Source organism: Anticarsia gemmatalis, chromosome W (genome assembly GCF_050436995.1).
Source record: "Anticarsia gemmatalis isolate Benzon Research Colony breed Stoneville strain chromosome W, ilAntGemm2 primary, whole genome shotgun sequence".
Lineage (NCBI taxonomy): Eukaryota > Metazoa > Arthropoda > Insecta > Lepidoptera > Erebidae > Anticarsia > Anticarsia gemmatalis.
Window position 1 is genome coordinate 10,666,283 of NC_134775.1, and position 72,089 is coordinate 10,738,371.

At 38.9% G+C, this 72,089-nt stretch overlaps 4 protein-coding genes and 3 pseudogenes across 4 annotated transcripts in view; 5 read left to right on the top strand and 2 right to left on the bottom strand.

Moving 5' to 3' along the window:
• The first annotated feature begins 8,698 nt into the window (after nt 1-8,698).
• On the top strand, nt 8,699-9,361 carry LOC142985947 (uncharacterized). The gene has a single exon (XM_076134185.1). It carries the CDS (start codon nt 8,699-8,701, stop codon nt 9,359-9,361), a length of 663 nt encoding a protein of 220 aa, XP_075990300.1.
• Nucleotides 9,362-9,928: 567 nt separating this feature from the next.
• Nucleotides 9,929-18,714, top strand: LOC142985948 (uncharacterized). Its single transcript, XM_076134186.1, has 2 exons — nt 9,929-10,828; nt 18,658-18,714. The coding sequence occupies exons 1-2, from the start codon at nt 9,929-9,931 to the stop codon at nt 18,712-18,714; spliced, it is 957 nt and encodes a 318-aa protein (XP_075990301.1).
• A 487-nt stretch (nt 18,715-19,201) lies between these two features.
• LOC142985949 (uncharacterized) lies at nt 19,202-20,036 on the top strand (annotated as a pseudogene).
• Nucleotides 20,037-29,705: 9,669 nt separating this feature from the next.
• LOC142985950 (uncharacterized) lies at nt 29,706-32,992 on the top strand (annotated as a pseudogene).
• Nucleotides 32,993-34,063: 1,071 nt separating this feature from the next.
• LOC142985951 (uncharacterized) lies at nt 34,064-36,942 on the top strand (annotated as a pseudogene).
• Nucleotides 36,943-37,950: 1,008 nt separating this feature from the next.
• On the bottom strand, nt 37,951-38,688 carry LOC142985952 (uncharacterized). Its single transcript, XM_076134188.1, has one exon. It carries the CDS (start codon nt 38,686-38,688, stop codon nt 37,951-37,953), a length of 738 nt encoding a protein of 245 aa, XP_075990303.1.
• Nucleotides 38,689-71,406: 32,718 nt separating this feature from the next.
• LOC142985953 (uncharacterized) overlaps nt 71,407-72,089 on the bottom strand; it is a 2,463-nt gene continuing 1,780 nt past the window's right edge. The window contains exon 3 of the mRNA XM_076134189.1: nt 71,407-72,089. This exon is cut by the window's right edge and continues 412 nt beyond it. Coding sequence (XP_075990304.1) covers nt 71,407-72,089 — 683 coding nt within the window.

Consider the following 72,089-nt stretch of genomic DNA (forward strand, 5'->3'; position numbering starts at 1 on the left):
TGTAGCTCTATACTGATAGATTTCGATGATGTACCCAGCCAACGCGGTAATTGAATTTGATTAATGTTTTTCATGTCCTCTCTGATGTTCATCCACTCCTTGATAAGTTCGTCTGATAGTCGGTCATCCCACTGTACATTTGACATCCATACTGTTTGGAATAAAAGCTTTAATTTAGTTGATACTGGCGACAACCAACCGAGAGGATCATATAGTTTAGATATGTCAGAAAGTAACGATCGTTTAGTTAATTTCTTGATGTTTGGTTCAACTTGTGTTTGAAATAAAAATAAATCTTGATTCGGGGACCATCGTAGCCCTAATGTTTTTGATGATTCCGCTTGTTTGAAATCAAAATCTTGATTGATATCTGTTGTTTTTTGTAAAAATGTAGGGCAATTAGATTTCCACTTACGTAGATTAAATCCGCCTAGCTTCAACAAATCAATTAGATCTTGTTGTAATTTTAATGCAGAGTCAGCATTCTCCGCTCCGTGTAATACGTCATCCATATAGAATGATTGTTCCAAAACTTTTGCAGCCTCGGGATATTTTAATCGTTCATCTTCGGCCAACTGTTTCAGTGTCATCATGGCCAAAAATGGTGCGGCCTTGGTGCCGTATGTGACTGTACACAGTTGATATTCGCTAAGCTTAGAATCAACAGAATCCCGCCATATGATTTTTTGTAAGTTTTGATCCTCTTCTTTAACCCAAATATATCGGAACATTTTCTCGATGTCCGCTGTGAAAGCGTATGGAAATTGTCTCCATTTGAGTAAGAGTGATTGCAGATCTTGTTGCAAATTTGGCCCCTTTAACATAAGGTCATTTAAACTCAAACCCGTCGATGTTTTTCTTGATGCATTAAAAACTACACGGAGTGCCGTAGTAGTTGACTCATTACGAATTACACAATGGTGCGGTAGGTAGAACTCGGGTTTCCGATTACTAATTGACGGTTTCATATGTCCTAATGTCTGATATTCATTGACGAATAATTTATATTGTTCTTCAATGTTTTTATTACGACGAAATTTTTGTTCTAATTGGCGAAATTGAGCAATAGCAGTATGTTTCGAATCACCTAGATATTCTTCAAAACTCTCCTTCAATGGAATCCTGACTTCATATGAGCCATCCATTCGCCTTTTTGTAGTTGACTTGTAATATCCAACACACTGGCTATCCTCCTCTGATAACGGGGATTCTGATGCGGAAATATCTTCAATTTCCCAAAATTTTATAATGTCGTCCAATTGATTGAGGACAACGTTACATTGCAACGTTTGCACATTTCCGCACAAAATCCAACCCAAACGGGTCTGTTGCGCTATAGGTGCTTCTTGATCTGATCTGCTGATTCCGTCCATTATGATGTGTGAATATACGTCTGCACCTAACAATATATCCACTGGACGGCTAACATTGAATTCGGGATCTGAAAGCTGTATCCCTTCCAGATGGTACCATGAAGGCTTACTAAACGAGCAACTGGGCAAATTTTTGATAAGTTTGTTCATTATATACACTTCTGTCTTGAAAGTGAAATTGTTATACAATGATGAACATGATATTTGAATAACACCCTTGCAGCTGCTTTCCTTTGTCCCAATCCCTGATACAACTCCCTTACACTGACGTCTTGGTAAAGCTAAAATCTGTGCAGCTTTCTCAGAAATAAGAGAGACTTGGGAACCTTATCAGGGCCCGCATTTGGTGATATGACCCATTACTTGCTTGGATCTTTATCATTGCGGTTGCTAATAATATTTCATTACCGCCGTTGCCATGTTGCAACATAGGTTTTTTGCTGACTGTTTGTTCTTGACTTATGTCGTCAATTGTAATATTGCACGACGGGTTTATGAACGCTTCATGTAAAAGTGTATTATGTTTAGCTTTACACTCGCGGCCTCGTTTTTCCGAAGTACAGGCTTTATCTTTATGGTCATAAAGACAGTTTTCGCACACATGTAATCGTTTAATTGTACTACATTTTAATTGTGGAGTCATGTTTAAAAATTTATTGCAAAAATATAAACCATGTTGTTCTTTGCAGAGTGGGCAATTTCTTACGAAATAATTGTTAGACGAAGCTTGACCTCCTTTATTTGCTGGTAATGATTGCTTTGTATAATTATTCGATTTAGGTACTTTAGAATTAATATTTGCGTAATTGTTAGAGTTATTTGATGACTTGCTATTCTCGAACTTTTTCTTAGCCGATTCTAACATGGTAAATCGGTTCTCTAAGAATCGCAAAAAAACTTGTAAATTAGGTAATTCCCTTGGGTTTTTTAATAATTCGAGGTAGTGATTGTGTGATTCGGTATCCAACTTCTGCAGTAAGATATGCACGATCAAGGGATCCCAGCTACTTGTTTCCACGCCAACATTCTTGATGGCATTCATACATTCCTGAGTGGTATCGTGTATTCTCTTTATATGATCATAGTCATAATGGGGAAATATGTTCGTCAAACAAAAGTTGCCGGGACTGCAATGGGCGACACAACACTTTGCTGCACTCAGCGTTTGAAAAAAACGTGACATCGGCCGACACGACGTCAAAGCCAGCGTCCAATAACGTAGCATTGAACCCGCGCACCGAACAACTCAGCAATAATATGCACGTGGCCCAACAATTTTAAGCTCCGAAATTTTATTATCTACAGCCCTCATAAAGGTTCAAAGAGCAGATGGAGAATACCTTGTCATGCGAGCCCTAATAGACCAAGGCTCACAAGTTTCTCTCATCACCACACGAGCAGCACAGCTTCTGTGCCTACAAAGACAAAAATGTAGAGGAGTGATAACAGGTGTTGGCGCCAAGGACAACATCTGCAATGGATTAGCAGAAATATATTGCAAGTCTATGCGCGAAGATTATGCGTTTACGACTAATGTTTACATTATGAAAGGCTTAACAAGAAATTTGCCTAATGCGTCATTCACCCGTCCAACATGGAATTTATTACAATAAATAGAATTGGCCGATCCCGACTTCAATGTGAGCAAGCCCATTGACATTTTATTCGGAGCCGACATCTACTCAAATATTATGATGAATGGAATGTATCGAATTGGAAACATGTCTCTAATCGCTCAAGAAACGCGTCTGGGGTGGCTATTGTGCGGCAAGGTGCAGACTCTCCAGTGCAATGTGGTGCTCAGCAAGATGCAAGAGATACAAAAAAATTGGGAAATAGAAGATGTGTCACAGAATCAGTCATATTCGACAGAAGAAAATCAATGTATCGAATTTTATAAGTCTACGACAACAAGGTCAAAGGACGGAAAATATGTAGTTAGACTGCCTCTTAAGTCTAACATTGATCAATTGGGCCAATCGAAGTACAAAGCTATCGCTCAACTCAATTCCATCAAATAGAGAAAAATTGAATAGAAACAGCGAGCTAAAAATAGCGTACAAGTCTTTCATACACGAGTATCAAGAATTAGGACATATGAAACTTGTTAACAATGACAATGTAATGTCCGGACCCGTTTACTATTTACCGCACCATTGCGTGCTACGAAGTGACTCCAGTACTACGAAGCTACGAGTAGTCTTCAATGCATCGGAAAAAACATCAAGCAGACAAAGTCTTAACGATTGCATGTATACGAGGCCGAACTTACAAAACGATATCTTCACGCTACTATTAGAGTGGAAGCGATACAAGGTAGCCATCGCCGCCGATTGTGAAAAAATGTTTCGCGCCATTTGGATAAATGAAGATGACCAGCCTCTGCAAAGGATAATATGGCGAAATAACTCGCATGATCAGTTACAGGAATATCAGCTAACTACGGTGACTTACGGCACCAAAGCCGCCCCTTACCTGGCAATGATGACGTTACGCCAATTAGCAAGTGACGAAAAGGAAAGATTTCCTGAAGCGGCGCAGATTGTAGAAAACAATTTCTACATGGATGATTTGATCCTGGCTGTGCCGTCTCTTAGGATTATCCTTGTAATATCAATAAACTGTTAGAATTCTTCTTGAAAAAACTTTTATTTAATAAGCACAACCAAAACAACAGACAATCACACAGTACAGTTTTTTTTTTTAATAACAAAATGGCTGCGCCAGCATGAACTAAACTTTCGTTCAAAAACTTAACTAAACTTTAATACTCCCACTTAAATTTTATAGTATAGAGTCTATAAAATTTACACAAACTTCTTCACAATTTACAATTTATGTAAAATACTATCTCTATTAATTTCAAACTTTACTGCAGGCAATGACTTTGTAAGAAAATCAGCAAGTTGACTTGCACTCTTTACATATTTTATTTCAATTATATTTTCTTCAACTTTCTCTCTTATAAAATTATATCGTACATCGATATGTTTCGATCTTTTGTGATAGACAGGATTATGTATAAGCTTAATGGCACTCTGGTTATCAATAAACAAAGTAACTGAATTTTGTGGCTGTTCAATATCACACAAAAGTTGTCTAAGCCATAAAATTTCTTTGGCGGCTTCGCTAGCCGCCATATATTCAGATTCAGTGGTAGACAATGCCACAGTATTTTGTTTACGACTAGCCCTAGTAATAGGCCCCCCATTGAACATGAACACATATCCTGTATTTGACTTGCGCGAGTCTAAATCTGCTGCAAAATCTGAATCACAAAAACCAACTAATTCAGTTCTATAATTATAAGTAACACACATATCTTTACTTTTAATCAGATAACACAGATTCTTTTGACAGCATTAACATGGTCTTTACTAGGATTGTTTATGTACCGGCTTACTATGTTAACAGCATAAGCTATATCTGGTCTACTAACAGACGATAGAAACAGTAATGCTCCCACTGCTTCTCTATAAGGAAAATCAGGGACAAAGTCAATGTTTTCATTTTTAGTCAAAATAACATTATTATCAGTAGGAGTATTACATGAATTTGCCTGTGACATACCAAATCTTTCTATTATTTGCTCTGTATACCGTTTCTGATGAACAATTATGCAATCAGGCAATTTACTTATTTCCATGCCTACAAAAGAATACAAGTTTAACACTCTTATCTTAAAAACATTTTTCAAATCATCTATTATAACAGACAAAACATGTTTGTTTTTTGAAAATAATAAAGCATCGTCAACATATAATATCAAAATTACTTTATCATTTTGGAAATTACCAACAAAGATACAATTATCTGAGTGGCACATTTTAAAACCATAAGTAGTTAAAAATGTTGTGAATGTTTTGTTCCAGCAACGAGATGATTGCTTTAAACCATATAATGATTTATTTAACTTACATATGCTTCCTGATGCAGCCGTGACACCCTCGGGGACTTCCATATACACATCCTCAGCAAGCTCTCCATACAGGAAGGCAGTTTTCACGTCGAATTGCTCTATTTCATAATTTTCTCTTGCTGCTATACTTAATAAAGTTCTAATGGAGTCATACCTTACTGTCGGTGAGAATGTCTCCTTGTAATCAATATCTTTCACCTGAGCAAATCCTCGAGCACATAACCGAGCTTTATATCTGTCTATACTTCCATCTACATCTCTTTTTATACAAAAGACCCATTTAGAGGTGATAGTTTTCTGATTGTTTTTTTTAATTATTGACCAAGTATTATTCTCATTATGTGATTGCAGCTCTTCGAAATTTGCTTCTTTCCACTTATCACTATCATTACACTGCATGGCTTCTTCATATGTTATTGGAGTAGTGAACTCTACCAGGTTTGCCTCATGAACTCTATTTCGTCTTGGTCTCAGTGTAATGATGCGTTCTTCAATATCTCCCAATGTTCTACTTGGCTTATAAGTTTCATCATTGTCATCAAAATAACTTTGCAAACTGTCATCACTTTGAGTTTGCTCTAAGCTTCTTGGACTAGACTGATCCTCTGAAATTTGCTGTTCTGAGCTCATTGGCTCTTCAGTTTCATTAGTTCCATTTTCATTTTGTTCTTCAGTAAAAATTATCTGGATTTTTTTACCATTTCAGTTACAGTCTTGTTGTTTTCATTGAACCTTACAATTCTTGATATAGTTATTTTCTTTGTTTCAATATCAAACATTCTATAATTATACTGGTCATATCCTACTAAAATCATTTTTTTACTCTTTTTATCCAGTTTCTTTCTTTTCTCATCAGGGACATGAACATACCCTTCTGATCCAAAAACTTTGATATGATCAAGACGTGGTTTTTTACCATACCACAATTCATGTGGTGATACATTCTTAGTCTGGCTAGACGAGCTCCGATTAAGTAAGTACACAGAACAACATACAGCTTCAGCCCACAGATATAGTGGCATATCTTTCCCATGCAACATGGATCGTGCACTTTCCATGATAGTGCGCATTTCCCTTTCAGCTCGGCCGTTCTGTTCAGGGGTATATGGTGCAGTGCATTCATGAACTATTCCTTTTTCATCAAGATAATCCTTGAACTCTTTATTCACATATTCACACCCATTGTCTGTGTGCAATACCTTAATACTATGCTGAAATGTATTTTCTACAATCTTGTTGTATTTCTTAAAACAGCTGATCACATCACTCTTATTCTTTATAATATATATGTGCCTGTAACTTGTTGCTCCATCTTTAAATAAGACAAAATATCTTGCGCCTGATACAGAGGCATGTTCTATAGGTCCACAAACATCACTGTATACAACCTCCCCAGGTTCATGAGGATTACTATCTGACTTCTGGAATGGCAGCCGGCTCTGTTTACCATATTGACAAGCTTCACAGATAAACTCTTTATCATCTTCAGTCACAGGGAGTGTAATTTCACCATTTTTAGCCATATTTTTCACTTCTTTTATGTTCAAGTGTCCTAGGCGTTCATGCCATAACTTCAAAGTTGTTTGGACTACATTACAGGTCTCTTGACAAACAGTTTTGACATTTAGTTCATAAAGATTATTATCTTTTCTACTTGCAGTCAGTACTACTGAGTTATCTTTAAGTATTAAAGCATTATTACTTTCTTTAACAATAACATAACCTTTCCTGGTGGCCGCTCCTTCAGAAAATAGATTGCGACGCAAATCTGGCACAAACAACACTTCAGTCAATATGGATTCTTCCCACTGTCCATCTACATGTTTCTTAATCATCACAGTACCTTTTCCTTGTACTTCAATCTCCTTTTGATTACCTAACCGCACTTTTCTGTTATTGCAAGTGTCAGTTTTAAAATCTTGCAACTCATGAAAGAAATCACGCCTATATGACATGTGAACAGATGCCCCACTATCAAGGATCCATACATCTGTGTCTGTAACAGAATGTAAACAATGTTCTGCACTAAACGCAAACATATGCTTCTGCTCTTCAGATTTGTTCCCAGATTTCTTTGGAGCCTTGCAATCTCGTGCAAAGTGCCCTCGTTTGTTGCAATTATAACATATAAATCTATGTTGTGTTTGACTTCTAGAACTTTTGTTACTATTGTTACTCTATTTATATTGTGATATAGGCTTCTTTGCAACTAATAATGCATTTACACTTTCTTCTTCAGTTGACAAACTCGCTTCTTCATCTAATAATCTCGAAGTAAGGTTATGTATCGTTTGCTTAGTTGGATCTAAAGATAACCATGCTTGGCGGAGAGATCTGTAGCTAGCTGGCAAAGTTGAGATTATCTTAGTCATCACTGCCATTTCACTCACGGTTTCTCCACTTTCACGTAACTGTTTCGCCAAGTTCTCCACCTTTGAGATATGTTGGGCAATTTTATCCGTTGGTGACATCTTGTATTGGTAGAATTTCTCCTGAACCATCATTTTATTAAACTCTGATTTCAGTTCGTAGATAGATTCCAATTTGTTCATTATCTCCAATGCAGTTCTACAATTCTCGATCAACGATATTTGACTGAATTCCATGGACGAGGTTATGATGAACATTGCCATGCCATTTTCTTTTAACCACTGTGTAGTGTTTACTTCGGGTTTTGGCTTTTCTATATCCAAGCCCTTTGCTATCAATGCGCAATTTACTTGGAATTTCCTTCAAACTTTTTTCCTTCAAACTTTTCAACTCGCATTGCATTTGTAACCTCCATTGTTTGAGGTTTTACAAGCGTAACACGTTGAAATGTATAAATATTTGCTCTTCACAGTTTATTAAGGTCCTGGGCCCATAACCTCTTAGGATTATCCTTGTAATATCAATAAACTGTTAGAATTCTTCTTGAAAAAACTTTTATTTAATAAGCACAACCAAAACAACAGACAATCACACAGTATAGTTTTTTTTTTTAATAACAAAATGGCTGCGCCAGGTGGCCAGCATGAACTAAACTTTCGTTTAAAAACTTAACTAAACTTTAATACCGTCAATAGAGGACGCGCTAAAAATCAAGGCAGACCTCATAAATCTTATGAAAGCTGGCGGCTTCAATTTAAAAAAATGGAAGTCTAATTACAAGGTTCTATCTGAAAATTCAATTCAAGAAGGTCAGTGTAACTTTGACCTCGCACCTAATCTACCAAGACACTCGGCTTATACTGGAATCCTGAAAAGGATGTTTTTGTTTTTCAATGCAAGATCAACAAGCAAGATCAACATACAAAGAGATCGCTGCTATCCGCTATTTCACAGCTGTTTGATCCTCTTGGGTGGCTAACTCCGCTTTCTGCTAAAATGAAGCTCCTTTTTCAAGAAGTATGGAAGACAAATAGGTATGTCATGGGATGACAAACTGCCCAAAAATATTCATCAAGAATGGCAATCAATAAAGTGTGATATTGATAACATAAATAATATTGAAATACCACGATGGCTCGGCTATGATGACACGTGCAGGCTCGAATTGCACGGCTTTTGCGACGCTTCGCAAAAAGCATACGGTTGCGTCATTTACATCAAAGTAATCAAGCAAAATGAAATTGATATAAAACTCATGGTTGGAAAATCAAGACTGGTTCCCTGCGAGAATGAAGTTTCCTTACCAAGACTGGAGCTTTGTGGAGCATTATTGCTGTCCGAGGTCATGATAAAAATCAAACAAGCCCTATCACCTGACGTGGACATCAAGGTACACGGATGGACAGATTCTATGGCGGTTCTTGGATGGCTACAAGGAAATCCTGATCGCTGGAAGCCTTTCGTCTCAAACAGAGTCCGAAAAATTGTTGAAGTCATGCCGCCAGATTGGTGGCACTACGTCAAGTCTGCAGAAAATCCTGCCGATTGCGCCAGCCGCGGCCTGACTGCAAGTCAACTGAGACTTCATCCAATATGGTGGCAAGGCCCAGCATGGCTATCCATCACAGACAATTTTACACAAGAAAATTGTCCTTACACTACCCAAGAAGAAGCGAAATTACAAAGCAAGTTAACGTAATTACGCAATATTACTATATTGCGTAATAAAAACAACAGTCTAATTAAGGAAATGATAGAAAAATATAATTCATTTTCGAAGCTTATTAAGGTGTAAGCATGGGTGCGCCGATTTGCTGCGAAAAATCAAGATAGAAAATCTGTCTCTTGGCTCACTATACCGGAATTACGAGAGGCAAGAAAAATAATAATAAAGCAAGTTCAAGGTGAAACTTTTCAAGATGAAATAGCATACCTGAAACAAAAGAAATCTATTTCTACAAAAACCAAAATTCTAAGCTTGAATCCGTATTTGGATCATGAGGAGATTCTTCGCGTAGGAGGGAGGCTGCGTAACGCATTGATTAGCCCTGAAATGAATAACCCAATCACTTTGCCGCAAAATCACCGCCTCACAGATTTAATAATAAATAATGCACACGAGCTCACGTTGCACGGCGGCGCTCGGGTTACATTAGCATACACGCGACAAAAGTATTGAATTCTAAACGGAACAAAAACAATTAAAAAATATATACGTAATTGCATAAATTGTAAGAAGCACAAGCCAAGCATGCAAGAACAAATCATGGGGGACTTATCTGGTTCAAGGGTCTGCCCTTCTCGTCCTTTCCAACATACGGGTGTAGATTTCACCGGGCATATCCTTTTGAAGGCTAATAAGGGCCGTGGAGTAAAATCCTCAAAGGGATATGTTGCTGTATTCGTATGCATGGCAACCAAGACTGCCAACCTGACTACACCAGCTTTTATCGCAGCACTATGCAGAATGGCTGGACGAAGAGGCGCCCCCCGTGACATTTATTGCGACAATGGGCGTAATTTTGTCGGTGCTAGCAGAATTTTACAAGAAGAATATCAAAAAATTTTACCTACATTCAATGAAGAGCTACAACAAGAGTTAGCTGACATGGAAATCACGTTCCACTTCAACGCTCCCTCGTGGCCATCGGCGGGAGGTCTTTGGGAAGCGGCGGTGAAAAGCTTCAAGTTTCACCTCAAGAGAGTGATAGGAGAACAGAAGCTCACATACGAGGAGTTCAGCACGTTACTGATACAAATAGAAGCGTGCCTAAACTCGAGGCCATTGTGCGCCCTAACTGATGATCCCGAGGACTTAACCCCATCTCACTTTTTGACAAGCGGACCATTACTGACAATTATACCCACAGAAAGAGATTTAAGAACACGTTGGTGTCTTACACAAAAAAATATTCAAGACATTTGGAAGAGATGGAGCTCTGAATATCTGTCCCAGCTGACATCAAGGTCAAAATGGAAAAATTCAAAGGAAAACATCAAGTTGGATGATGTGGTTCCAGTTCACGAAGAAAACCTACCTCCAGGCAAGTGGATCATGGGCCGAGTGACTGAACTACATCTAGACAAGGACGACTTCGTGCGCGTTGTCACCCTAAAGACGAAGAGTGGCTATTTAAAACGACCAATTATCAAGCTATCAAAATTGGTCAGTCACGAAGCTCAAAACGACAACACTACAACCAATTTCCTACCCAGCAATCAAGCACAATCGCCTAGAACATCATTAAGAAGCCCAAGGAAAAGTCTTCTTACCTCTTTAATATTAACATTGCTGCTATTTATAACAACCTGCACTGCACATGTTTATATTACTCAATTCAGAGACAACCAAGGCCTATACCTTGATAAATTATCAAACATGTTATTTATTAAGGATGAATGGAAACTCGTTATTTACTATGACATGGACCCATTTCTGCGAGTTAATGAAGCACTCGAATCATATATACAAACGCTCGATACAAAATGCAAAACAATGCAAGGATAAGGTCGATGTAATGCGTTAGTACTCCAGTTACGTCACGGCTACGATGAGCTCTCGCACTACAATCAACTTTTGACAAGTCAGCAATTGGACACGTCTGCGTCGTGTCCAATTGCTGACATGTCAAAAGTTGATTGTAGTGTCGGTCAGACTGCGACGTAACAAGAGAGGCTTTATCAACGGAGTCGGATATCTCGCTAACACACTGTTCGGCGTATTAGACGACCGTTTCGCCGAACAATACAAACGAGACATTGCCTTACTACAACAAAATCAAAACCATATCATAAATCTTTGGAAAAATCAAACGACCATTATAGAAGCCGAAAACAATCTATTAAAACGTACTGAGAGTACTATGAACCAACAACACAAGATTACAAATCAACACATGATGGCATTAGATACAGCTGTAATCGATCTGAAAAACAGTGCTAAGACAAGTAGTTTACTGGGTGACTTTACAGTTGGGTCTATCATAGCGACAAATGTACTTAACAACTTGAGAAATCTACAAGACACGATTATGGATGCCGTCATGGATGTTTACCAAGGCCGATTTAATGTACACTTAGCGTCATCAGATCAACTAATCTGAGTTGAAAACTATATCAAGTAAACTGCCCAAAGAGGTCTCTTTGCCCGTAGACAACATTCATTCGGACATACGCAAGATGTACAATCTCTTTAGAGTTAAAGCAAGAATACTGGACTACTCTACTGTTCGAGATAAGAATACCTCTTACTAGAGATACGTACAAAATCTTCAAGTTAATACCAATTGCTCAGCATCATGGAAACAAGACCTACGCGATATCACCTGTGTCTGACTACGTGGCATAAAATATTAGAAAGGGGTCATTTATACCCATGACCGAAGCAGACATAAAGAGCTGTATCATACAAGAAAGTTATTTTTGTCACCGCCAAAGGCCCGAATATCAGATGAAGAGTGACAAAAATTTATGCCAACAAGAAAATAACGAATGTTTGACAAAAGAAATATTATGTGAGGAAAAGTGGAAAGACAGTTAAACTAGTCCCAAAAATTAAGGGATATAAAAAAAGAATCCAAATTTTTGGGTGATTTTCAACAAGCTGTAACTCCGAGGAAAATGGTCGTACAGAAAAAATAAAAAAAATAAATTGTAGCTTCAAGTGTCTAATTTTTAGATATGACCATGAAAATTTTTTGTCACGGCCAGGTCTGGAGAAATCCAACGAAAACTACCAAAAAAAAATTTTTCAACATTTTTTCCCTCCTAAAAAAAGGTCCACGGGCTTCAAAAATTTTTTTTTGATTCTTTCGTTCTAAATTTCTTTTAGAAAATTTAATCCTCTTTAATTTGCCGTATTCAAAAAGCCTGTACGACGATTTGCTACGGAGTTATCGTCAATCAAAGCAAAAAAGTTATTTTTGACTTTGATATTCAATAACTCCGGAAATAATGATCGTACAGGAAATCAAAGGAGGGTTTTGAAAACTGCACAATATTCTCTATAAGAAAATGTAAACATCTTCTAAGAAAAAAAATTTTTTTGAATTGAAACCTCGGACTGAAAAAAAGACAAAAATTCGCGAAATTAAGGATATTTGGATAACTTGGTATAACTTTGGATAAAATCGATGAACGAAGAATATAATCGGTAATTTTTCAACCTCAAAGTGTCCCCTAATATCCCTCAAAAATTCAAAGCGCTGCGATTTTTTTTTCATTGTGCCCCGAAGCTTCAAATTCTTTGTTGTTGCAAAAATCACCATTGTGAGCAATTTTGTGATTTTTATTCATTTTTTTAATAAACATTTTTTTTTCTCTCTAAAATCTTTATTTTTTCGATTAAAAATCAAATCGCGTGCCTATGCTCACTCCACGACATCGTCGAGCCCGATTGGCTTATGCGCATGACCATCACGATTGGGGTCGTAGACAGTGGACCAGTGTCTTATGGACTGACGAATCTCGATTTTGACTTCATGGCAGCGATAGACGATCTCTCGTTTTGCGATTTGCTTTTTAATCGAAAAAATAAAGATTTTAGAGAGAAAAAAAAATGTTTATTAAAAAAATGAATAAAAATCACAAAATTGCTCACAAAGGTGATTTTTGCAACAACAAAGAATTTGAAGCTTCGGGGCACAATGAAAAAAAAATCGCAGCGCTTTGAATTTTTGAGGGATATTAGGGGACACTTTGAGGTTGAAAAATTACCGATTATATTCTTCGTTCATCGATTTTATCCAAAGTTATACCAAGTTATCCAAATATCCTTAATTTCGCGAATTTTTGTCTTTTTTTCAGTCCGAGGTTTCAATTCAAAAAAAAATTTTTTCTTAAAAGATGTTTACATTTTCTTATAGAGAATATTGTGCAGTTTTCAAAACCCTCCTTTGATTTCCTGTACGATCATTATTTCCGGAGTTATTGAATATCAAAATCAAAAATAACTTTTTTGCTTTGATTGACGATAACTCCGTGGCAAATCGTCGTACAGGCTTTTTGAATACGGCAAATTAAAGAGGATTAAATTTTCTAAAAGAAATTTAGAACGAAAGAATCAAAAAAAAATTTTTGAAGCCCGTGGACCTTTTTTTAGGAGGGAAAAAATGTTGAAAAATTTTTTTTTGGTAGTTTTCGTTGGATTTCTCCAGACCTGGCCATGACAAAAAAATTTCATGGTCATATCTAAAAATTAGACACTTGAAGCTACAATTTATTTTTTTTATTTTTTCTGTACGACCATTTTCCTCGGAGTTACAGCTTGTTGAAAATCACCCAAAAATTTGGATTCTTTTTTTATATCCCTTAATTTTTGGGACTAGTGTATATTATCAACACTTATATTTATACCTGTTGCAATCGGTGCAATGTACGAACAATGTGCGAAGATCGGATTACTGCGCACCAGCTGACGGGCACTGGACTGCTTAGTGTAGGTCACGATTGTTTATTGAAAACAGATGAGTTCTCTATATATCCTCACAAACCTCATATTTCACCTGACTTATATACACCTACCATCGAACGGATGAATCATATACTCAACATCAGCATTTCTACGTATAACATTTCCAAAAAATCGCATTTGATGTTTCAAGAAGCAGCCGCCGAAATACAAGATAGATTACTTGCCTTTCATGCCGTCCTGATTTCAGAGACGTGGCTCAAACCTCACCTACCCTCAACTTCTTACTCCCTCCCTGGATTCATTCTTATCTGTAATGATCGGATAGACAGGAAAGGGGGTGGCGTCGCTATCTATCTCAGAAGTGACCTCTCTTACCATATTGTAGCTTCCTCCTGTCCTAACTACTCCGCTTCCGCCGAATTTCTCTTCCTAGAGGTTTGGGTCAAAGGAGCCAAAATTCTTCTCGGCGTAGTTTACTGTCCCCCATCCATTGATTAATTCTCCAGTATTGAACTGGTACTGGAATCTTTAGGGTCTGCTTACTCACATCACATCATCATGGGCGATCTCAACACCAATCTCCTTTCTCCCAGCTCACTCCGTTCCTGTAAACTCCTAGACATCATTGAGTCCGCCAGTCTACATGTCCTACCACTAAATGCCACTCATCACAACACCGAAGGCGATGATACTTGGTTGGACCTAATGATCACGTCTGCTCCCACCCTTGTCTCATTTTTAGGTCAATACCCTGCTCCTGGTTTCTCTCATCACGACCTAATATATCTGTCCTACACCCTTAAACCTCCCAAATCCCCTCCCAAGGTTCTGTACAGGCGCTGTTTTGGGCGTATGAATGTAGTTAAATTGTGTGAGGACGCTGCTTCCATCGAGTGGAAGAAGCTAACGACAGCCCCTACGATTGACGATAAAATCGATTTTTTTAACACTGTTGTCACTAGGCTGTTTGACGTCCACGCGCCATTCAGAAGAGTGCGATGTAAACGACCGCCTGCTCCCTGGATGACTGACGGAGTTCGCATTGCTATGAGACGTAGGGATAGGGCTTTTGCAAAGTTCCGCAGAGACCGCTGTGACGACAATTGGGTTCAGTTCAAAGTTGCAAGGAATCGATGCAATCAGATGGTACGCAACGCTAAACGCCGACACATTCTATGTAATCTTTCTTCCTCTTCCCCGGCCGATATCTGGAGGTTCCTAGGGACCCTAGGTATGGGCAAACACCGAAGTAGCGTTCCACAGTGCACAGTTGGTTTGGATGACATTAATCTTCATTTCACTTCTACCGCACCTCTAGATCACCAAACCACGTGCAACACTGTCCTTTCCGTAAATAATTTACCCCGACCCAATTTTGATGACTTTTGTTTTGCTCCAGTAACACCGGAAGATATTAAGAAGGTAATCCTTTCAATTAAGTCCAATGCAGTAGGGGCTGACGACGTCAAAAAAAAAAAAAAAAAATGATCGTCACGGTATTGGATCACCTGCTCTCCGCCATTTCCCATATCATAAATTTCTCCCTTACCTCTGGATCTTTTCCTTCTCTGTGGCGCAAAGCCTACATTATCCCGTTACCTAAAATCCCAAATCCATCGAGTCCAGCTCACTTCCGACCCATATCGATTCTCCCTTTCCTCTCCAAGGTGCTTGAGGCCTGTGTGCACAAGCAATTAACACAGTTTGTGTTAAGCAACAACCCGCTTAACCCACTTCAATCTGGGTTCAGACCAGGTCACAGCACTACATCCGCACTCCTTAAAGTGACTGGCGATACTTAGGTCACTATTTATATTTTGAGCCTTGACGAATCTGATTGTTTTAGATGTCGTTTGGTGTTTTCATCGTAAAGTTTGACATTTTTGACTACTGCGTTCCGAAGAACGTTTTGAAATCTGCGCTGAAAATATTTTCAATATCGGTGATTGAAAATTACAAGTGTGCGGAAAAATGGCATTAGGATGGTTAACATTTTCGTGCAATGATCTTTTACGACTTTCGACGTGACTTATGGAAACAGTCGTGTCTATATCGACTTATTTCTTACTAAGGCAGTGAAATTCGATCTTTTGAAAATTTTAAACGCTGATATGTAGAGTTCTATTATAATTATTTTTCCCTCGTCAATCAAATTCCTGAAGGTCGTCCAAGACACAAGTGGTGACCACTTGTGTCCGGAAAAATCGATGCTGTGCGAAAATTAATTATGCATTTTCATTTCCTGATACATCAGTAGATTGTCACAATTCTGAACATTATTTCCACTCTTAAATACAAAATATAAGTGATAACATTTCCGTTTAGAAGATTTTTTCTAAACGTACTGAAATATTTTTCACAAGAATTTGCAAAGGTGCTCGCGCCGATTAGTGCAAATAAATGCTTGAAAAATCTATCGTTTTGGTTCAAAATACGTGTATCAAATCGTGATAGAACACGAATTTAGGATCTATGCGCATGAGCCAAAAAAGAAACACCAGTCGACTTTATGGGTGCTTTTAGATGAACCAAATCCAGAAAAAGTTATTCGCGCTAGAAGCGTTTCGAAACCTCTGTCTGTCTGACATCAAATGACTTTATTTAGATCCAAAACGTCAAAAATAAATACCGTAAACATTGATTTTTCATCGCCTCAAGAAGCAGGTTATGCTTTTAAACACCCTGTTTTTGACGGGTCTTCGGGAAAGAAAAAAAAATATTAAAAAAATATTTCGATCGGAAAAAAATCTATCTAGATCATGCATAAGAATACCCGAGAACACGATAAAGTAGCATTCACTCACATATTTACCGTTTTTCATAGTTAGGCTCAAAATATAAGTAGTGGCCCACGTATAAGGGCGGGCATAGAGGACACTAAAGTCACCGTGGTGGCTTTGGTTGATTTCTCGAACGCCTTCAATACCGTCAGTCATGATATCCATCTTTCCATCCTTTGTCACCTGAACATATCTTCTGGTGCACTGAATTGGTTTTCTTCATATCTTAAAGGACGCCAACAGTCGGTTCACATCGGTGACTTATCATCGAGCTGGCGTGAACTCGATTCTGGCGTCCCACAAGGCGGCATCCTCTCTCCGTTATTGTTTCCTATTTTCATCAATCTTCTAACCGAAAATCTTCAGGGTGCGTATCATCTGTACGGTGATGACTTGCAACTCTACGCGCAAGGACCAGTGGAATGTATAGCATCAGTTGTCGGCATGATAAACAGTGACCTTGAGCAAATTAAGTGTTGGTCTAGGGAGTTCGGTTTGGCTGTTAACCCTGACAAATGTCAGGCTATAATCGTAGGCAGTCATCACAGCATCAGTAGGCTAGGTCACGTTTTAGTACCACCGGTAGTATTTAATGGCTCAATAATAGAACTGACTTCTACTGTAAAAGATCTTGGCCTTTACTTGGACTCAACTCTGAGCTGGAGAGCTCAAGTATCTAGCGTTTGCAAGAGGTTCACTGGTATACTGCGGGCTCTGTATCGTCTCAAAAACTTTCTTCCATCCACGACTAAAGCAATGCTTGTGCAGACCTTAATCTTTCCACTGATTGACTATGGTGATGTATGTTACTTCGACCTGAATGCAGATCTCCTCAACAAACTTGACCGCCTTCTCAACAACTGCATTCGATTCATCTTCAACCTCCGCAAGTATGATCATACATCTACTTATCGCTCCCAGCTTAGGTGGCTGCCTATTCGTGAGCGTCGTAATTTACGTGCACTCACGACTCTCTTCTCTTTTCTTACTTCTTCTACTCCCCCAGCCTACCTAACTCCCTACTTTCAATATCTGTGTGGTAATCACAACCGTAACCTTCGTTCTTCTAATAATCTTCTTCTTCTCTGCTTCCATCATACACTTCTGGGATTGTCAACTCTTCTTTTCCTGTCCAATCTGTCTTATTATGGAACGCGCTCCCTCTTGAAATCAGGATGTCCGCTAACCGTCTTACGTTTAAGAGCAAAGTTCGGGATCTCTTGTGAAAACAAGCTGCAGAATCGTCACATTTATCTTAGTTTGTATTTACGAATTATTGTATATGTTATTGTAAAAGCCCGAACTGTGGTAAATCCTAAGATTTTCCGGTAAAACCTAAGATTTACCAACTCTCAATGGTAAAAGTCCGAACAAGCCAGAGTTTAAAAACTATGTTACGATATATAAAAAAATCCTCCTTCATAACTATGTTTTTAACTATTTCACGGTATAATTATATACTGTGACATAGTTATAATGAAGGAGTTTTGGGCAAAGCGACATGGGTAGGTTGGGCTAGAAGGCTAAGGTGGGAGCGAGCGAAGCGAAGCTCCCACCTTAGCGATTCCGATTCGAACAATTCTTCTGGTTCTTCGTGGTTATTTTTTTTTAACCACCCAGAAGGAGGAGCCCGGAGGGCTCCGGCGACATCTCGATATCATCAAGTGAATATAGGTAAAAGTTCGAAATAAAAGAATTGTTCGGACTTTTACCATTGCGAGTTGGTAAATCTTAGTTTATACTGGAAAATCTTAGGATTTACCACCGTTCGGGCTTTTACAGTAACATATATATCTATTTTAGGTAGCACTGAGAGAGGGCGCTGTAGTGCTCATGTTTACATCGAGTCACGACAAATAGTGAATTTAAAAATATTTCAAGTGCTTTAGTGGACTGGAAAGTGTTAAAAACTATACTTAGTGATCTAATCTACAACATACAGTGTGGACAGTTCAAAGACTACAACTATTATATGGAAAAAAGTGAAAGACAAAGTGAGTGCTACTATCAACGGTGGTGTTTCAATATCGCTATATAATTGCAAAAGAACGCTTTCTGGCGACAAAATCCACTTGTGACAATTAGTGTGAACATCTAAATTGAGTTAAATCAAGCAGATCATAATAACAAGAAAAAGATAACCTAATTGTTAAATGAGTAAGCGAAATACTTACGACGGAATTTAAATTAGCGCCATCTATTAAAACCACTACGAACCACCAACAACGCCAACTGGCTAAACGCTCTAATCGACCGCACTAACAACAGCTCATTATAGTTTAAGAAAAAACACAAGAGGCCGCTACTAGTACCAATTGTATCGATCATTCGTCACCAGATAACAAAAATGGAAGAAAAAATAATGAATATGTTACTAAAATTTCAAAGCGAATTCGATGAACAAAAATCAATTATTGAGAAAAACGGGGAAAAGGTGACCGAGCAAGTTACTCAGAACGTAAATATTTTGCTAGAAGAAAAATTTGCAATATTGGAAGGAAAATACGAAAACCTTAAAGAAAATTTAGAAAATCAAGAAAAACGCTTATACTTCCTAGAAAAACAAGCAAGAGTGAGGAATTTAGTGTTCTTTGGAATAGAAGAAACCGAAACATCCTATTCAGAATTGGAAAGTAACTTGATCAACTTCATAAATAAATACTTTTCTCTAGAGTTGAACAACAAAGACATACAAGAGGCTAGAAGGATAGGAAAAAAAGGAGTCAATACAAGACCAATAACAGTCACCTTTTCAACGCTGGGAGTGAAAGTACGTATCCTAAAGCAGAAAAAAACCTTAAAAGACTCTGGGTTTTATATTCAAGAAGACTATCCCCCGAACATTTTGAAAAAAAGAATAGAATTAAAAGAAGAGCTTCAGATGGAAAGAGATAAGGGAAACGTAGCCATATTAAAATACGACAAAGTAGTTGTACTCGAAAGAAAAAAAGAACCATTGAATAACAACAAAAGAATGCTTCCAACATCTCCAGAAAACAACCCAAGTATCAACAAAAAAAAAAGAACCGCAGGTTAGCAAGAAGACTAAAACCCAGGCGTCATCAAGAAGAACGTCCAGCGTGTCGGAAGGAGTCCTGAAACCTGGAATCTTAAACTTCATAACCACGAAAGATCCACAGACCGCACCAGCGCAACAAAATAACAAGCAAAATAATATGTAGCAACCAGCGCCCCCCTCTGCAATGAATAATAAAAGAAAATCAATAGAACAAACTAAAACAAATCTTCCAAGCCGGTGGGTCACCGAGGAAGATCACGACCAAAACCCTCCAAGGAAAACTAAAGAATCTAAATCAAGAAACAAATTTTATGTTCTGACATATAATGTCAAAACGCTGTTTTCTCACGAACGTCTTATTGAACTCAACGAAGCCCTAAAAAACGTCAAATATGACATAATAGGATTAGCTGAAACAAGGCGATTGGGTAACAAAATGGAAGAACACGAAGACTTTGTACTGTGCCATACAGGTGCTACACCCGGTTTGTACGGGGTGGGCTTTATAATAAACATACATCATAAAAATAGCATAGAAAGTTATACGGGCCTCACCGAAAGAGTAGCATTACTAAATATGACAATTCTTCTTCTTATCGTATGGTTAGTGGTCAACCTAGTGTCAAAGTTGTTCAAACCGCCCGAAGGCCTTTGACGTGGCTTAACGACTGTTATCTTATTGACAACAACCGGGACCGACTTTTTACGTGCCCTCCGAAGCACGGAGACGCCCTGTTCAAATACCACTATGCGGTCACCCATCTATGGAATGACCGCGCCAAGGTTTGCTTAACCCACAGATCGTTTACCGACCGGTGAGCGTAACTGGCTACGGGCGCCTCTAATATGACAATAGAAGACATGCACATATCGTTTATACAAGTCTACGCACCAACTGAAAGAGCAAATGAAGAAGAAATGTCTACATTTTACCAGACAATAAACAAAGCAATAGAATTGGCTCATAAAGACTTCATACTAATGGGCGATCTAAATGCAAAAATAGAAATACCTAAGAAAGAAGAATACCTTATTATGAAACCAAATGGATACGGCGTAAGGAACGAAAGAGGACAGAGATTAGTGAACTTCGCAATGGAAAACAAATTATCGATTTTAAACACATTCTTCAAGAATAAAAATAAGAATAAATGGACTTGGAGATCACCAGACGGCAAACGTTCAAACGAAATAGACTTTATATTATCCAATTGTCCAAAAATAATCCAAAATACCGAAGTGATGAACATAAATTACCCTTCCGATCATAGGGCAGTGAGAGCCACGATCACACTGACCCCAGCTACAAAAACTAGAAGTAAATACAGAGCTAATCCTATCAAAAATTTAAACAGCGAAGCAGAAATTACAGCATTCCAAGACTGTATAACCGCAAACATCTCTGAAGGCCTACTGGAAATGGACGATAATACATCTGTACAGAAGTACTACGACAACATAATATACTGTATAACTACAAGTCTCCAGCAGGCACGAGTCACACGAGCACACAAAACAAGAATCTTATCAGAGCGCACTTTAAAACTTATAAGCAGAAGACAAGAAATACAAAAATTTAAACCTAAAACCCGAGCAAAAAAGAACGAACTTAGGGCTCTCTACAAACTTATAAGTAAAAACATAAAGATAGACTACACTAACCACCGACAAAAAACATTGGAAAAACATATAAACGTAACAGGAAGTACAAGAAAAAGCATATAAAGAACTTCGAACATACAAAACATGGATAGATGGCATACAACGACAAGAATCAGTACTAAACAACCGGAGCGAAATAATTACAGCTGCAACCGATTTCTACAAAAAACTATACAGCATCCAACAACCACAAGATTCTAACAACGCTTATCACCATACTAACATTGAGAATGAATCCGAAATAGTTCCACGCATAGAAACTAACGAAGTCGCATCAGCCCTCAAGAACCTAAAAACAGAGAAAAGTCCCGGACCAGACAATATTACCAACGAAACCTTGAGATTAGCCTCGGATATGCTCACCGAACCTTTGTCAAACTTGTTCAACCTCGTCTTAAAAACTGGGGAGACACCTATGCAATGGTCCGAGTCTAATATAATCCTAATCTACAAAAAAGGAGACTCTAAAGATATCGCGAACTACAGGCCGATAAGTCTACTTCCATGCGTCTATAAACTCTTCTCCTCAATTATAAACCAGAAAATAAGTAACACACTTGATGCGAAGCAACCTGTAGAACAAGCGGGCTTCAGGAGGGGTTTTTCGACGGTGGACCATATACATACGAAAAATACAACGAAATGGGTAGACCACTCTACTTAGCCTTTGTAGACTACCAGAAAGTATTCGATACATTGTCGCACGATAGTATATGGGAAGCTTTAGAAACACAAAATGTCGAAAATGAATACATCCAAGTTCTCAAGAATATCTATAGCAAAAGCAGAAGTAGAGTGAAACTGGAGAAAACTGGTCCATGGTTCCCTGTTAAAAGAGGGGTAAGACAAGGTGACCCGATATCCCCAAAACTATTTATAGCAACATTAGAAGCCGTAATAGGTCAACTTGATTGGAGTCGGTATGGCATAAAGATTGGAATGAAGAACCTAAACCACTTACGATTTGCGGATGACTTGGTCCTAATTTCAGAATCTGGGAAACAACTCCAATCTATGATAGATTCCTTGAACCTAGGCAGCAAGAAAGTGGGTTTAGAAATGAACCGATCCAAAACCATGCTGATGACAAACAGTATCAAAAATACAATATCGGTGGGAAACGAGCCTATTACATATACAGACCAATACTTGTACCTAGGCAAACAAATCAGCTTCACTGGAAAAAATAACGAAAGAGAGGTCGATAGAAGAACACAACTCACATGGAACAAGTACTGGAGCTTAAAAGAAATTTTCAAAGGTAACTTCCCTATCAACATGAAAACAAAGGTCATGAACTCTTGCCTCATACCATGCCTAACATACGCCTGCCAAACGTGGAAGTTCAATACGAGTGTAAGACACAAGATAATAACATGTCAACGAGGAATGGAGCGTAGTATGTTAAATATAAAGAAAATCCAGAAAATTAGGCACACAAAAATCCGAGACACCACTAATGCCAAAGATGGACTTGTACAAGCTCTGTCTCTCAAATGGAAATGGGCCGGACATGTGGCACGTCTACAGGACCAAAGATGGACCAAAAAAGTCACAGCCTGGAAAGGTCCACTTGGAAAGAGGAGAAGAGGAAGGCCCAATGCACGATGGGAAGACGACATAATCAAAGTTGGTGGGACACACTGGCTCCAAAAAGCCAAATCAAGAGAGGACTGGACATCCTTGGAGGAGGCCTTCACCCGCAGAGGGGTTCTAACAGTTCAGTAAATCGTAGAATGTAGTTTTTTTTTTTTTTAAAGTTTTTATTTTTATTTAATTTAGTTGTATATAATTTTATTTTATCTACTAGTTTAACTGTTACATATAAAACAAATGTTACATTCCTACTGTCTAGAAATAAAAGGCTTTTTTATTTTATTTTTTATTTATTTTATTTATATATCTATTTTATAATTTAGTTTATAGTATGTTTTTAATATCATCTATCTATCTATACTAATATTATAAATACTATATATCTATACTAATCTATACTTTAATATTATAAAGCTGAAGAGTTTGTTTGTTTGTTTGTTTGAACGCGCTAATCTCAGGAACTACTGGTCCGATTTGAACAATTCTTTCAGTGTTAGATAGTCCATTTATCGAGGAAGGTTATAGGCTATATATCATCACGCTACTACCAATAGGAGCAGAGCACCAGTGAAAAATGTTACAAAAACGGGGAAATTTTTAACGCTTATGTAACGCAAGCGAAGTTGCGCGTGTCAGCTAGTTAATATTATAAAGCTGAAGAGTTTGTTTGTTTGATTGTTTGTTTGTTTGAACGCGCTAATCTCAGGAACTACTGGTCCGATTTGAAAAATTCTTTCAGTGTTAGATAGTCCATTTATCGAGGAAGGTTATAGGCTATATATCATCACGCTACTACCAATATGAACAGAATACCAGTGAAAAATGTTACAAAAACGGGGAAAATTATGATTCTCTTATGTGACGCAAGCGAAGTTGCGCGGGTCAGCTAGTATTATAATATACCTAATTGTAATAGTAACAAGCTATGTGTTATTTTATCATTATTAATATGCAGTAGATAACTGCTCATTCATGATTATTTTTCTTCGGTGAAATAGGAAACTTGCTTTTGTTTTTAGGCTGCGAATAGGAGGGGGCAAGTCATTCCAACAATATGTGGCAGAAAATTTAAAACAACCTCTGAAGGCAGCGGTCCTGTTGTACTTTGGAATAGTCAATGGATTGACTTTGGAGCGAAGACTGTGTTTGGACTGTCCTTGTCTCCAACTTAATTTATTGCATAGGTATTGGGGTTTTTGTGTTTGAACGAATAAATAAATAAAATAAAAATAAAAAAGCCTTTTATTTCTTGCAAAAAACATAACTATTTTATTAGCATAATTGTATTTGATTTGTCATTGCTTTGTGACGTCACGCTTTAACAACTATAAATATGAACGCCTAACCGCTTAACGGTCATTGGATCGCCTCGGACCGTCGCGTCGAGGCGAGCGCACGTTTTCTTCTCTCGCCGCGCCGCGCCGCGCCGCGCCGCGCCGCCCGGACTCCACTTACTCGCGCACGGTCACTGCCACGGTAACGTCTGTATTCGACGCCACCGTGTACGACGAGGCCCCCCGTGCGCGAGCCTTGTGCATCCCGGCTATCCAGGAAGGATCAAGATTATTGTCGCCGTTGGGGTCGCGGCCATTCCGACACTGTGTAGACCACCACCACCACCATGGACCCGGACCCAAATGAGGTCCGCAAGCCAGGGCCGGCTGCGGAGAGCAGCCCTACCCTGAAGACCGGCAGCTCGGGGTCTTCCCACGAAGCCCGCAGGACGCCGGAGGAGCCCACGCGCCTCATATCGCTGCGTGCAAACCCCGCGACCGTCGCGCCCCGTGCGAACCCCGCGGCCGGCCCGCGTGGCCGAGTGGCCGTGGCGCCTCGCCGCTCTTCGGAGCAGGCGCTCAATCGTCGCGGGCCGCCCTGCGCCTTCCTCGCGTACAAGTGATAGTGACACAAGTGTTAGTGCCGCGAGTGAAGTGAGTGCAGTGCGTGCTCATGACACGGGTGACGACGTCCCGCGTGATGACGCGAGGAAGTCCCCCGCCGCCCCCGACTCAGAGATGTCGCCTGCTCGACGACGTCTCTGGACTCCGCCGCCTCCGGAAACCCAGGTAGGTGCCGCTGGCGTCCGCAACGAGCTCTCTCCCCGCCGAGACCGGCAGCTGCCGGAGTTCCTCAGGGCAGCTGCCTTTCGCCTGCGTTGCACGCCACGTACACGGACGACATACCGACCCCGGATGGGGTCCACGTCGCGCTGTACGCGGATGACGCGGCGTACGTGACAACGTCGCTAAATCCGTACCACGCCGCCGTCAAGTTGCAGCGCGCCCTCGACCTCATCCCCACCTGGCTGTCGCAGTGGCGACTGTCCGTGAACGTGGGAAAGACGCAGGCAGTGTCGTTCTCGCGGAGGCTGATCGAGCCCCAACCGCTGCAACTCCTCGACCAGACTATAGACTGGGCCACCAAGGCCAAGTACCTGGGCGTCACAATCGACCGCCGCCTCTCTATGACGCCGCACGCCGAAAACGTGGTTGCGCAGGTCCACGCGGCCCGCGCCATACTTCGTCCAGTGCGCTCCTCACACCTCCCCACGAGAGTGAAGCTGGGTGTGTATAAAACATACATAAGCACCCGGCTCACCGACGACTACGTGCGCCGCCTCGCCGCCTCTATGCGTGCCGACGCGTCCGACCTGGCTCACATCCAGGACATAGCGCCATGGCACGCGCGGCCACCCGACTGCAAGAGGCAGGCGGAGGACGTCACTCCGCGACCAGAGGCCGGCGGCCGAACCTCAGATGCGGCCCAGGTGGCCCGCACCCCGGACAACACATCGCCCGCTGCTTCCGCTGCGCCGCACTCACGACCGAGTGCGTCGCACGCAGCGGAACTACCATCACCCGCTTGCTGCGCTCCCGTCAGGTCGAGCGCGGCAATCCCACCGGACTTACTCGCCGTGCACCGAGCTCCCGCCACCTACCCTGGCGGTCGAGCCCGGTGCAACACCAATAACATCACCACTCACCCTGAAGACGCGCCGCGCTCCCACTAGGTCCACACAACATGACCTGCGCTGGGCCCCTCCGCCGCCAAGGCGGCAGGCCCGGCGCCCACGCTGCGCGATGCAGCAGTCACGCCCCGCCGCAGTTGCCCCTTGCCCCCTGCTTGCGAAGACGACCGCATATAACTTGCGATATGCGCCTCGTTCGCAGGAGACGGGGGCTCACTCACACCGGGGCAATCTCTCGCCCCGCTTCCCGCTAAAAAAAATAACACACCACCGCCTCTGCCCTAAACGCAGGGAGTAAGGATCGATTAAAGCCTCCCCCTGGATGGCGCCTCCTCGCTGGGCCTCCTATGGGGCAACCATAGGTCTCACCCGACGCGGGGGCGACCGCCGGGAGGAGTGAAGCTCGATCCACCCAACCCTGCGACCAGGGCCGAAGGCAATTATTACCACAAGGGGAAGTCCCCCCATACACAAACACCCGCCCCTTAGTCTAGGGGCGGCGAACAAAATACCCCAACAAGGGTCCCACGTGACATTAACGGTTGATTGTTTGGTTCAGTTGTATTTTTAAGTTAAATTATTTTAGTTGCGATAATACTTAATTTTAGTGGTTAATGTTCATTTGGTTAGAGGTTATTGTTATTTAAGCGTTCGTTATTCAATTCGTCGGTAATTGTCATCTTTTTTTTAAATAACTAATATCGATTCTCCTAAAATCAGAAGTGGGATACGTCTAACGTACCACATTTGTGTTGTTCAAACAATCAACCGTTAAATAATTATTATGCCGCGTACACGAGTATCTCGTTCACGTACGCGCAGTCGTTCGAGTGGGACGCGTTCTCATGTAAAAGTAAGGTCTCGCAGTAGGTCAATTCGGGATAAACAGGGCCGCTATAAATCATCACGGTCGATTGCCGACGCCGGTCTCATAGCGAGTCAAGTGCACAGGGATCATGTCGTTCGCGTTCTCGATCAGTGCAGCGATCTCGTAGCCGTCGAAGTGAGCATCGTGATCGCAGCAATAAGCGTGAACCGCGCCGGGACGCCGAACGATCTCCACGGTCGGATAGGTGTCGATCACGTAAGTGCGAGCGGGTATCACGGAAAGGTACTATACAGTCACAATGTTTAAACCGTGCGTCAAGCATTCACCGACGCATTACTCTCCATAGTTGGAACTAAAAGGCAAGGATACTACATTTCTAATTTTGACCCATCTGTACAGGATTTTGAGATGTGGTGCAATGAGGTTGAGCAAGCGAAGCGACTTAATAATTGGGGTGATTCAGAGTGCTTATCACGGGTTGCAAATTGCTTAAAGGGTGACGCAAAAATTTGGCTCAATGAATGGACGACTAATGATCGACCATGGTCCAATTTCACTAAAGATTTTGAATCGTTGTGTCCACGTCGTCTTGATTATGCGAATATACTCTTTGAGGTTATGAGCACGAACTCTGATAAGTTCTCTACTTAGGCCGAATACGCTCGAAGATCTTTGTTACGTTTACGCATAATAAAGGCAATCGCTGATGACCTTATGGTACAAATTGTACTTCGTGGTATAAACAATCCTCAGGTTAAGGCCGCTGCTGTTAATGCCAACCTAACCGTTGATAATTAAGAATCGTTTTTGGCCATTTATGTTAAACCTAAGTCATCCACTAAAAAAGAGACTCATAAACACAGCTCTAGTCACCTTTCTAATAAGAACCGAACGGTTAAGTGTCATGGTTGTGGTAAAACAGGTCACATGCGTTTGCAATGCTCAAATAGAGTAGGTAATGATAAACCGAAACATAAAGCTAATGATGGTGAATCGACACCTTCCTGTACATTTTATAAGAAAGTAGGTCATACGGAAAATGTTTTCTTTGCCAAATCCCGTGCGCTTACACAGAATAATAATCGTAAGAGCGTTAACTTGTGTAAACAGATAAATAATAATCAGAAAGTAGGGGATATTAGTACAGGGGTAATACAGGGTATACCTGTAGATGTTTTAATAGATAGTGGGGCGCTAAATATTTCCTTGATGTCGTCAGATGTTGTCAAACGTTTTAGCTGTTTACCAACTAATTGTATGTTAAAGGGAATTGGTAAAGAACCAATTATAGTTCATGAATATGTTACCCTTGTTGTGGAATTCTGTAACATTGCTCTCGAGATGGATTTTGTTGTTCCCTCTACATGTATGAGTACTCACTCGATTATTATAGGTACGGATGTCCTAGATAGGGATGGTATTACTTATGTTAGATCGAGGGACGGTCAGTATTTAATGCATTCTAATGATTCTACTTCTGTAAACACTATTGGGACTGAGAACACAAGCATAAATACGCCTCTTCAAGATTCCGATCTTAAGTCATTAATGGCTGTCATTAATGAATTTTCATCATTCCTGATAACCGATACTGCTCCTTCTACTGTGAAAACTGGTTAAATGCATATAAAATTATCTAGTAAAGTTCCCATTGCATATCATCCATACCGATTGTCTCATCAAGAGAAATTAAAAGTCCGCGAAATGATAAAAGAGCTGTTAGACAAAAACATTATAAAGGAATCAACTTCTGCATATGCGAGCTCTATCATCCTTGTTAAAAAGAAGGATGTCACAGATCGTATGTGTGTAGATTTTCGCGCCTTAAATAGAATTACCATAAAAGACCGATATCCTCTCCCACTTATCGAGGATCATATAGATCGGCTTGGGGGGTCCAAATTCTTCAGTTGTCTCGATATGGCTTCCGGATTCTCTCAAATTCCTATTAGTAATGATTCCACCCATTTAACTGGATTCGTGACACCCGAAGGACATTATGAGTTTCTCAAAATGCCATTTGGACTTTGCAATTTACCAACGGTCTACCAAAGAATTATAAATGAGACCCTTCGAAGATTTATTCACGCGGGAAGTGTACTTGTTTATATAGACGACGTACTTTTAATGAGTAACACAATCTCCGAAGGCGTTAGTTTACTCCGTGAGGTATTACAGACACTTTCTGAAGCAGGTTTTTAATAAATCTTCGGAAGTGCTCATTCTTGACAACAGAAATCGAATATTTAGGCCGAATTATAAGTCATGGTCCTTGCCTTGGTTAATACTCCCAAACCACAAACTGTTAGACAGGCTAGGTAGTTCTTAGGACTGGCTGGTTATTTACGTCGCTACAGAAAAAACTATGCAACGGAAACGGCCAATATTTCTAAACTGATTAAAAAGAACGTCAAGTTCGAATAGGGTGAAAAACAAGAGCGGGTTCGTCAATATATAATTGATCGGCTTACTAATGAGCCTATACTAGCCATTTTCGGTCCTCAGTTAGCTACTGAATTGCATACAGATGGAAGTAGCGCGGGGTACGGGGCGGTGTTGATGCAAACACATGGTGATGGCAACAAACGTGTGGTTGGTTACTTTAGCAAGGTCACCCTGGGAGCGGAAAGTCGATACCACTCCTATGAATTGGAAACTTTGGCGGTTGTCAAAGCGTTGCAGCATTACCGACATTATCTCAAACGAAGTTGCGCGGGTCAGCTAGTTTCCTAATATCAAGCCCGACGAAAATTCCTTCTTTTATCTTAGCTTCTGTTAAGATGGAAAAACTGAATGCAGGTATTTGAAGCCTTCCCCTCTTTATTTAAAAAATAAATTTCCCGCAAATATGCATAACAGAAACAATAGGCATGTTCACTAATTTTAGAAATAGCTTTTAATTTATAAATAGAGCTTAAATAAACACGAAAAAAATATTTTCAGAAAAAAATATTTCTAACTTCAATAAAAAATCTATTTAAAAATTATTTTTCTCAAATTGCCGCCGAAACGCGCCCACGTCCCCTGTCACGTGATAAATATCTACGTCACAGGGCGATAAACAAAGCTCGCGTTCTATGACAGTTCACTGTTTGTTACTGAAATATTGTTGATACAAACTGTAATAGTGACCTCGTTTTACAAAACATGTGCCGTGCCAATGTGCAAGAGTACGTCAATAACAACACCACAGAAACTTTTCATATACGTTCCAAAAATGTGCTAATAAGAAGAAAGTGGTTATCACTTGATAGCTAGAAGACACCCAGTATCATTATCAGCGACAAGTACCAGTCATTTTTGTGATGATCAGATACATACAAATCTATTTTTTTAGGTTATTTACATGGTTACAATAAAGTGTCAAATGTTTACCAGTTGTATTTTGTTTACTTGGCTAATCTAAATAACCTATTGATTCATTTATATCTAATTCCAGCTTCCAAAAGACATCGAAAATTATGTACAATATACTACAATGGGTGTAGTATCCCGCATAAGAATGAGACCCGGTTGTTTACCTTCAAAGTTTGCTTGCCAACCAAATAGAGCCAACATTTCTACTGATGTCTGTCGCCCAGCCGTTGCAAAAAGGCAAAGACTCTCATTGATAAGGGAATGTGAAGAAGAGATAAGAGCAGCACAGCCTGCTCAAGCTCAACCAATAGAAAATTTTAATATTGAAGTTCTAAATCAAGACAAAGGTTGGTACTAATTCATTATCTCTATCTCTCTTGATACTATATCAATATAAAAGTATATGTTCATCAAACTTTGTACATATGAATGTTCTTTAAAACTTATTATGCATCTCAATGTTTTAGTTCTTCTATTTACCTGTTTTTTTATTATCAACAAAAGGTTTTTTTATTACGTACTGTTTTTTATTATGTAAAAATAAAGCAAGTTCACTATAAAAAGAATTTTCTTTTTCAGATCCAGTCCAAGATCAACTACAAAATACAACAAAATTTGATAAAGCAGTCCAGATATGCATAAGAGCTAAATATCGAAGTAAAACTACTCAAACTGACACAAAATTAAGTACTAAGAAAACCTCTCCTATAAAGGCTTTTAGCACATCTGTGTCTACTTCTCCATTTAAAATTAAACAGTTAAGGCCATTTATAAAACCACACCAGTTTTGCTCTAAACCAAAAGTAACATGCAACTCAAGTAATGATGATAAATCTGATAGTGATGTGTCATCTGTATACACACCACCTGTAGCACCTATGACAAAATCTTCTTCAGACACAAGTGTTTTAAATGAACCAGATTATAAAAAAGAACATTACCGAAAATCTATGTTAGAATAAACTGTAGAGAGAATAAAAAACAGAACACTGTTCTATATTGGTGTACCAAAAGATTGTTATGATTTAATTAAAATTATGCATGAGCATACGGGTATTCCTGAATACCAAATATTGTTGTGTTTAAGAAAAAATAATTTGGACACAAAGTTTTCTGAACTTGAGTTTGGAATAAACAGAACATACATATGTTTCAAAAATAGTATCTGAAAATATACCTAAAATTGCAGAAATCATGAGGCCTTTTATGGTTAAATTAGACAAGACTTCTATCAAAAGATGCTTGCCAATAGCCTTTAGAAAAAACTATTATAATGTAACATGCATTATAGATTGCCTAGAAATTGAAATTCAAAAGCCTGGTAAAGCCGTGAATCAATCTCTAACTTGGTCCGAATATAAAAAAGCCAGCACCATAAAATACCTAGTTTCTAGTACACCCAATGGACTAGTGAATTATATTTCACAAGGGTGTGGAGGTAGAATAAGTGATGTATGTCTGGTAGAAACTTGTGATTGCCTTAAATGTTTACCTAGTGGGTCTCTACACACAAACCAAATCGAGACAGATATGGTACACCGATGGCTCCAAAATGCAGAACGGCACAGGAGCAGGCGTCCACTCGGAGGACTGCAGCATAAGCACTAGCCTAGGCAGATATGCTTCAGTCTTCCAAGCAGAAGTACACGCATGCACCCAAGAGATTATAAAACGAGATACAAAAAATCGCGACATTTATATACTCAGCGACAGTCAAGCAGCTATTAAAGCTCTTTGCCGTTTTAAGGTCAATTCGGGACTTGTACTGAATTGCATAAAGAACCTGAACAAGGTAGGTCGTACAAACAACGTTAGGCTAGTTTGGGTACCAGGTCATTTGCACGGAAAGGATCAGAATCACTCCCAATAGGTCCAGAACCTATAATTGGACTACCTGATGCGACAGTCAAACTGGCCATAACCAACTTCACCAGGGACCAGCATCTGAAAGAATGGAAAGCCATATCTGGACTAACCCATTCGAAACTGTTCATAAACAACGTCAACAAAAGCTGGAGTAATAACCTAATAAACCCCAGCAAAGACAGCATCAAGAAAATACTTGGTGCTTTCACAGGACACTACGGCACGAACTACATGTTAAATAAAATAGGAGCCATAGATGACCCTAAATGCAGGCACTGCAATGAAGAAGCAGAAACCATGAAACACATACTGTGCGAGTGTGATGCTTTAGGAAGGAAAAGAATGGATCTTCTAGGATGCGGTTACCCTAAACCAGAAGACTACAGGCTGCTTCCGGTGGGGTGCATAGCAAAACTGATAAGTTTTGCCCTGCCCCCAACGTCTAGAGTAGCAAAGGAGGGGGTGACACAAAGGATCAGGAATGGTCGAAGTGTCAGCCATGTATTAACTGGCACCCCCAACCCTAAGATAAGATAGTGGGTCACATGTAATGGCTGACAGAGGCTTTAAGCATATAGAACCACTATTATTTGCGATTGGTTGTAAGCTAACAAGGTCACCCAGTGTAGTGTTCGGTAATAAATTATCTAAGGAGGAAGTGAAAGAAACAAAAAAAATTGCAAGTCTAAGGATCCACATAGAGAGAGTCATTAGACGCATAAGGGAGTTTTCATTCCTGAAGTCCCATGCTTGTGTAAACAATAATCTTTTAGGAAAACTTGACGATATTATAGTTATAGCATGTGGCTTTATAAATTTGCAAAACTCATTAATTAATAAGTAACTAGATAGGTACTACTGAGATATTGCACAACTAGTTGTACACCCGTGGTTTCACCCATGTAAACTACAACCCATGGCAGTGGTATAAAAAGTAGCCTATGTTACTCGTGGATGCTACTAGCCTATGTAAGCTTTCGAATGGTGTAAGATTTTTTAAAATAGATCCAGTAGTTTTTGAGCCTATTCATTACAAACAAAGTTACCCTCTTTATAATATTAATGTAGATGTAAACTGGAAATGAAAGACTAGAATACCAATCATAAGTATTTTTATTTACTTACATAGTGATTAATAAGTAACTAGATACTAAGGTATTGAACAATGTAAACTGGAAATAAAAGACTAAAATACCAATCATTAGTATTTTCATTTACTTGCATATTTTACACAAGTGCCTACTATGTTTCTGTTGTTTTATATAGTAACGGGTAGATATTTGTCTTCCAAAATAATAATAGAGACTGCAATAAAGTCTCAACATACTCTTCATTATAATCTACTGATATTATATTAACTTTGTTATTACTTTGATAGTTTATATCTGCATTGCAAAAGAAACACTTTTTATATCCACAAACATACATTTGGATTTGCATCTGGTCATAACACTTTGATGAGGGTTTCCTATTCTGAATATAATTTTTTATAGAGTTCTCATTGAAAGGACATTTTATTTCTATCAGGAATTGCTCACCTATACCATCAGGAGAATCAGCAATCATAGGAAATTGTTGGCTAATAAAAAGCCCACATCTTCGTATCTTTTTTTTAAATATTTTTACAACAGTTCCTCGTACTTTATTTTCTAAAATCCTGCCACGCTTAATAGCTGGAGTCTCAGGAATGGTACCACTCATTATCAAAGATTAATGCACCATCCCTTGCCTTGCATTTCTTAACTTTATAGGCTTTTGAAGCAGTTATTCTTCCAAACCTTAACTCATGCCATAAGCTGCCGCAGGACTGGTCTCTTGTAACTTCTTCAATTTTTTCTAATAATGCTGGAGTAAATAAACCCAATACTTTCTTAATAAAGTCCTCACTACATTTTTCCTTATATTTCTGCACTAAATGGTACAAAGAAAGACCTTCCATCTCATTAATGGTATTTAGTACATATTTTAACAGCTCGCAGTTGCTATTGCCTTTAGCTGTTAGTTGTTCCACAAAATTTTCAACAACATGGTGATCCGATGAGGTTGAGGCATGGCCCTTTGCTAATTCGGCTGCTGTTATGTACTTTAAAGTTGTTCCCACTTTGGATAACGTAGATTTTTTCCAGTAGCATGCTACCTCTGTACATGACGGTTCTTCGCTTCTTCTATGAAGCCACATCAAAAATGCCACGCCATGTTTACAACCACCTGCTGACGCAGCACAGTCGTGGCATTGTGTACTCTTAACTATACTGTTTTTTCATCCACAACGACAGTCACTGTGTAGGGTTTGGCACGAACTTTGTGCTCTGGACACACACGACACTTCACAGTACAAATATTAGATTCTCTCTTTAGTTGTACGTATCCTACGGCATCATTGCCACAAGATTCTCTTGATGATCTGGAATAGAGGAAATAGCTTAGGTTAAACTACTGTAACTTTGTTACAACATAGACAAGGTACATAACCTTACTTATAATATTTCTTTGTTAAATATGAGAATTCGTTCCATATGTTATAAATTTGTATGTAATTCGGATAAGGTGTATTTTGAATGATAAATAATGTAAATCAGCATACAATTTAATACTTACAAAGATATTTTCACGTTTCTGAGCTCCGATGCACAAAAGTCTTTGTTTGTTGCAAAGAAATTTGCTACCATCAAAGAATCTACCTTCGGTAAATTACTGCTATTTGCTTTGATGAAACCACTCTCCATTATACGAACAAAATATGAGGTTTTATAGTCGTACTATTCAATAGACTGATAGGTGTTCGCACTCGGGTGATCACCGATAAAAATTAAAGCATTTTAAATTATTTTTATTTAATTATTTTTTAATAATTAGGTTCTTGAGTGAGGGCGCTGCAGGGCCACTGTCAACGTCAGCTCTGTGTCTATATTGCTAAATTAAATACATAAACAACAAATTGAAGTGAAATAAACAGTAATAAATGAACATAAGTGGTCTAAGTGCACACACAAAGTGAGATAACTCCAAAAACTGACTTAAAAAGTGTTAAAAGCAGTGATAAATACATCCATAACAAAGTGACTTTTTCTGCTAAACAGTGAAACCACAGTGCTAAAAGACGGTTGTATTTCAACGTACACATCGTGCCAGTGACGAGAGAAGAATGGAGTCAAGGTCTCTACACACAAACCAAATCGAGACAGATATGGTACACCGATGGCTCCAAAATGCAGAACGGCACAGGAGCAGGCGTCCACTCGGAGGACTGCAGCATAAGCACTAGCCTAGGCAGATATGCTTCAGTCTTCCAAGCAGAAGTACACGCATGCACCCAAGAGATTATAAAACGAGATACAAAAAATCGCGACATTTATATACTCAGCGACAGTCAAGCAGCTATTAAAGCTCTTTGCTGTTTTAAGGTCAATTCGGGACTTGTACTGAATTGCATAAAGAACCTGAACAAGGTAGGTCGTACAAACAACGTTAGGCTAGTTTGGGTACCAGGCCATTTGCACGGAAAGGATCAGAATCACTCCCAATAGGTCCAGAACCTATAATTGGACTACCTGATGCGACAGTCAAACTGGCCATAACCAACTTCACCAGGGACCAGCATCTGAAAGAATGGAAAGCCATATCTGGACTAACCCATTCGAAACTGTTCATAAACAACGTCAACAAAAGCTGGAGTAATAACCTAATAAACCTCAGCAAAGACAGCATCAAGAAAATACTTGGTGCTTTCACAGGACACTACGGCACGAACTACATGTTAAATAAAATAGGAGCCATAGATGACCCTAAATGCAGGCACTGCAATGAAGAAGCAGAAACCATGAAACACATACTGTGCGAGTGTGATGCTTTAGGAAGGAAAAGAATGGATCTTCTAGGATGCGGTTACCCTAAACCAGAAGACTACAGGCTGCTTCCGGTGGGGTGCATAGCAAAACTGATAAGTTTTGCCCTGCCCCCCAACGTCTAGAGTAGCAAAGGAGGGGGTGACACAAAGGAAGGAATGGTCGAAATGTCAGCCAGGCATTAACTGGCACCCCCACCCCTAAGATAAGATAAGATAAGATACGAACAATATCAACAGCTTGCTTGAGGAAAAATTCACAGTGCTGGAACACAAACATGAAAGACTAAAAGAAATAGTAGAAAACCAAGAAAAAAAGGCTATACTTCCTAGAAAAGCAAGAAAGAAAAAGAAATCTGGTATTTTTCGGGCTCGAAGAAACAGAAACGTCATATGCTAGTCTAGAGAAGGTCATTATTGGATGGGCAGAGAAATACCTTTTCCTAAAACTGTCTTATAGCGACATACAGGAAATAAAAAGAATTGGAAAGAAATCGGATAGAACACGCCCAGTTGTAGTGACTTTTTCAACATTAGGCACAAAAATAAGAATAATAAAAAATAAAAAGGCTCTTCAAAATACCCCCTACTATTTCAAGGAAGACTATCCGAAACAAGTCCTAGAAAAAAGGAGAGAACTGCAGGACCAAGTGAGGTTGGAAAAAGAAAGGGGAAATATAGTACAAATAAAATATGATAAACTAGTCATAATAAAACCGAATAACAAAAAACGACTCCACACCTCACCGACAAACGACTCCCTTACACAGAATAGCACTAACACACATGTCAACAAGAAAAACAAAACAATGAAAAACTATACCTCAGTTCAAAGATCCAACAGTATCTCTGAAGGCGTTTCGAAACCAAATATGATAAACTTCTTGGTTAGTAGGAAAGACAGCACATCACCAAGGAAAAACATACAAAACAGTGGGGAAAACTTATAACAATCCAGGCCCTCCTCCTTCTGCACAAAATACAACTACGATGATAACCAAACAACAAACAACAGACATCTCCCAACTCGGCTGGTCACCGTGGGAGATTATGACCAAAACCCTCCAATTCGTCAAAAACAAAGAAACAATAACTTGAAAATTGCGACGTACAACGTCAGAACACTCTCAAACACTGAAAAATACATTGAACTAATGAATGCTATACGAAATAACGAAACTTAAACATAGACATACTTGGCCTAGCGGAAGTTCGAAGAATGGGAAATAAAATTGAAGAATATAGCAATCACATCTTGTGTTTTTTTTATGTTGTCCCCACGAAGGTAAAACCGCCCCGTGAGGGAGTTTATTGCGATGAACGCTAACAAACAATTCTGCTATTTGATACAGCATCTTAATCCTAAAGTTAATACAATTTGAATCTTGTTAGTACTTATGTTAAAACATTTTGGAGATAGTTATAGTTAGTTACATAGGTGAGTATTTCTTAATAGTTTAAGTGTTGTGCGTGTAATGTGTATATGTGTGTGTCTGTGTATATGTGTATGTGAGTGTTTATGTGTTGTTGAAGGATTTTAAGTTATTAATAATTCGGGTGATGTGTGTCATGAAGGAGTTGGTGGTGGGTTTATGTTTGAGGACTTCGGAGAGGTCGTAGGGTTCAATATTGTATGTGTGGGAAAGTTGTTCGTGAGTGTATCTAGTGTGGAGGAATTTGGGGCATGTGGTAAGTAAGTGTTGTATGCTTTGTTGTGTTGAGTTGTTACAAGGGCAGAGGTCGTTGTCTACTATTTTGAATCTGTGGAGGTATTCCTTATGATACCCGTGTCCTGTAAGTATTTGTGTGAGTGCGAAGTTGTGTCCTATGTGTGTGATTATGTTTTGGATGTGTGATAGTGTTGGGCACCATGCTTTAAGGGCAGGTCCCTTGGTGTTGTGTGTATACAGGCTTTCGGTCTGGCTGTGTGAGTGTTCCTTGGCGAGTCTACGTGTGTGTCAGAGTGGGAAGTGGAGAAATGCAGGTGTGGTGTGTTTATTTGCGGCTTCTTTCGCCGCAATGTCAGCCAGTTCATTGCCTAGAATGTCCCCGTGGGCCTTGACCCAGACAAGGCTGATGTTGATGTGTGTTTGGCTGAGAAATGTTTGTATGTGATTGGTGAGTGTGTGCGTGCTGGCTGTGTTACGAATGTCATCTAAGGCGGACCTGGAGTCTGACATTATGGCTGCGGTGTAAACGTGGTTGTCAGCCAACCATTGGCAGGCTTTAGAGAGGGCCAAAAGCTCAGCCTGGAACACTGAGCAGGTGGGGTGCAGCGAGTGTTTTTTGGTGATGGTGCAGTTTGTTGGTGTTTGGATTATGACGGCAGCGCCGACCCGGTTGTCATGTTTGCTGCCGTCTGTGTAAATGTGGTGAGAGTGTGTGTGTGATAGCGATAGTAGGGTAGTGTTATGTTCTTCCTGGTTGTCAACTGTGTGGTACGCGTGTGAGATTCTGTGTGCTGGGTGAATGAGTTGAGAGGAGTGAGTGGGTGTGTCCATAGTGATGTCAGTGGGTAAGAATGGGCTGATGTATGTGATGCGTGTGAGTTCTATTGTAGCGGTCTCTTGTGCTTTTAGGTGGAGTGGTGTAAGGCCTGCAAGTGTGATAGCATCAATTGTGTTTAGTGTGCGGAAGCCACGTGTAATTTTAAGGGCGAAACCTCTTTGTAGAGCCAATAGTTTTTTGGTCACCATTTTGTATTTGAGGGTGTTTTGCCAGATGCAGGCAGCGTAACATACTATCGGCTCAATGACCCGTTTGTAGAGTGTGCTGATGTTTTCTGAGTGAATACCCCAAGTGGGTCGAATGAATTGTGAGAGTTTGTTGTGTATTTTTTGTGCTTTGGTGATGATGTGAGTGATGTGTTGTGTGAATTTGAGTTTGTTGTCAATTATTACTCCTAAGAGTTTGAGTTTGTCCATGTGTATGTTGATGTGCCGTGATTTGTGAGTGAATGTTGTGGCTTCCGTTTTCTGAGGTCCGAACGTCAGTTTGACGGAGTTCCCCCAATTGGAGATGTGATTGAGTGCAGTGTTGATGTTATTCTGTAGAGTAGAGAGGTTTTTTTGTGTAGCGAGGAGAGTGACATCGTCTGCATAGGTCTGAAGATGGATTCCTTCAGGTAGTGCGGAGTTTAATAAATCATTTGTTAGGAGGTTCCACAATGTAGGGCCGCATACTGAACCTTGGATGCATCCTCGGGTGAGGTGTTTGGTGGCGGTGATATTTGCGTAGTGTGTGGTTACCCATCTGTCTGTGTGATAGTGTTGCAGAATATTAAATATGTTGCGTGGGCGTGTCTTTGAGTCGTGTGAGAATTGCCGGCCACCAAGCGTTGTCGAAGGCGGCCTTGATGTCCAAGGACACCATGACAACATGGTCACCGTCGGCTTTGTGTTTTTGTATGCGTGTGATTAGGTTGTGCAGTGCGTGTATTGTGGAGGTCTGTGTTTTGAAACCATATTGGTGTGGATTGGATGCGTGTGTAATGATGAGGTGGTGTGTGAGTCTCTGTGTGATGAGTTTTTCTAGTATTTTGGCGAAGATGGGGAGGAGACCTATGGGTCTGAAGGATTAATTACATTTGTTGACAAATATGATATACTCGCTGAGGAACAGTTCGGATTTCGGAAAGGTAAGTCAACGACTCTCGCCACTTTTAATTTAGTTAAAACAGTTGTGAACAACATTAACTCGAAACTGTCAACTTGTGTTCTTTTTTTAGACTTGAGTAAGGCTTTTGATCACATAAGTCATACAATATTACTATCAAAATTAGAAAATTATGGAATTCGAGGGGTAGCTTTAAAATGGTTTGAATCATATTTACAAGATAGAAGGCAAATTACTAGAGTCACTAAATTTAATAATAAAACAAACACCCTCGAAAACTTTGATTCTAACCATAGAATCAATCATTCAGGGGTTCCACAAGGAAGCATCCTGGGACCGTTGCTATTCTTACTGTATATAAACGACCTTCCCAAAGCCGTAGCTCAACACGACTGTGTCTTGTTTGCAGATGATACCTCAATAATTATAACTGTAAAAGATGAAGAAACATATGAAACAATTGTAAATAATACATTAAAAAACATAATAACATGGTTGGATTTAAATAATTTCCAAATGAATATAGGAAAAACTAACATTATTAACTTTAAAACACAAAGAAGTAATTACAAAGAACTAAATATAACATACAATAGCCAAAATATAAATCAATTACAAAGTACCTCATTCTTAGGTATTATTATTGACCAACACTTAAAATGGTGTGAACATATTGACAACATCAGTAAAAAAATAAACAAATAATAATAATAATAATAAAATCTCTTTATTGTACACAATGTACCAGGAAAATATTAAAATAAATAAATAAAAGCAATATAAACTTAAACTAAATACAATTTCAATGCACAATCGGCGGCCTTATCGCACAAGACAATCTCTTACAGGCAACCATAGGATGGAAAGAGATGTTTAGATAAAAAGAGGTAGTACTGCGTACATGTCACATTAATCTACATCATGTATAAATACAAAGCCACATACATAAATCATATATAAAATATATATAAATAAGCAAATATATAATATATAATTATATTCAAACAGAGATAGCAAGAGGAGTTTATTAAGACAGTCATGGGAAAGTAAATAACTTAGAGTAGTGAAAGCTGAGAGGTATTCAAGAAATAGTGTTTTGCATTGACAAGTAGTGTTCCTTCACCCGATTTTTAAAAATTGGCAGGCTCTGTACTCGCCTAATGGATAGCGGCAGCGCATTCTACAACCGCACAGCTTGCACAGTAAATGACTTGTCTAAGAATTTAGTGGAATGCACAGGCATCTTAAGTCTTAAATTCTCCGATGATCGTAAAAACCTTGAATGCGTGTCATGTAGGAAAACAAAACGTTGTTTGAGATAGAAGGGAGTCGAGGGATTAAACAAGATATTGTAAAGAAGGTAGAGAATGTGAGCATTCCGGCGTGAACGTATTGGTAACCACTTGAGCTTGTTTCGATACTCTGAGACGTGGTCATATTTGCGTAATCCAAATATGAACCTGATAAAGAAATTTTGAAGGCGCTCAAGCTTATTAAGTTGGTCCTCGGTTGGATCGGGATAGCTGACATCGGCATAATCAAGGATGGGGAAGAGAAGGGATTGTACAAGCGCGATTTTAGTGTTGATGGGGAGAAAATTGCGTAGCCTGCGCAAGGACCCCGCCGAACCAAATATTTTACGGCTGAGTTCCTGGAGTTGAGGACTCCAGGACAAGCTCTTGTCAAAACATAAACCCAGATTTTTAATTCGGTCACTAAAAGGGATGGTTGTGCCATCAAAGATTACAGTGGGTACAACTGTCCAATCCACTCTTGAGAGCATCCTGGGGCTACCGATGACAATGGCTTGTGTTTTTTGAGGATTGACATTAAGACCATACGACTTACTCCATTCACAAATACGAACCACTATTCAACACATTCACTATTTATCGTTTCCACAGCTTCCGTCAACCTATCCGCGGGAGCAGAAGAATAAATTTGTAGATCATCTGCATAGAGGTGGTAGGAAGAAGTGATGCGATTGGATATAGTATTGATAAAAACTGCGAAAAGTAAGGGAGATAAAACGCCGCCCTGCGGTACGCCAGCGGATACACTGCACCAATCCGAGACATTGTTTTCGATGTTAATACGTTGCCGGCGCCCATACAGGTAACTACGAAACCAGTCAACCACTGATGGAGATATGTTAAGAGAACATAGTATCCCCAGCAGAACATCAAAATCAACACAATTGAATGCGCTGCTGAAATCTAGCAAGACCAGGGTTGTAAGCTTGCCATCTTCCATACCCGATCTGATGTCCTCCGTAATATGAACCAGGCTCGTAGTAGTACTATGACCAGGACGGAAACCCGATTGGAACGGATTTAGGAGTAGGTTTGAAGAAAGATAGGTGCTGAGTTGCAAATGTACTAGGCGTTCAAGGACTTTAGATAGGAAGGGAAGTATGGATATGGGACGATATTCAGAAAAAGTAGACGGGTTACGATTTTTTGGGATGGGGATAATTTGGACATCCTTCCATATGGACGGAAAGATGCCGCTAGAGATGGAAAAGTTGAGGATATGACATATGATAGGAAGTATTTCATCAAGGATGGGAAGGATCATATTACGGCTGACACAATCAGCTCCCTGCGCATTCGATGTGATGGATAAAATGCTCTTCTTAACACCACAAGCAGTGAATTGACTGAAAACAAATGGAGAACAATCAGGAGTCGAACAAGAAGAAAGATAACTGAGTGTATTACGTTTCGTGGTACTATCTAAATGTGATAATGCAGAGAAGTGTTGATTCAAGACGTTTATATTAATATTATTAGGGACAGGGTTATGTTGCGGTTTGCCGACCCCCAGTGACTTAAGAAATTTCCAAACCTTGGCTGGATCTCCGTTTTCAACGGATTCTTGAATGTGACGGCGTTGTGCATTCCTACACACTTTGCTGCAGTGATTACGAATAGCTACATATTTTTCTCTGTTAGCTTCAGAGGGGCGACATCTGTACTTAGATTTAGCTGTAGCTTTTTTGTGAAGCAGAGATTTGATGTCGTCAGTAAGCCAAGGCGACGGAAGCTGTTTCACTTTAATTTTACGAAAAGGTGCGTGAGTGTCGTAAAGATCGGTTAATTTTGTAGTCATTATAGCCACTTTGTCATCTACGCAGTCAGAGTCGAGGAGTGAGCTCCAATTAATATTGCCGGCATCCTCGCAAAGCTTAGCAACATCCATGTCACGAAAATTACGATGTACAAGGGTTTTCGGTTTGGGTTTAGGTGGTCGGATTCGATAGGATAGGAACAGTAAATCGTGGTAGGAGAAAGCATCAGCTGAGCACTGACCATGTTTAGATACACGATTTAAGGAGGAGACAAGAATGAGGTCAAGTAGGGAGGGGTTGCAGTTTGGAAAATGGTGAGTGGCACTGAGAGGAGGGATAGACAGATTGTTGGATCGAACTATAGACTGGAGTGTGGTGGAGCGGTAATCGTTTTTTAGGAGACAAGTGTTGAAATCACCCATGATTATAGTCTGACTGTACATTGGAGTAAAGTTTTCTAAAATAATCTCAAACGATGAGAAATAATCAATGCGAAACGAGGGGCAGTAAAATACACCGAGCAGTATTTTGGAATGGAGCAATACAATCTCTAGAAAAAGGTGTTCGCCAACATCAGTATGTGATGACGAACTAATAATGGAAAATGGAATGTTATTTTTAAGGTATATGGCAACGCCACCCCACCTCCCACAGCCCTATCATTTCTGATGAGCTGATAACCAGGGAGTGAGTATGCGGAGGAGGCTAAGCACGGTTTAAGCCATGACTCTGAGACCAATATAGCGTGTAGGTTTGTACAGTCAAATCTAGTCAGCATATCTGGAAAATGAGCCGGAATACTTTGGGCATTTATATGGACAACATTAAGATTTCTAAGAGCATCAGAGAAATGAGACGATAATGTTTCAGCGAGAGAAGGGACACTAGCATAACTAGAATTACTGTCAGCGGAAAAATTATCATCACTATCGACACTAACATCTTGTAGCGACATAATATAACAATAATAAACTATAAAAAGGCTTAAATAATAATTAAATAATAATATGAATAAAATAATTTAAATAAAATATTAAGATAATATGTAACTAATTCTATAAAAATATTTTGAAACCAATAACGAAACGTTATTGCTCCATCTGCCGGCTGTAACAACTAAACGTACAGATAAAAAATGTATGTAAGTACAAAATGACAAAAACAAAAAAAATATAAAAAAAGTAAATAAATAACAGATAAAAATCTAGTTCAGGCACAAAAATAATAAATAAAACTACTAAGATAGGAAATAAGAAGGAAGTAAATAAATAAAGGAAATAGTTTAAGAAGTTATGGCATAGATATATAAATCAAGAGGAAAAACGAAACGTAAACAAGGTAGGAAGGGCAGTGACAGATGACGTTAGCGAAAACCGTGTGACATTCAACGACTTGTCAATTGTCATTGTCACGTACCGTGATATGCAAATTTGCCTAAAGTAAAGATAATTGAAGGTATTAGGAAGACGTTACGAAAAATGAAGGAAATTAAATGTGTACCTGAACTAGTAACAAAAAGTAGGGTTTTTCCTTTACTTCTTGGCAACTGTGCGTTTGGACTTCGCAGCAACTGGTGCCTCAGGCTTCTTAGGGGCTGAGGTCGACTTTGGCAAGAGTTCGCCAATCTTGCCCAGCTCCACCAACGAAGTGACCCGATACCGCGTGTCATCCGGGCCTTGCACAAACACTGCGCCATCACGAGTCCAGCATTTGGTGACCCCGAACTTCTCCCGTGCGGCCATAAACACGTCGTGCCGCGTTTTCGTGAGGAACTCGGACATTGTGACCCCCGTGCCCTTCAGCTTCGTTTTGGAAAACCAAATCTTGTCACGAACATCCGAGTCTAACAGCTTCACAAGAATGGGTCTAGGCCGCTTAGGAGAGTGTTTCTTGCCCAGTCGTTGGCAGCGTTTGATGCAGTGTTGAGTAAAGTCACCAACTCCTAACTGGTTGTTGACCAATTTTGTAACAGTCTGCTGCACATCCTCGACCCTCTGCTCACTCTCTGCCACACCATGAAGCAGCAAAATCTTCCTCCGCCTCTGCATCTCCATACCATCAACAGTACGTGCCAATGCGTCAATTTGTGATTGAAGCACTTTCAGTGTCTGGGTGACAAAGGCACGGTATGCAGCAAAGTCAGTGGAGAGACTGGATATAGTTGCAGGGGAGGACTTCAGCAGTTGTGCTTCAAATTCTGCCATTCTACTGTGGATGCTGATGTTCATCTCATCTAATGTAGCTTGCATGGTATCCATTTTGTGCACAGTGGAGATTTAAGATAGGAAATGATTGTAGCCGGCAGGTAAAGTGTTTAGTTAAAAGTTGAGAACATAAAATTTGTAAATAAACTATTATATATATTTAAAATAAATAAAACTTTGTGGAGCAAATTATTTGTGACCAACCCTTGTAACTACCCACAGATCTTTTGTATTTGCCTTAAAAAAAGTTAAAGAAACCACTTCCATGTATGCTTCATTGATGGTTTACCATGCTTATGTGTGTTCTGTACTACGTTACTGTATAGTTGTCTGGGGATATTCAACAGACATTATGAGGGTATTTGTAGCACAAAAAAATGTCTACGTGCAATATTTAATGCCGCGTCCGCACGTTTGGCACTTGCCGCAAACTCCAAACCTCTACAAACGTTTGGCTTGATTTAGGGAATCAAACATCGCTATCCACACGCTTGCGAGTGAATTAGTATGTTCTGAAGAGGCAAGCATAACGGACGTGATGGATATTGAGGTTATATCAGCCATAACATTTGGTTTAAGTTAATTTTATTAAAAAGAAAAGAAAAAAAACTACTAACGATCAATATTCTACAATATGCGATCATTTCAAATGCCCTCGGCGTCGGAAGATTGGCTCAATATAGAAAGAGAATTAAGTCTGCTGGCCTCCAGTACACAAACCAAACTGAGCGCGCACCAACATGTGGATGCGTCGCAAGCGCTTGCGGCAAATTCCCTTTGATTTGTGTCAAAAAACCGACACTCGATCGGAACGGCTACAAACGCTTGCAAACCTTCACAAACCATGGCAAGCACTCTCTCCACACGTTTGAATTTGTGGGCGCTTGTTGAGGTTTGGCAAGCGTGCGGACGCGGCATAAAAATACGGCAAAGAATCAGTAATAAAAATTTAAATCAACTGAAATTTTTGCTACTAGTATCTTTTTAAAATATTATTTTGCGATCAATATTCTATTAATATGCGATTATTTCAGATGCCTTCGGCGTCGGAAGATTGGCTCAATATAGAAAGAGAATTTAGTCTGTTTGCCTCCAGTACCTACACAAACCAAACTGAGCGCGCACCAACATGTGGATGCGTCGCAAACGCTTGCGGCAAATTCCCTTTGATTTGTGTCAAGAAACCGACACTCGATCGGAACGGCTACAAACGCTTGCAAACCTTCACAAACCATGGCAAGCACTCTCTCCACACGTTTGAATTTGTGGGCGCTTGTTGAGGTTTGGCAAGCGTGCGGACGCGGCATAATGTCGAATGGCACAAATCTTGTAAACCTATATTCAAAACACACAATCTTTTAACAGTACCCAGTATTTATATTTATGAATCAGCTAAATTTGTAAAATGTAATACTCACATTTTTGAACAAAAAAATAACACTAATAAACGAACAGTCACACATTCATATTTTAAACTACCAGTACCAAGACTCGAAATGATCCGACATAGTTGTGTGTATATGGCGCCATTAATTTACAACTCTTTACCGAAAAATATAACTGAATTGCCATTTAAGAAATTTTGTATCTGTCTACATAAATGGTTAGTTCAGGAATGTTTCTATTCAGTTAACGACTTTCTAAAAAAATACGGATCTCAATCTTATCACTTCAATAACATTTTATAAATATATTATTTTTATATTGTCTTCTAGTTAGGAACTATCTATGTACGTCTTCTGTGATAATAATAAAAGAATATATTAGATATTAAAGTATGGATTAATATAAGTTTTAGAAATATGTAGATACGCTTAATGCGTGCATATTTGCATGTCATCTTCATGACAAAATATGTGATACCAACTAATTTATATTGTAAACCACCTCTTGTACCATATTTTCTGCAAATAAATATAATTTGAATTTGATGAGGTGGTGGAGTAGTTGTCTTTGCCTGGCTTGGGAATGACCTTAACAATGGCATGTTTCCGTGCCTTGGGGAAGAAGCCAAGGGAGAGACATCGGTTCATAAGGGATGTAATGATGTTAGGGAAACAGGAAGTGAAGTGGAGGCAGATTTCGGAGGTAAGGTGATCTTCGCCAGGTGACTTGTTTGGGTTCATGTTATTAAGGACTAGCTGACCCGCGCAACTTCGCTTGCGGCACATAAGAGAGAATGGGTCAAATTTTTACCCGTTTTTGTAACATTTTTTACTGCTGCTCTGCTCCTATTGGTCGTAGCGTGATAGTATATAGCCTAAAGCCTTCCTCGATAAATGGGCTATCTAACACTGAAAGAATTTTTCAAATCGGACCAGTAGTTTCTGAGATTAGCGCGTTCAAACAAACAAACAAACAAACTCTTCAGCTTTATAATATTAGTATAGTATAGATGTCAATGATTTCTTGGGTGGTGAATGGTGGGTCATCAGCGGTATTGGGGGTGTTTGTGCTGAGTGAACGTGTTGGCGGTTTGTAATGGTGTGGTTGTGTAAATGCCTGGTGCGATCTCGATATTGGAGGGAGGTTGTATGGGTGGTCTAGTTTTGATAATTTTATTTGTGATAGCCCACGCGTCGTCTTTGCCCTGGGCAGAGCAAAAGGCCCTGAAGCTTTCGGTAGAGGCTTTGCTCAATTTTTCCGCGTATTCCGCTCTCAGTTTAGTACGTTCGGTGATTAGGTCCGTGACTGGGCGGTTGTTTCTAGAGGCTTTGCTGAGCAAGCGGTGATTGCGGATTACTGCATTTTTTAGAGTAGTTAGCTCCTCAGTCCACCATAGGGGTCTGTCAGGGCGCCTGCCCGGATCACATCTTGTGTTATACAGGGGAAACACCAGGTCGGTACGGGGTGGGATTTCTCATCAAAACAGAGTTTAAAAAAAAAGTATAATCAATTACTGTGGATTGTCGGAAAGAGTCGCTCTCATTCAACTAGAGTTCGATGATTATGATTTGTCAATCATCCAAGTCTATGCACCGACGACAGACTCAGACAAAGAAGACTTAGAAAAGTTCTATCAAACGATGCAAAAAGCTCACTTACTAATAAACCACAAAAATATCATGGTAATAGGAGATTTCAATGCCAAGATAGGAATACCAAAAAACAACGAAAACCTGATCATGGGAAAATACGGGTATGGCGAAAAAAATACAAGAGGCGAAAGACTAATACATTATGCACTCGAATACAAACTTTCAATAATGAACACATATTTCAAAAAGAAAAATAGCCGAAAATGGACCTGGATATCGCCAGATGAAAAAGCAAAAAACGAACTTGATTTTATTTTGTATAATAACCCCAAAAGCATAACAAATATAGAGGTTTTAAACAACGTTGATTTCCCATCCGACCACCGAATAGTAAGAGCAACACTTACAAAAAGTGCCGAAGACTTCTTCAAAACTCAGAGTCATCACTGAAAACGGACGACGAAGTAAATATGTACATACCTTCGAAAACTAGAATCTAACATGACAAACCTAACGAACTTCGATGAACATAACGTACAAAAAACTTATGATGAATTTGAACTCCACCTAAAAAACAGCCTTAAGTCGGAAATCAAAATCAGGAACAACGAGCGCATTTCATACTTTCTCAGCGAAACAACTAAACTTTAAATCCAACGGCGTACTGAACTTATAAAAACCAAAAACAAATCACCTGAAATGAAAAAACAGCTATCAAATATATTTAAACAAGCCAGTAAGTCAATAAAAAATGACTGTAAAAATCACAGACAAAAAATCATAGAAAACAGTATAAAGCACTATCGAAGCGCCAAAAGAGCTTACAATCAACTCACCATTCACACAGACTGGATCAAGGACCTAAAGGGCGGCCAAAAAGAGACAATCAAGGAAGGACCTAATAACCTGCGCTACAAACTTTTACAAGAATCCTTATTCCAAAGACCCACAAGACAAGAATCCATTTACAGAAATAAATAGTTTTCAGTCAAATACCAATGAAACAATTATTATAGAGGAGCGTGAGATCTGGGAACATATCAAAAAGCTGAAGCGAGAAAAGAGCCCAGGGCCTGACGGAATAAAGAACCAAGCTTTGATCGTAGGAGCGAAACTACTAGCCGGACCACTGACATGTATATTTAATCTGGCTCTCCAAACAGGTACAATACCAAAGCAATGGTTGACCTCAGATATAACACTCCTATATAAAAAAGGCGACCCGCTGGACATCGCAAACTATCGTCCAATTAGCCTACTATCAACAGTGTACAAATTATTCACCTCTATTATAAATAGTAAAATAAGCCCAATAATAGACAGTCAGCAATCGGTAGAACAAGCTGGCTTCCGCTCCGGTTTCTCGACCATGGACCACATCCATACACTTGAACAAGTATTAGAAAAATACACATAATTTAACAGAAATCTATATAATAATATAAGCTTCATCGATTACACAAAAGCCTTTGACAGCCTCTATCACGACTCTATATGGCAAGCTCTACATAACTGCAAAATAGACCCAATAATAATAAGAACCATAAAGAATATATACCAGAACAGTGTTAGCAGAGTCAAGCTAGAGTCTAGAGGAGACGAAATCAAAATCGCCCGAGGCGTCAGGCAAGGTGATCCTCTATCTCCAAAATTTTTCATAGCCGTCTTGCAATGCATATTCTCCAAATTGAACTGGACTTCTGAAGGTATATATACTTATAAATAACGAACGCCTCACACATCTGAGATTTGCTGACGACATCGTTGTTTTTGCCGAAATCCTAAAAAGTTGGAAAACATGATAGCGCAACTAAATATAGAGAGCAAACATGTTGGCCTGCATATGAACCTAAACAAGACAAAACTAATGACAAACTGTAAGAGAGAAAAAATAATGCTTGATGGGGTCGAACTTGAATATGTGGAACAATACGTTTACTTAGGCAAACAAGTATCGTTTGCTAAAACAAAAAACGAAGATGAGGTCAACAGAAGAATAATGAGCAGTTGGAAAAAATACTGGGCCCACAAGGAAATTCTAAAAGGTAAATACGACCTAAATATGAAAAAGACCATCATGGATACTTGTGTTCTGTCCTGCTTGACCTAAGGCTCGCCAACATGGACGTTCACTGACACAGTATGTAACAAAATAAGAACTTGTAAGCGAACAATGGAGAGGAGCATGCTTCACCTGAGGAAAATTCAAAAATCAAGAAGCCAAGAAATAAGAAACAAGACCAAACTGACAGATGCATTACACGAAGCACGAAAATTGAAATGGAGCTGGGCTGGCCATGTAGCGAGATGCACAGACCAGCGATGGACTCTTAAGAGCACAAAATGGTCCGGTCCACATGGAAAAAGGAACGTAGGTAGACCACAAAAAAGGTGGAGGGACGATGTAGAAGAGACCGGGAAAGACTGGACCAAAATAGCCCAAGATAGAAAAAAATGGAAAGAATTGGAGGAGGCCTATACCCTACGAGGGATTCCTATAGTATAGATTTTAAGGAAAACTAACATTAGAATTAACTATCTTTTAAACTTTACTAACATAGATTTACATTGCATTACATTACACAAACATTGCATTAATATAGGAAAATAGAAAATAAAAATTTTATTTTAGGTTTTATATGCTGTATTTAATAAGAATGCAGAGCAGTGATAGCCGAGTGGTATAAGTTGACACCTCCCACGCAAGTGGTCGCAGGTTCGAACCCGAGCGGCCGAGGCAACACACCAATGACTTTTAGAAGTTATGTGTGTATTAGAAATAATTATCACATGCTCCAACGGTGAAGGAAAACATCGTGAGGAAACCTTGCATGCCTAAAATTTGTTTAACACATTTATTGAGGGCATGCAAAGTTCCTAACCCGCACTTGGCCAACGTGGTGGACTCAAGGCCTAACCCCTCCCTCATTACGGGAGGAGACCCTTGCCCAGCAGTGGGACATTAATGGGTTAAAGGAGATAGGCAAGTATGGGCCTGAAGGTTACAGGATGGAAATTATGCCTAAAATTCATTAAATATTTTCTAGGAATTTGTGGTAAAATATCAGTAATCAATTCTATGGGATATGAAATGTAACAGTTTTGACTGCCTCCGTGGCGCAGTGGTTTAGGTCGCCACGCCGATACCACTGCAACGGGAGGTCGTGGGTTCGATTCCCACACGGGATAATTATTTGTGCGATCCACAAATAATTGTTTCGGGTCTGGTTGTGCTTTGTGTCCGTTGTTTGTATGTTTGTAAAAGTCCCCGCGACACAAGAGCAATTCTTAGTGCGGGAGTTGTATAAAAAAAAAAAAAAAAAAAAAAAAAAAAAAAAAAAAAAAAAAAAAAAAAAACAGTAACTAAGCAGTAAACGATACTGTTATCAATGGATGTCATAATAAGCGTATCCATTACAGCAAAGAAAATGTTGCCACTCACAAAAACGATTTTTTTATCGATTCGATCGATCAATGTCCAATCACCTTTTTTTATCTTTGAATTTCTGTACGCAGAAACCGTATAAAATAAAGATTTTTTTTTCAATAACGTGCTAAAGTATTGTGTAATTATTTTATTTGTTATTTCAATGAAATGATTTTCTTATTTTAGAATCATTGTTATTAATCGATTATATAATCGATCGTGCACTAGAATCAACTGGCAAGGATTATAAACTTAAAAAAAAAGTCAACTATGTCACCATTCGGTTCGCATTGCGGTTTCGAGTTTTTGTGTTGTGATGTGAATTATTTCGTGTGATTTCCTAATTATTTCATCGACACTCGCTACGATTACGGACTCTGCCAATTGCTGCTATCACGAAAGACCTGCACCTGCACAAAGGATATTGATTACCTACCTGCCTCAGCGATAAACTACTCATACTACATTGTGTTCGATTGGACGTTATACGAGATGAGCACACTAAACTGTGTAAACTGTGGCATCAGTTTTGCCCGTAGCAACGCTATTGGCATGCATTTGTTGCAAGATGAAGCAATACTTGCACTTGTTCAACAGTGGACGGCTCCTCTTACGGTCAGTATTGCGTAGACTAGTGTTACAAGCCATTTAATTACTTCAGTCTTTCATAGGAAAGTGCTTATATCAACATCGATTTATTTCTATTCTGTTTTTTACGTTATGTGAAGATTCAAACTGTGATATGTTAACATTTGGTTTAACTGATGACTTATTTTCAGGTTAACCATTCTGATCATCTATGTGGAGCATGCTGGAATCTTGCAAACGATTCTCTGGGAATTGAGAATTGTGCAGCTGCCTCTAATATAGGCCATCAACGTGTATGCATTTATTGTGGACGTTCTGTATTGCGTACACGGTCTCATTTGCTGAAAACTGGCTCTGCACGGGAACAGAGAATTCATAATGTAATAGCAGAATGGATACTACCCCGTAGAGTAAGTATTTTTATGATAATTGAAAAGTATAAATCTTAATGGATAGGTTTTAGCAAGGTTATCTTAACTGAATTTTTTTTTTTTATAGATTGTTAGTCGAATGACACATCTATGTCATTCTTGCTGGGTGAGAGCTGACAGAGCTGCTCCACACTTTATGTCAAGACCATCGACATCTTCAGCACCGTCGACATCTTCAGCACCGTCGACATCTGCAGCACCGTCTACATCTTCAGCACCGTCGACATCTTCACCACCACAGATGCAAGCTGAACCTGCTTCTACTCCCCCTGAACAGTTTAGGTCCAGTGAAAGAATCACACTACCTAATTTTATAAGATCTGTAGGAACAGAATCTCACTGTTTTGTTCCAGGATGTGAGAGGCGGGAAAGAAATCGAGTTCCGATCAGTGTAAGGCAATATTTATTGAATTCATATAATTATTATGTGCCAATAAATAATAGAGAGAGAATTATCACTTAAACCCAGAAACATGGGATGTCATAAACAGCATACTTGATAATTATGTTAATGTCTTCACTGCTGTTCATATAGAGGATATGTTACAACTAAAAGAGACACACTCATCCAGTGATTTTAATAATGTGTTCAACATGCCTGATGTATCATTCCGCCATTGGTTTGGATTATCTAAAGACCAATTTAATTCCATATTAAATGAGGTTCCACAGTTCAATGAACTGAAAAAAGGGCCAATTGCATTAGCAATATATTTAATGAAGCTTAGAACGGGGGACTCTAATGAGAGAATATCTATATTATTCAATATGCCTCGGAGAACTTTAGAAAGTTATTTAGGTAAAGCACGGGTTTGCTTTACAATTTTATTATTTTGTCCCCTACCATATTGGTTTAAACCATATTAATAGACAACAAATAATTAATAGAACATTATTAATACCTAAGGGACTCTTTGGTTATCACAAAGGAGAAGAAAAGCCCGTTTTAATTATGGATGGTACTTATTGCTATGTACAGAAAAGTTCCAATTATTTGTATCAGAAAAGAACATATAGTTTACACAAGTATCAAAACTTGGTAAAACCCTTTTTAATAGTATGTGCAGATGGTTACATTGTCGATGTTCTGGGCCCTTATCCAGCCACTACTTCAGATGCAGACATTATGAAGAATGAATTTAACAATGAAAATTCAATGTTGCGGCAGTACTTTCAGGCTGGCGACGCCTTTATACTGGATAGGGGCTTCAGAGATGCCTTGCCCTTATTAAGTGAATGCAGTTACAGAACCTATGTCCCCGCTACGCTACAGGCAGGTGAATGGCAGTTATCAACTTTAGAGGCAAATAAAACAAGGGCAGTCACTATATGTAGATGGGTTGTAGAAGTAGTAAATGGTAGGTTTAAAAGGGACTAAATTATTCAGACAAGATTTTTTTAATACAGCGTCTAAACATTTAATGGTAGACTTTGAAGTGGCTGCCGGCTTGATAAATGCCTTTCACCCACCCATTACAAACCGTATAGATGCTGCAGAGATTTTAGAAATTATAAATGAAAAAATGAATACAGAAAATCATTTAGGTAATTATGTGATTTCCAATAATTTAAACAGGCGCAGGGCTAACTTTTTGAGAATTGAAGTTGAAGATAACAGTTTAGTTAATTTCCCTCGGCTTACAAGTAGCGAAATGCAGTTGATTTCATTAGGTTCTTATCAAATTAAACAGGCGAGGTCCTATTATGGCGAACATATTAGAAATGATGGCAGATATATTATTGAAGTGTGCCGTGACACAGACAGCGACCTACATAATGCACTGTCGGCATCAAGCACATCATGGCTTTTAAGAGGCCGAATTAAGTCAAGGCATATTTCAAGTAAAACTTACTTTACCTATATTTTAGTCGACAGTGCTCTCATTGGTAGGCAGGCAATCATAGGATATTATTGTAACTGTTTAGTAGGAAATAGAACTGTAGGTTGCTGTTGTCACACAATGTCAATAATATGGTACCTTAGTTGGGCAAGGTATCAACCAGATTTAGTACCACCCGCACAATTTTTAGATAATATATTAATTGTATATGATGATGATGATGATGAATAAATGTTTATCACAATATTTTTTATTTTATTTTATAAACAACATAATAATACAATACCAAAACTCCCTTCTTACTATTTTACAAGATAAAAGATTCATGAATTCGCTTAACCTGACATAACCTAACTTTTTGTTACGTCCCCATCAATATTTCGACTTTCCCATTGAATAGCTATATAATTTTAACGCACATGAAATCTGCATACATCGACCTACAAATTATCCAAATATCATCCATGTAACAGTCAGGCCCAAGATTGTATGAAAGTTTGCCATCTCCTTTATTTATTAATTTATTATTTAATAAGTGAAAAAAGAATTAGATGGATTTGTAACCTGAGTGAACATGCCTATTAGGAGAGTTTAAACAACTTGATGCCATTTTAAAGTTTATGTTGCTAGATGCGCACTTCAACTGTTCAATTTCTAAATCAGTGCGGGTACTTATACAAAAATCCTTTGGTTTATCTTAATTACACCCTTTTCTAATAATATTCACAACAACTAGTTAATATTACCAAATCATTATGCAATAATGAGCTCATTACTAAATTAAGCCAAAATGACCCGTTTTTTACATGTTTGATGCGAATTACTAATACTTATTATGTAGTAATTAACAAATTACTAATTGGCATTAATTTTTATTTTCCCTTACACTAATTATATGAAATAAAAATTGAGCTGAAGTAAATTAATAACGTGTTAGACATTTCCAAAGGTAGGCGTTCAAACATTTTAAAGCAAAATCTTAGATATTCCATATCAAAAAATCCTGACGTGATAGATTTTTTTTATTATTTTTCTCGTAATCAGCACATCAGAAACTATAAAAAACGTTACTCAGATTTCAAAGAGGAAAACCATTGCAGGCCTGTGTTATTAGTATGTGATCGCGGTCGTATGTTTGAAGCGTCAAGTTTCACAAGTTGGATTTCAGAGCTTGGTTGCGCCATTCACTATATCACGCCCGAAATGCACCATGCAGATGGGCAGGCCGAGCGTTATATACGTACGGTTTTAAATTTAATTCGCGTCGAAAGTCGTCACAAGGATGTTGTTTGGTCTGATTCAATTAGTAAGATTCAACTTGTTCTTAATATTACTAAGCAAAGAACCACACAATCTTCGGCTATGAATTTACTAATTGGTACTGATGCGACGACTCCTGAAATCCGTGCTCTGATCCGCGATATGGCAGTGGATATAGCTGAGCCCAATTGTGATACAAGACGAGAGTTGAGCCGGAGTCGAGCAGCAACACTACTGAGCCAAAATCAAGAAAATCAAGATGCTCAAGTGTATCGTCACAGACACCCTCCCAGAGTATTCGCTGTTGGCGACTTAGTGTTAGTCGTTAAATATTCACAGTCCACGGGAAAACTCGATTAACACGAGGTATGCGAGGTCCATACAGAGTTACAAAAGCTCTGCCGAGTGGTCGGTACGAGTTGAAACTCCTGAGTGACGCACGTTTAAAGACTACTCAAGCGGCGGCAAAATACATGGTGCCGTGGAAAGGAGAGTGGTGTCCCGAGTCTTGTGCAGCGTTTTTCGAAGGTAAGTGGTTCGAAAAATTAATGATCCGCTTTGTGTTACAGAGTTATACAGGCCATTATTTGCCGTGTATATACTTCTGGTGTCTGGAGTGTGCTTTCACATGTGCAGTCTCACCCAGCACGCACTTTCCAGTGTGGAACGGACTACGATCCAAATTCAAATTCAAATTCAAAATATCCTTTATTTCGTAAACTTTTTACAAAGTATTTGAAATAGTCACGTATTTGTATTTCTTTTGTCCGTTTCGGAAAAGCTGGTTGCTCGTGAGAAGAAACGGCAAGAAACTCACGGCTTGCTCTTTTAAAAATGTCAATTTGCTTGATACAAGATGATTTGATGATTTACTGTGTACACTCAAAAAAAATCTGTAAATAAATCTAATTTAAAATTTAAGCTAATAAAAATAGTAATAATCTTCAAAAGGAAACTTATTGGTAGGACACAGTAAAACATTGTACATTAAAACATTAGTACATTATTTGAAACAGACTTGGTAGAAGCAGCACAGTCCCAAGCTTTATTATCGTCCAAATAATCTTTAACAGTATAATAGCCTTTTAAACATAAGTTGCGTTTAATAACTAATTTAAATTTATTGAAGCTTAAATTTTTGATTTCACTAGGGATTTTATTGTAGAATCGCACACATTGACCTCTGAAGGATTTGTTTATTTTTTGGAGCCTAGTGGCTGGAATAACAAGTTTATTTTTGTTTCGTGTATTAATGCTATGTATATCGCTCTTTTTCTTGAAATGTGTTATATTTTTGTGTACATAAATTAGGTTTTCATATATATATTGACCTGCCACCGTCAATATATTTATCTCCTTAAATTTTTCCCTTAGTGAATGTCTACTGCCTAAGTTATAAATTGCACGAATAGCCCTCTTCTGCAGCACAAAGATGGTTTGGATGTCGGCAGCATTACCCCAGAGCAAAATTCCATAAGACATGACACTATGGAAGTAACTGAAGTATACTAACCTAGCTGTTTCAATGTCAGTGAGTTGGCGAATTTTTCTGACCGCAAAGGCTGCAGAACTAAGTCTATTCGACAATTGTGATATATGTGGACCCCACTGTAACTTCGAATCTATTGTAATGCCTAGAAATTTGGCTGTGTCCACAAGGTCCAGCTCATCTTCCTTAATCTTTATCAAAGTTTTCACTGGTTTGACATTAGGTGTTACAAATTTTATGCATTTAGTTTTTTGCTCGTTTAATAGCAGATTGTTAACATCAAACCAATGTACCACTTTAGAGATAGCATTATTCACATCGTCAAGATTAGTTTGATGTCGTTTAAGTTTAAATAAAAGTGATGTATCATCAGCGAATAATACTATCTCGTGACTATTTTTAACAAGATGAGGTAGATCATTAATGTAGATTAAAAATAAAAAAGGGCCAAGTATTGAACCTTGTGGCACACCCATTTTAACCACCGACCCAGCAGATCGTACACCGTTTACGTCGACTTTCTGAATCCTATTATTCAAATAGGAGATAAGAAGATTCAGAGCCGCATTTTGTACACCGTAGTGATGTAGCTTCCTGATTAATGTTTCATGCGGGACGCAGTCAAACGCCTTGGATAAATCACAGAAGATGCCAAGAGCATCGTGTGAGTCCTCCCAGGCATCAAAAATATGGTTTACAAGCTCAACACCAGCATCGATAGTGGAGCGACCCCTTGTAAAACCAAATTGTTTGCTATGTAATAATTTATTTTTACTAAAAAAACTAAGTAACTGATCTAATATTAATTTTTCAAAAATTTTACTGAATGTTGGCAGTACAGAAATAGGTCTAAAGTTAGTGGGGTCAGATGTACTGCCTGATTTGAAGAGTGGTATTACTTTACTATCTTTCATTCGATCAGGAAACACACCACCACTTACACATTCGTTAAATATTACAGCTAATTGGGGTGCAACTAAGTCAATAATAGTTTTTGTAATAACTACTGAATTACCCCAAAGGTCTACAGTATTTTTCACATTTATAGTATTAAAAGCTTTTATAATGTCTACATGCGAGACATAGTCAAACCTAAAAATTGCATTACAGATATTAACATTTTCTTTCAGAATTGATTCAGCAACAGTAGGTGACGAGTTCAAAGATTCGGTAGTCGAGACTGGAATGTCAGTGAAAAACTCCTCAAAAGCTGTGGCCACATCGGAATCCGTTGAGATGGTGTTGCCACCAACATTCAAGCTAAACTCACGATCATGGCCCTTTACATTTCCAGTCTCACTATTTATTACTCTCCAAGTCATTTTAATTTTGTCATTACTATTTTTAATCTTTGAACTCAAGTAACGAGACTTAGCTAATTTACAGACCTGTCTAAATAATTTTGCGTAATTTTTTACATATTCTTGAAAATGTTCACTTCTATTGTGATTCCTTTCCTCATACAGCTCGAAAAGTTTTCTCCTACTCTTATATATACCTATAGTAGCCCATTCACTAAAGGTAGCGCTATCTTGGACCGTAACCGTTCTGAAAGTAAACACCGAGTCAAATTCAGTGCAAAATGTATTAAAAAAGTTATTGTACATATCATTAGGATTACTGTGCTTTTTTATAAGTGGTAAATTAGAAGCAAGTTTATTTTTAAAACTTTCAAAACGATTAGCGGTTTTGGGTACAATTGTGATTTTTCTTTTAGCCACACATGTTTGTTCTTATTTGTAAATGAAATAAATTGACCACAGTGATCCGAATCTAGTTGATTAATTACTCTCCTATCATTAACTATTATATCAGTGAAAATATTATCCAAACATGTGGCTGTAGTGGCAGTTATTCTTGTTGGCTCCAAAAACAAGTACTTCAGATTGTATGATTGAAAGAGAGCTTTAAATTTAATAGATAAACTAGATTCTTCTAATAAATTAATATTAAAATCACCCGAAATAATTACCTTTTTGTTCAACTTAGTTACTTTATTTAAAACATCTTCCATAATACTCTCAAAACTATCATACAATGCTGAAGGAGGCCTGTATACACTCAATACAATAAACTGTTCTACTTCTACACAAGCTATTTCGGCAGTCCGTTCAACAGAGAGAGAAACAATATCATGACGGTCCTTGTACTTTAACTGTTTATTAATTAATATGAGTGAACCACCATGTATGGAATGTTCCCTGCTGAATGAACTGCCAACCTGGTGATTGTTGAAGTTGAACATGAATTGACTGCTTTTTAACCAGTGTTCAGTTATACAAAATATATCAATAGCATTGCAATTCATAAACAACTCAATTTCCAGATCTTTGCCCATTATTCCTCTAATATTCTGGTGTACCAGGTTAATTACATTTTTAGGTTTCTTAATTAATTTAGCATGTCTTTCAATTGAATTATTTATTTTGCAAGAGATTGCCTCTTTTGTCTTATAAATTAATTTAAATAACATAATGTCATATCACCATTAATGTCAAAATTATTATGAATGTCAAGATTATTAGCCATATTACTGGCTAAGTTATTGGAAATGTCAATATTATGTTGCTCAATAGAAGCAACTTGTTTAGCCAAGTTCTTGGCTGTTATAACTATAAAATAGGATAGCGAAATTGCTATTTGTCTTTTACAATAATAAGAAAGATAATAACTATCTTTCGTCGTATATAAACAATGACTAACAATCCTGTTAGTGCCATAAAATGAAATTTATTATAATTAATTCCATTAATTTGACATGTCAAATTATGCATAATAATATTTAAATTTGACCTAATATTAAGTTCTTCCTGTGGCAAGCCTTTACTAAGAGGAAGTGCAAACAATACAATTCTGTTTACATTCAATTTTGATAAACATTCAAAATAGTCAATAAACTTCTTTCTGTTTACATTTCCCCTATTACCAATAATCCGGAATTGCACTTGCGTACACGGACTATGTTCCGGAATTGCGCTGTTCACAGGCTTTGTTCCGGAATTGCACTATTTGTGTACACGGACATTGCTCTGGCAGACACGTTTTGGTACGAAACGTGTGTAGGGTTGCATGAAACGCGCGTTCGCTGTAATTAAGTGTAAAAGGTCTGTGGCTGGCTGAAAGATTTAGATATACAAGGTCTGTGGCTGGTTGAAAGACTTAGGTTTACAAAAAGTTGAATTGTGTGTGAATATTTATGATTGAGGGCCTCGAAAGTGTGAAGTATGAAGGAATAGGCATGATTTGTTAACTGGTTAAAGAACTAACTGTTCTGCCACTGACGATGAATTGGATGATGCTCAGTCGGGGCCATCTGCTGCTGCTCCTCCAGAAGCTCCGCCTGACAACACTGAAGGTGAACCTCCGTCGCCGGCAGCAGAATAGACCTGTCGACCACTATGAAGATGTGCACCGAAGACGGAGCAGGGTCAGGAGAGGCCGTATCAGCATAATTGAATTTGATTTGTCATTGCTTTGTGACGTCACGCTTCAACAACTACATATAAATACGAACGCCTAACCGCTTAACGGTCATTTGACTCCCGGTTCTCGTAGCGATAGGTTGTTGTTGCATGGCGATAGAGTTAGGTATTTTGTTACAGGTAGATTAACGGTTGATTGTTTGGTTCAGTTGTATTTTCAAGTTAAATTATTTTAGTTGCGATAATACTTAATTTTAGTGGTTAATGTTCATTTGGTTAGAGGTTATTGTTATTTAAGCGTTAATAAATAATTCATCGGTAATTGTCATCTTTTTTTTAATCAAACAAATTTAAATGCAAGAACCCCTCTTAGGTAAAGGCCTCCTCCAGAGATTTCCATTTATCTCTGTCGCTGGCTATCTTGATCCAATCTCTACCGGCTACGCGTGTAATGTCATCTGCCCATCATGAGTGCGGCCTGCCTCTCTTTCTGTGCCCGGTGGGTCCTGGCCATACTGTGACCCGTACAGTCCACCTATCGTCAGATAGTCTAGGCACATGTCCTGCCCATCTCCACTTTTGTTGTTGCGCGTAATTTAAGGCATCTATGACCTTTGTTTTCTTACGGATTGTTCTGTGTGGTATTTTTTGTAGTTGGTTTATTTTCATCATATTCCTTTCCATGCTTCTTCGAGTTGTCACTATTTTATGTTTTATTTTAAAAGTAAATTTTCACGTTTGACAAGCATACGTTAATGAGGGTAAGAGACATGTGTTCATTATTTTACTCTTTAATTTTATAGGAAAATTGCCTTTCATCGCTCCTTTATAACTCCAAAATTTATTGCAGGTCATTTGGACCCTTCTTTCTATCTCTTCCTGATTGTTATCCTGCTCAAATGAAATTCGTTTTCCCAAATATATGTAATTGTTGACATATTCTAGTTGGATGTTCTCAAGTTCAATGAAAGGTTAGCTTAGGTTTATTTCTAAACCGACTTCCTTGCTGGCTGTATGTAGTGTAGTTATCATATACTGTAAGTTTATGTGGCTGTTGCTTAGAAGTACTATGTCAATGGCGAACCTAAGATGTGATAGGCCCTTCCCTTTGATGTTTACTCCAAGATTTTTCCAGTTCAAACTACTTGTGCACTGCTCTAGCACTGCTATAAAAAGGCGAGGTGAAAGTGGATCACCTTGCCTCACTCCTCTTTCTACTTTGATTGCTGGCCCTACTCTATCTAGTTGTACTCTGCTTTCGTTCTTCTCGTAAAGGTGTTTAAGTACGTTTATGTACTTTTGGTTGACGTTTTGGCTATGCAAGGTGGTCCGGATTGCTGAATGTACTATAGCATCAAGAAGAATTGTTAATATTACTCGTAGACGAAACCGGTAAAGGTTTATGTATATTACTATGACACTTCTTATCGCTAACTGACTCGTTACGATTCTGTGAAGTACATGACATTTAAAACTTGTACGAACTCGAGCGCCTTCCTCAACGGACTCGGGACGCATGCACCGAATACGCGAGCCTAAGGGCTCCTTCAAACGGCGAACAAACGCCTGCATCGTTAACTTTTTGCACAAAGTACGCTTAGCTTCGATTGTCGAACCAATAGTTTCGTGTAATGTTATATATGTCATTATAGTGCAGAATAAACTAACACAACGATCGTAAAACTCTTGAGACGAACTATTTCCTTGCGTAGCTAACATAAGATCATTGTGAAGCGTGGTCTCATCTCTTTGATCCGAAAAAATATTGATTAATGACTTTTTAATGCTAGCCCAATCTTCAGGAATACCGTTAGAGTTAATAATCTGCGCCGCTTGCCCAGTTATTTTATTTAAGATACCATTAATGAGACATAACCTTGCTAAACCATTTACGGGGTTAGCTAATAGATACTCAGTTATGATCTTTTCGCAAAGCTGTATAAATCTTGGTAAATTATACGGATTGCCATCGAAACTAGGCACTAAACGTAGAGTTTTATAAATCAAGTCAGCATCCGCCATGGTTTAAGACTGAATTTCCTCTAAACTATTATATTATTCGTAAGATCTAAATAAAATAAAAATAAATAAATAAAAATTCGTTTATTCACACATAAAACCTTTGTAACAATGGTACAAGCATATGGGCAAAAATACAGGTAAATATATAATATTAGGAAAGGCTGCGTTAATAGTTGAAAAACCCTGCCTCCTTAACTAGGGAGACCCTGTGACTTAGGAGTCAGTGTTCTACTAGAACTACGTGTACAAATATCTTCCTAACTTGTGTGTTGTGTGTATTTATAAGACAATCAGTGATTAGTAATTAACTACTAACAATCTATACTTATAATAAATCTGTAGAGAGGTCAATTCTGTACATTGAATATATTTTAAAAAAAACCAATGGGGGATGTTTAGTAACGGATACTGATACCGAATCTGCAATTTATAATTTTCTTTTCTGTCTGTCTGTCTGTCTGTCTGTCTGTCCTCCGTCTGTATGTGTCGCTATCACGTAAAAACTACCGGATAGAATGCACTGAAATTTGGTATATGCATAGAATAAGTAGTGGAGCAATTTCTAGGATACTTTTTATAGCATAAAATTTCAAAGATTTTTAGAAAATTGAAAAAAATACGTAGAAATCGTTTGAACCTGCGTTTCCCTATAGAGACCATAGATGGCGTTACAATCCATTTCACAACATTCGCATAGTTAACGCGGCGCCTGCCGCATCGATACCTGTTGTTCGCACCAACCAATAGATGGCGTTATAAACCGCAACAAAGCATGTTTTTTCTAATTAATTTATTTTGATGGCTTTATTGTAAAAAAATACCTTTGAAACATGCTATACATTTATAAGATTTTTAAACATAAATGTTGTATGATATATTACACAAAAATGTTGGTTTACGTGGGTCCGGTGCGATCGGGATATCCTAGATGGCAAACCGAGTAATTTCGTTTGTTGTCGTTGTTCGCCGCAACTGACAGACGGCGTTGTTTAATGTATAATAGAATACGGGAATTAACGCGAACACGCATTTTACCTTAAAATGCCTAACGTTTCGGCGCAGGTTGCACTCGCCGTGGTCCCAGGCAAGTTAAGACGGCGTTGTTGTTCGAATCACATAATATTTAATAACCAAATTAATTGGTTGCATTAAGGAAATAAATTGGATAGCTATGAAACAGACTATGACCACAATTTTTTATACTTATATCATCCGTTGTTTATTTTTTAAAACTTACCAAAGTTTTAAAAAATAAACAACGGATGATATAAGTATAAAAAATTATTACGGGTTACGCGGTTTCGGACGTATCATCGCAAGTATACATTATTACGCGTCTGAAGAGCTCCGGCGCAGATAGGACCTATAATAATATTCTGAATCCAGACGGGTAAGCAATGGTCAGTCTATTATAAGGTATTATATTTTACACTGTAAACTGCTACGGATACAGACGAGAGCGGAAAAGAAGGTAACCACAGGAAATCAGGCCTGCCTGAGCCTGTGTCACATTGTGTGCCTTTCGGGTCCCTTTCGTAAATAACCATTAGATGACAAAAGAGTTGTTAACCTTTTTATGTGTAGGTGTATCGAGTGCTTCGCAATTCGCGTGCTCAAACGAATAAGCAACAGTACGAAATTCACGCGAGCGGAGCCGCACGGGTCAGCCAGTATTTAATAAAAACAGAAAGTATGAGTTTTGGGTGCATTTTGGGTCTAGAGAGTGTGAATATGTACAATGAAAATGTGTGTGTGTGTGTGTGTGTGTGTGTGTGTGTGTGCGTGTGCGTGTGTGTGTGTGTGTGTGTGTGTGCGTGTGCGTGTGCGTGTGTGTGTGTGTGTGTGTGCATGCGTGTGCAGGCGTGTGCGTGTGATGTGTGTGCGTGTGCGTGTGATGTGTTTGTGTGTGTGATGTGTTTGTGTGTGTGTGTGTGTGTGTGTGTGTGTGTGTGTGTGTGTGTGTGTGTGTGTGTGTGTGTTGCATGAGTACCTACATGTGTAGAGTGCGAGCATAACTATGTGTTGGTTGGTTATGTATTGGGGCATACTATGATAAGTCTGTGTATTGAATTGCAGAAGGAAGTGTGTAAAGGTCGATGAATATTAGAGAAAGCGTGCCTAAGTCGTATTAGCAATTAGCTCCTCTGTAGAATAATAATTCTGATCGTACAAGAAGTTTTTTAATTTAGTTTTTGATTCGTACTTATTAAGATTACCAATTTGGATATGTTTACTAATCTTCCTATAAATTAATGAGCTTAACACATACAGTTGGTGACTAGCGAAAGACGTGTTATGCGAAACAGATGGGCAGAGTACTTTATTTTTACGCTTAGATGAGTCTTGTTTAGGGACATTTTTGTGCATTCTAAGTGTGGCTTGGAGCACAAAAAGCTGTCGCACAGTGAGTACCCTACACTCGGCATACAATTCCTTAGTGGGAAATCTATACGGCTTGCTGAACGCCACTTTTAACACTGCTCTCTGTGCCCGTTCTAGCCCCATTAGCCTAGTCTTAGCTGTGCCTCCCCAGACCGATATACAATAATTGATGACAGACTGACCAAGTGCAAGATAAACCAGTTTTAGTGTCTTTTGGTCTGCGCAGGATCTTAGTGATTTAAAAATATAGATAAGTTTTCTGACTTTAGATGTTAAATTGTCAACATGGTTGTACCACTTCAGTCCGTCATCAATCATTACTCCGAGGTATTTAGTGTGGCTTACGCGAGAAAGAGTTGAACAGGCACAGGAGGATGGATCAGAACAGGTATGCGCAGTAACCGAAAAATCAGATGGAGCTTTCGTTCTGTTGCTTATAGAAAAAGGAATGAAATTGGTTTTTGATAAATTTAGTGACAGTAGGCTACCCTGCAGCCACCTCACGACCAAATGTAAAGATCGCTCTGCATTATACTTCACCTGAGACCATGTGTTACCATATACTACAATCGCTGTATCGTCAGCGTATGTGTAAATTTTGGAGTTTGGGAGAGGCAGTGTGCAAAGGTCATTTATATACACTAAAAATAATGTAGGACCGATCACACTACCTTGCGGGACTCCATAAGAGACAACTTCTTCATCGCTAATATATGAGCCAATTTTGACACTAAGTTTCCTGTTTTGGAGGTAGCTCTTAAATAGGTCATGGGGGGCTCCTCGAATACCTATGGCTTCCAACCTCGATAGGAGAATGGGAACAGAGACCGTGTCAAAAGCCTTCCGCAAATCTAGAAATATCGAAAGACATTTACGATTACCATCTAAGTTCCTTGCTACGGTTTCCGTTAAATCAGCAATCGCATCTTCCGTTGAAACCCCTTTTTTAAAGCCATATTGATTACGCGCTATAATTTCGTTTTTGTACAAGTAGTTTAGTAGACGACCGTTAATTATCCTTTCCATTACTTTTGAAATAGCCGAGAGAACAGAGATCGGCCTGTAATTATTTACACAATCTCTGCTACCTCCTTTATGTACCGGATGAACTAAAGCTTTCCTAAAGGCTTCTGGGAAAACTCCTTTCACTATAGATATATTTATTATGTGCGTTATAGCGGGTACGAGTGGCATAATTTTAGAAGAAGAGGAGATATTCCGTCCCAGCCTGTGGCACTATCAGATCTTAAATTCATAATGGTAGTCTCAACTTCAGTTTCATCTACTTCAAGAATGACAAAGGAATTAAGTGGAGGAATTTAGGAGGTACTCGAAGAACCATAATATGGTGGTGAAGCAGGGGAAATTTTAGAGGCAAGGTCTGCGCCTATATTTGCAAAGAATTTACATGCTTTATTGGATGCTGTATGCGGGTCCGCGCACGTATTCAAAAGTTCTAGTGGAGGGGGACATACCTTTTTAGTATGGGTTATTTCCTTTATTTTGTTCCAGAGCGTTTTTGGGTTGTTTTTAGCCTTTTCTAATTCATATTTATCATATTCACTTTTCAGCTTCTTTAATAGATCATTGCAATAGTTCCTGTAGCGTTTATAAGAGATTTGGACAACCAAATTGTCGGGTGATTTTCTAGATTTTTTATGGAGTTTATCACGGTGTCGAATGCAACGTAATAAGCCTGGAGTTATCCAAGGCTTGAGATTTCTTTCTTTTTTGGGAATTGACATAAATCTTGTGTGTTTTTCAATAATAGTTTGAATTTTGCTAATTAGACAAGTGGCTGCAATATTAGGATCTTGTATGTCCATGATTTGAGAGAGGTCCTGGCTTTCCAAATCTTTGATAATAGATGAATATTCAATTTTTGGGACTTTGTAAGCAGGAGTACCCTCTTTCTTTGGTCCAGAACCATCTATACGTATAAGCAACGGTAGATGATCCGTAATGTGCGACTCTAGGACTATTATATTGGTGGCTTTTTTAGTTTTAAGGATAACATGATCAATGCAATTATTAACTCTAGTAGGCAAGTAATGTCCAGGTAATAAACCATGAGTGGCATTTAGTGTCAGATTATTACTACATCGGTCTTCCGTGTTTGTTGTTTTTATATCTATATTAGCATCACCGATTAGATAAATATTACTAAACCCTCTTACAGAAGAGAGTAAATCGTCTAGACTATCCAAGAAACTGTTGTATTGAGTCTGCGAGTTGTATGAGGGCGAACGATAGAGTGCAATAATTGCAATTTCGTTATTGATCAGACAGGTAAGGCTATTCCCACTATTAAAATCGTGCTCCTGGACGATACAATTAAGGTTGTTTCTGACATATAATACCACCCCTTCATTCTGGTTTTTATTGTTTTTAGTGGAGTAAGATCGGTAGCCATCAAGAATAGGAAGATTTCCAACTTTACTTAGCCAACATTCGGTTAATATGATAATATCACATTTCACTTTGATTAAAACAAGTAATGTTAGGAGTTCATCAAAGTTCTTTTTTATGCTACGTATATTCATATGTAAAACCGTGATTGAGTTATCCGTAACGTTTAAATATTTAGTGCATTCTTCCGGAATACAAGAGTGAGCCTCTGCAACGGAAAAATTGTCCAAGTCACTCATTATACCGTCAACTAGATTAGCCATTGGGATACAAGGATATAAGACTACAATTCAGTTCTATCAAATAGCAAAAATCTAATGGAAGCTTACTCTGCTGGCTGGCAGCTGGGAAAAGGTCGGTACTCCTAAAATACATAACAAAATTATTAGGTACGTAAACCGAATATGCAGGTATTAGTCTACGTGTAATGTATGTAAGTGTAAATAGTGATGTGTAAAAGTTGAGTTGTGTATTTTGTATCGAGGTATGTACGATTGGTGTGTGTTTGTGTGGTAAGAATATAAACTTAATACTAAGGTTACTTTTATGTAAGAATAATAATTGAAATAGAGTCGCAGTCAGTGACAGTGACCAGTATAAACGGTATAGCATCATGGTTTTAAGGCAACATAATAAATAGAAACTATTAATGCATACACAGTCTGGGCTTAGTCAATCCTGTAGTTCTCGAAGCGTTGATTCTGATTTGACCAATATTTGTTTGTCTCCAATTTGCTTCCGCAAGAATATGTTACTGTTTGATGTCCAACAAAATCTGTATTTCTTCTGCCGCGCATATTCTCTTGCGAGATAGAACAGCCTCTTATTTGCGTTGGACAAATGTTCGTCCACATATACAGCTTGCTTTTGTCCAGATATGCCAATTAATTCTGTGTTCAATTTTTCTTCCTTATTTGAGCGCTTAGTGTTAAACGATCGAACAGATGAGATGAGATCAAATTTCGTTTGAACGCTCGCAAATTCAGCAACTATTGGCTTATTAGTTCCTCGATTTCCGGATATCCGATATACATCCCGAAATTGCGAAGCGGTAAGCGGTAAATTTACTATTTTTCCTATGTTGGTTACGATCTTTACTAGGTCTGACGTTGACTCATGTTCTGGAGCAGGTACATTACGCACTTCAATGCTGGACGACCGAGACTTATATTGCAGATCTTTTATAGCAATTTCCAATGACTCTGAGTACTTCTTGTGGTCTCTATTTTCTTCTTTCAAACGTTTTATTTCCAATTGGATGTCCTCATATTGATCGCTTAAAAAGGTTATGGATTTTTTCAGCTCAGTGTTGCTTTTTTGAATTTCCTTGTTCGTATTTTGAATTTGTAAATTCTGTAGTTTGAGTTCAGCCATGTCTGAAGCCAACTTACTTATAAGATCGGTTTGGGTAGCTATTTGTTTTGCTACACTTGCTTCCAGATCTTCCTTCCACGATATCAGCATCCCCTTAATATCCGACTTTAATTCTTGCTTAAACTCCTCAAAGAAACTCGGGCTGCAAGAAGACTCATTTGGCCGCGGTCGCTTGAATCTTGTAGAAGTGTTAACAAATTCTGGGTCACTCACCGCTTGGGAGATATCTGGTACTGATCGGGTTTGGTCTATTTTATTCCGAGGGGTGGTTGGTGGAGATCGCTGTGCTCTAAGTGCCATGATAATATAATTAATAAGATACTCGACGTTTGCAATGTGCTCGAAATACCGTAGGCGATGCAGGCGTAGCACTGTGTCCGTCCGCTACGGTGTAGTATGCGCAGTCAATCGCTGTGTGACGTAGCCGCAGTCTCGTAGCACGTAGCCGATGTCGCGTAGCAGATGGCGTGTAACCGATGTTTTGTAGTAGAGGAGTATTTCGTTACCGGCGAATACTGTGTTGGTAGCTCAACGGTCAATGCACCTCCGCGCCGTCGATGTGGTAGGCGGTTCAAATCTCACCGAATCCCGAACAATTTTAAATTGCAAGTTTTAGTTGAAACACTCAATATTTGTTTATCTCACTCTAAGCACGCCCACAAGGCGTGTTCTGGTCGTAAAAACACTTAAAGAGTGACAAGGAATTCAGCAATTGACTTATTAACCAATCAGAATAAAGAACGGGTCCCGTGACAAACACACGTCTGCACTAAACCGAGGCTCATAGTAGACTAAATTAACACTGATATCGCGATTGATATCTTAATCTAATCTACGTGCTTGTCTAGAACGCTCAGGCCCTCTAGGAGTAGCTTGCCTAGGATGAAAAATGATAGCTAATTATCTAATACTACTTATAACGAAAGGGAAAGAGTTGAGAGCAACACACAGAAACGATTTCAAGTGTACTTACATCAACTGCATTATTGGTACTCTGGGATCGATGTCTGGATGTCTCCTCCGGGCAGGAACTCAGGTTCTTCTTTACTCGGCGAACGCGATCGCTCGCGACGGCGGTAGCGAATTAGCGGTTTTCAATGAGAGAATAACCTATCTAGCTAGCTCGAGACGCCTCGAGTATCCTGACTGCGCCAAATATGTAAGTCGCTGCCGGAGGACCCAAAAAAAAACAATTATGATTTTATAACTACGTTCAATTATAAAGAAACTAAATTACAATATGAAGTAATGGTTTCGATCGATTCTAGATACACAATGTCTATAAATAACTAGCGGACCCGACAGACGTTGTCCTGTCTACACGTCTTTAATTTGAAAATTTTAAACTTTTTTTAATAAGCTAAAACATTCTGGACCATTTTGGTGAAAATTAATATTCAAATGTTATGACAATATCTAACGTCTAGTTATTAACTAACGCACGTGTAAAATATAAGAAATAAACTCACTTCGATTCTGCACTAAATTCGCAAAATGTGTAGTTTTTTAGGCACACTTCAAAACTCTTCTCAAAACACTCAGTACCTTTTAATTTAATATTTGATCCAGCACATGGTCTACAATAACACAATGATAACAAAACATTTTTTTTATTTGATCGCAGCGCTAACTGTAGGGACAGACTAAAAATATTTGACACTGCGATGGTAGCGCAGTCTGTCAAATCCAAAATCAACAACTACTAATAAATTAAAAATTAATTAAAAAAACATTGTCCAGCGGACAAAATTGTGAATCTAAACCATTCTCTGATCCCCTTGAACACACACAAAAAATTTCATCAAAATCGGTCCAATCGTTTAAGAGAAGTTCAGTGACATTCACACTTACAGAAGAATTATATAATTATAAAGATTACACAATATAGGTAAACTGAGTTTCCGGTCATACGATGCGCGCTGTGACGTACATTGGGATCACGTTGTGCAGCTCAGCATTTAGGTGCTCCACATACCATGTGTTACTAAGTGATGTAATAAGGCCGTTTGCAGACTTGCATTATACCTATTGCTAAATACTATAATACAAGTAATAATAAACAACAGTTCACACACGACACGAACACGACATAACGACACCGGTGTAGAGTTACCGTCTCCCGCGAGCAAACTGCTCGAACTATCAAACAGATGAAGAGAAGAAGAAGTCCGCGCCCCGCGGTCGCGCCGCCGATTTGGTGACGAGTTAGGTCCGTAGCGAGAGATTAGATTCAATAAAATATTGATGTGGCACAACCTTTGACCTATGACTGCGGCGAATTACTATTTTTACTTATTACAGTTGTTACTCGTTGCATTGTAGTTTTATTCAAATACCGAATAACATTACAAAAAATATTGATGTAAGTTTAAAATATGTACTTTGATATTAATTACACAATATCAGAAAATGTACATAGCGATGATAACAATCAATATTCATTAATATTCTTATCAGAGAAACTAACTTATCATAATTCATAATCCACGGAGAAGTACTTAGCATCCATTTTGCCGTATGCCATCTATGTTACCTCCACGCGCGGTCGCGGCGTCACGCGTCAGTACGGCCATCTAATTTTCGGCAAAGGAGTCTTGTATGAAGCTTGTATGAAGTATGAATGAACGTGTAAAATTGGAAAAAAAAATTAAGATCAAATAGAACAAAGCAACGCGACGATACCATTTCTTAAATAATGTTCCTCTTAAGTTTGCGACTGAAATCAATACTTCAGCATACATGTTAAATTATATAATAATATAATAATAATAATAATAATAATAATAAATCATTTTATTTTCAAGCTACAATAACTCATAGATATACCTTACAAACTAACATATATATTAAATATATCATATTGTTATTAGTAAATAAAACTTAAGACTATGTTAGTAGCACTTCACTTAAACACAGTGACGTTGGTGCTATCCTGTGGTATAAGTCCGCGGAAGCGACGGAATACCACGTCCTGGGGCCAAAAGTCCTCCTTCATGACGAGGGGCAGCACGTCGTTTGGGACGCGCACCACGAACGACTTGAATCCGACGTTACGGCGCGCCTCCAACAGCTGCACCCTCATCTGGTACTTGGTCCTCTTACTGATATACGTCACGACATCCTCCTTCTTGGTGAGGTAGTGTAAGCGTGAGACGTACACCGGTGTGGTCGGTATCGCGGCTCTTAAGCACGGTGTTGGCTCTTTAGGAGCCGTACCGCTGCGATTCTGGGTTCGTGTGGTTCGCTTTTTTCTTTGAACCTTCACGAAACCCTCGTCGTCTTCGTTCCCATTCCCCGTATCCTTTGGTAGGAATTTAGCTTTGGGAACAGCAGTGCTCGCCGTAACGCTCGCAAAGTCTCTTATTTGAGTCTTCACGGGGGCTGCAGGCCGTGGCAGCGGGACGGGGCGAGCGGTTCGCGCGACGTCACACGGTGATGTCACAGGGGCAGGTGCGGGGGTGGGGGGCGCGGGGGCGCTGCACTCCACAGTACGCGACGGATGCGCTGGCGTCGAATATGCTGACGCAGAGTTCAACGACGGCAAATCGATGACTCGCCGGCACGTGTTGACATTCGATGCATCGG

What these genes read in the sequence shown, in the direction of transcription:
- LOC142985947 (XM_076134185.1), top strand. Translation starts at nt 8,699, where the DNA reads ATGTCATGGGATGACAAACTGCCCAAAAATATTCATCAAGAATGGCAA.
- LOC142985948 (XM_076134186.1), top strand. Translation starts at nt 9,929, where the DNA reads ATGGGGGACTTATCTGGTTCAAGGGTCTGCCCTTCTCGTCCTTTCCAA. An exon ending in TTATCAAGCTATCAAAATTG is followed by an intron (nt 10,829 to 18,657) that starts GTCAGTCACGAA and finishes TATCTATTTTAG; the next exon opens with GTAGCACTGAGAGAGGGCGC.
- LOC142985952 (XM_076134188.1), bottom strand. Translation starts at nt 38,688, where the DNA reads ATGGTGACCAAAAAACTATTGGCTCTACAAAGAGGTTTCGCCCTTAAA.